We start from the raw sequence: 72089 nt of genomic DNA on the forward strand, positions 1-72089 counted from the left end.
GCTGGGCATCCATGCTTTCCCCCTCATCAGATTTAAAGCTGCTGGGCATCCATGCTTTCCTCCTCATCAGATTTAAAGCTGCTGGGCATCCATGCTTTCCTCCTCATCAGATTTAAAGCTTCTGGGCATCCATGCTTTCCCCCTCATCAGATTTAGAGCTGCTGGGCATCCATGCTTTCCTCCTCATCAGATTTAAAGCTGCTGGGCATCCATGCTTTCCCCCTCATCAGATTTAAAGCTGCTGGGCATCCATGCTTTCCCCCTCATCAGATTTAAAGCTGCTGGGCATCCATGCTTTCCTCCTCATCAGATTTAAAGCTGCTGGGCATCCATGCTTTCCTCCTCATCAGATTTAAAGCTGCTGGGCATCCATGCTTTCCCCCTCATCAGATTTAAAGCTGCTGGGCATCCATGCTTTCCCCCTCATCAGATTTAAAGCTGCTGGGCATCCATGCTTTCCTCCTCATCAGATTTAAAGCTGCTGGGCATCCATGCTTTCCTCCTCATCAGATTTAAAGCTGCTGGGCATCCATGCTTTCCCCCTCATCAGATTTAAAGCTGATAGGCATCCATGCTTTCCCCCTCATCAGATTCAAAGCTGCTGGGCATCCATGCTTTCCCCCTCATCAGATACAAAGCTGCTGGGCATCCATGCTTTCCTCCTCATCAGATTCAAAGCTGCTGGGCATCCATGCTTTTCCCCTAATCAGATTCAAAGCTGCTGGGCATCCATGCTTTCCCCCTCATCAGATACAAAGCTGCTGGGCATCCATGCTTTCCCCCTCATCAGATACAAAGCTGCTGGGCATCCATGCTTTCACCATCATCAGATTCAAAGCTGCTGGGCATCCATGCTTTCCCCCTCATCAGATACAAAGCTGCTGGGCATCCATGCTTTCCCCCTAATCAGATTCAAAGCTGCTGGGCATCCATGCTTTCCCCCCTCATCAGATACAAAGCTGCTGGGCCTCCATGCTTTCCTCCTCATCAGATACAAAGCTGCTGGGCATCCATGCTTTCCCCCTCATCGGATTCAAATTTGCTGGGCATCCATGCTTTCCCCCTCATCAGATTTAAAGCTGCTGGGCATCCATGCTTTCCTCCTCATCAGATTTAAAGCTGCTGGGCATCCATGCTTTCCTCCTCATCAGATTTAAAGCTGCTGGGCATCCATGCTTTCCTCCTCATCGGATTTAAAGCTGCTGGGCATCCATGCTTTCCCCCTCATCAGATTTAAAGCTGCTGGGCATCCATGCTTTCCTCCTCATCAGATTTAAAGCTGCTGGGCATCCATGCTTTCCTCCTCATCAGATTTAAAGCTTCTGGGCATCCATGCTTTCCCCCTCATCAGATTTAGAGCTGCTGGGCATCCATGCTTTCCTCCTCATCAGATTTAAAGCTGCTGGGCATCCATGCTTTCCCCCTCATCAGATTTAAAGCTGCTGGGCATCCATGCTTTCCCCCTCATCAGATTTAAAGCTGCTGGGCATCCATGCTTTCCTCCTCATCAGATTTAAAGCTGCTGGGCATCCATGCTTTCCTCCTCATCAGATTTAAAGCTGCTGGGCATCCATGCTTTCCCCCTCATCAGATTTAAAGCTGCTGGGCATCCATGCTTTCCCCCTCATCAGATTTAAAGCTGCTGGGCATCCATGCTTTCCTCCTCATCAGATTTAAAGCTGCTGGGCATCCATGCTTTCCTCCTCATCAGATTTAAAGCTGCTGGGCATCCATGCTTTCCCCCTCATCAGATTTAAAGCTGATAGGCATCCATGCTTTCCCCCTCATCAGATTCAAAGCTGCTGGGCATCCATGCTTTCCCCCTCATCAGATACAAAGCTGCTGGGCATCCATGCTTTCCTCCTCATCAGATTCAAAGCTGCTGGGCATCCATGCTTTTCCCCTAATCAGATTCAAAGCTGCTGGGCATCCATGCTTTCCCCCTCATCAGATACAAAGCTGCTGGGCATCCATGCTTTCCCCCTCATCAGATACAAAGCTGCTGGGCATCCATGCTTTCACCATCATCAGATTCAAAGCTGCTGGGCATCCATGCTTTCCCCCTCATCAGATACAAAGCTGCTGGGCATCCATGCTTTCCCCCTAATCAGATTCAAAGCTGCTGGGCATCCATGCTTTCCCCCCTCATCAGATACAAAGCTGCTGGGCATCCATGCTTTCCTCCTCATCAGATACAAAGCTGCTGGGCATCCATGCTTTCCCCCTCATCAGATACAAAGCTGCTGGGCATCCATGCTTTCCTCCTCATCAGATACAAAGCTGCTGGGCATCCATGCTTTCCCCCTCATCAGATACAAAGCTGCTGGGCCTCCATGCTTTCCCCCTCATCAGATACAAAGCTGCTGGGCATCCATGCTTTCACCATCATCAGATTCAAAGCTGCTGGGCATCCATGCTTTCCCCCTCATCAGATTCACTTAAACTTAACTAGCAGGGAAGCATGGATAGACCATCAAAATTCTATTAAAAAAAACCCTGTCACCCATAGTACAGTGCCCAATATGGTTCTGTTGGTCATAATGTGTGTGCATGAGGCCTAAAAATACAAAGTCAATACAGTATTTGGATATAATTGTAGAGTAGGCCCCCAGTTCTAAAATCCGGTAACTATGTAGATTCCTAAACTGTCCATGTAAAGAAGCCGTGGTAAAGTGCAGTGGTAAGTGACAGGATATTCAAACACGTGACAGTGCTGTTACAACTGCAAAATGTGTTTCCAAAAGAAACAAGTTAAGACTCAAAGCGACCTATATGTTCTTTTTGTGACAATATAAATAATGAATAAAAACTATATTTCTGTTGTTGCTGGTCTTCTACTATAAAAGTGTGAAAGGCTGTCAGTATTTAACAGTTCATTCATAAAACAGTCTATTCATGGATCCAGACATACAGATAGCATGTTTTCTCAAAATATACACAAAAATATGTATAAAAAACAGTGTCAATTGTGGACTGGCATCTTGATCATGGTGGTTAAAGCTGTGCTGAAGTCTTAAGGAATGGTTACAACTGCTTTACTCCCATGAGTAGAGTTACTTGGAAAGTTTGCTTATGACTCTGATTAAAGCTCCATTTTCATCCTTGAGACGCTGATTGTCAGATTTCAGGTCTGTAAGTACCTGTAAGAGAAGTGTAGAAAGTCACAAATTCAATGTTTGTGGTAACATCATTAAAGTAGGCAAAAATAAATAAAAAACACAGGGAAAAGACTGTAGTGTAAAATATATAAACTTGATTTCATATGAACAAATAAAACATATAATAAAATCACATAGGGTATAGAAAGAAAAGGTTGGATACTGAGAATGGGATACTCCAGGGAACACTGTGCATGCATATGGGCATAAAGATAAAGACCACACTAAAAATGACACAGTATAGTAACAGTAAATATGCAGGTATAGTATCTTAATACCAAGTAGCAGTATAATACAGATATGAGTACTGAGCATATACCCAAATATAAGTAACAAGTAAAGTGACCAGTGCATAGAGTATATATGATAAGCAATATAACAAAGGAACAAAATTATCCAGAATATGTGCAGATTATAAGTGAACTCTACACCAGAGCCTGTAGCCTCAGTTACCCACCACACCTCCAACAGGCTTTGTCCATGCACTGTAGCTTCAGAAAGGTGCACATTTAATCAACTGATTGTTATAGAATATTACTACTGTGTAGAGAAAGAAATTTGTTCAGGACAAAGCCTGTTGGCGAAACATGCCGGAGATGTGGTGGGTAACTGAGGTTACAGGCTCTGGTGTATGGCACTCATACCCTGCACATATTCTAGATGCTTTTGTTCTTTGGTTATATTGCTTGTCATATATACTCTTTGCTCTGGTCATTTTACTTATAGTTGGATTTATGCTCAGTACTTATATCTGTATTATACTGCTACTTGTTATTAAGATAATATACCGTATTTTTCGCAGTATAAGACGCACTTTTTCTTCCCCAAAACTGGGGGGGGGGGGGGAAAGTTGGTGCGTCTTATACGGTAAATACACATTAAAACCCTGTCATATCGCAGCAGTCCCTGTGGCCATCAATGGCCGGGACCCGCGGCTAATACACGACATCACCGATCGCGGTGATGCCCTGTATAAACCCTTCAGACGCGGCGATCAAAGCTGACCGCCGCGTCTTAAGCAAAAGTGAAACTAACCTGGCTGCTCAGTCGGGCTGATCGGGACCGCCGATGTGAAATCGCGGCATCCCAAACAGCTTACAGGACACCGGGAGGGACCTTATCTGCCTCCTCGGTGTCCGACCGGCGAATGACTGCGCCGTGCCGGCACCCCCTGCATGGCCGGGGTAGTCATCACGTCGTCCCGTCATCCAATACGAGCGGCGTGCATAGCAACGTGATGGCGGCGACGGAGAGCGAGGATCTCGAGCAGCAAAGACGTTCCGGAGGGACGGGGACATCCCGGGGACACGGCGACAGCGATGGAGGGCGACATCCAGGGCAGCGGTGACTGGTCAGGAGCGGCGGGGACACGTGAGTATTACCTCCTGTACCAGTGGTCTTCAACCTGCGGACCTCCAGATGTTGCAAAACTACAACTCATGGCATGCCCGGACAGCCAACGGCTGTACGGGCATGCTGGGAGTTGTAGTTTTGCAACATCTGGAAGTCCGCAGGTTGAAGATCACTGTCCTATACTTTACATTGTATTTGGTTCAGAATCTTTTTTTTCTAGATTTTCCTTTAAAATTGGGTGCGTCTTATATGCCGGAGCGTCTTATATGGCGAAAAATATGGTACCTGCATATTTACCCAACTATTACTATACTGTGTCATTTTTAGTGTGGCATTTGTGCATGCATATGGGCATACAGATAATATGCCCTGGAGTATTGCCTTCCTCATTATCCCACCTTTTCTTTCTATACCCTTTGTGGTTTTATTATGTTTTTACTTGTTCATATGACATAACGAATTTATCTATATATATTTTATACTATGATCTTTTTTCCGTATATAGTTTATATGTTTGCTGTCCCACTGGACCTTCATAAATAGTTTGTAGGCTTTCTCTTTCTTTCTTTCTTTCTTTGATGACTCAAGCTAACAGTAGAAAAAAAAATTTTTTCACACTTAAAGGGGTACCCCCACTGGAAAACATTTTAATAAATCAACTAATGCCAGAAAGATAAACAAATTTGTAAATTACTTTTATTTAAAAATCTTAACCCTTCCAGTACTTATCAGCTGCTGTATACTACAGAGAAAGTTCTCTTCTTTTTGAATTTCTTTTCTGTCTAACCACAGTGCTCTCTGCTGACACCTCTGTCCATGTCACGAACTGTCCAGAGCAAATCCCCATAGCAAACCTATATTGCTCTGGACAGTTCCTGACATGGACAGAGGTGTCAGCAGAGAGCACTGTGGTCAGACAGAAAGGAAATTCAAAAAGAAAAGAACTTCCTCTGTAGTATACAACAGCTGATAAGTACTGGAAGGATTAAGATTTTTAAATAAAAGTAATTTACAAATCTGTTTATCTTATGGCATCAGTGTAATAGACAGCGCTCCAGCCGGACATACCAGTCGTGAGCGCATCTCACCCCGGATGTCGGCTCCCGGCGGGGCTGGGATTCGCATCGCGAGACGCGCCCGCATACAAGTCCCAGCCCGTCACTCACCTCCGTCCCCGGCCTCTGTCTCTCAGCTCCGAGGCACGTGCCCCCGCCTCCTAGTGCGCGCACCGGAGCTTTGAGATTTAAAGGGCCAGTGCGCCCGTAATTAGTTTTACTCCTGAACCATTATTATAAGTTGTAGCACCTCCCTAGTACCCTTGCCGGATCTTTGTTTGCCTTGCACCTTAGAGAAAGCAGTCCTAGTCTTCCCTTGCAGTGTACCAGACCTTTGCATTCCATGACCCGAACGTGTTTCTAGCCGCCAGCCTATTGACCTTCTGCTATCCCACTGACTACGCTTCTGTGCTGCCTGCCCTGACCTCTAGCCAGCCTGACTACGTCCTGCCTATTCCTTCGGTGCCACGCATCACATCAGCCGCCTGTGTGGTCGAGTCGTGCCAGGGGTAGCGACCTGGGTGTCGCCTGCCGCAGCAAGTCCAACCCGCTTTGCGGCGGGCTCTGGTGAAAACCAGCGGCACCTTAGACTCCGCTCCCTGGCACGGTCCGCGTCATCTGCCACACAGGTCCAGCGGATCCACTAGATCACCTGCACCAGACTACCGTGGAACTACGGATCTACTACTCCTTGGGTACCTGCCGTCTGCGGTGAGTCTTACAATCAGTTGATTGTTGAAAAAAAATGCTTTCCTGCAGAGTACCCCTTTAATGACAATGACTATCCTGACGATATCAGTAATTAACCCCTTAAGTACCATGATCTATAGCTATTACAGCACGTAGGAGTGCCCCCTGCCTGATTGGCACCCCTACACCATATATGCAGGAGTCTGATCGGTTTGAATGCCTCCATGTGTGTCCTGGGTTCGATCTGCTACAATATAAAGTAGTAAGTGCACAGCCTGTATAACAGTGTTTAATGTCGCTTGGCCCTTAAGTTAACTCACCGCACAGCCATTAATGTCTAAACCTTGGCAACAAAAGTTGCCAAGTACACCCCTAAGTGAAAATGTCAAAATTGTGCCAAAATAAAAATTTTCCCTCTCGCTATCATGTGGATTGTTACGAGGTCTTAAGTGTGAAATGGGAGCAGGTGTCTTAAATACGGTGTTATTGCTCTCACACTCTTTACTACCGGTCACTTGAAGTTCAACATAACACCTCATGGCAAATTGTTGCACATCAAATGGCCTAGGCTATAGGAAGATTCCTAAGACCCTAAAACTGAGCTGCAGCACAGTAGGCAAGACCATACAGCTGTTTATACAGGTCAGGTTCCACTCAGAACAAGCCTTGCCATGGTCGACCAAAGAAGTTGAGCGCACATGCTCGGCATCACATCCAAAAGGTTGTCTTTGGGAAATAGACATATGAGGGCTGCCAAAAGTGCTGCAGAGATTAAAGGGGTGAGGGGTCAGCCTGTCAGTGCTCAAACCATACACCGCTCACTGCATAAAATTGGTCTGCATTGCTGTCATCCAATAAGGAAACCTCTTGTTAAGATGATGAACAATAAAGTCTGCAGTTTGCCAAAGATAAACAGACTAAAGACATGGATTACTGGAACCATGTCCTGCAGCCCAACGAGACCATGATAAACTCATTTTGTTCAGATGGTGACAAGCGTGTGTGGCAGCAACCAGGTGAGAAGTACAAAGACAAGTGTGTGCTATCTACAGTCAAGCATGGTGGTGGGAGTGTCATGGTCTGGGGCTGCATGAGTGCTGCTGGCACAGGGGTGATACAGTTAATTGAGGGAACCATGAACGCTAACATGTACTGTGACATACTGAAGCAGAGCAAAATCCCCTACCTTTGGATACTGGGCTGCAGGGCAGTATTCAAACATGATAAAGACTGCAAACACAACTCCAAGATGACCAGTGTCTTGCTGAGAGTAAAGGGACTGAGAGACTGGTGAAGCATGTCTCCAGACCTAAAGCCTACTGGGTATCTGTGGGGCATCCCCAAAAGGAAGGTGGGAGAGCGCAGGGTTTAACATCCACCATTTCTGTGATGTCATTGAAGCTATGGTGAACTTTAAGCCCAGGAGGCTTTAGGTAGTGCTGAAAAATAATGGTGGCCACACAAAACATTGACACTTTGGGCCCAATTTGGACATTTCCACTTAGGGGTGTACTCACTTTTGTTGTCAAGTTTTAGACATTAATGGCTGTGTGTTGAGTTATTTTGCGGAAACACAGCATTAAACACTGTAAGGGTACGTTCACACGTGCAGATTTTTTAGCAGGTTTTCCGCTGCGTATTTGAAAGTGGGCGAGCTCTTCTCGGCTGTCCGCAGCAGATTTTCTGCAGCGGAATGTACACGGCGGAAAATCTGCCGCAAGCCCCTTTGAAGTCAGTAGGGACTGTGGCGGATTTTCCACAGCGTAAATTCCACCGCGGAAAATCTGCTGCAGACAGCCGAGAAGAGCCCGCCCACTTTCAAATACGCAGCGAAAAACCCGCTAAAAAATCCGCGCGTGCCTTAGGGCACGTTCACACGTACAGGATCCTGCGCAGATTTGATAACTGCAGATTAGAAGCTGTGCTCTGCGTTCGTGTGAATGTACCCTTATACAGGATGTGCACTCACTATTGTACATTGTAGCAGTGTCATTTCTTCAGTGTTGTCACATGAAAATATATAACAAAATTTACAAAAATGTGAGGGGTGTACTCCCTTATGTGAGAAACTGTATAGATTTAGGATATCTTATCCTAAGAGTAAAAAAAATTAATAAATAAAGGAAATAACTAGGTGGACAAAGTAGATGGACCAGGTGGTCTTTTTTTTTTAAATCTTTTTCATCTTCTGTGTTTCTATGCTCATGTTGTGAAACATGTATTTATGTTAAAATGGAATCTACTACAAGGGCTGTACTGTCTTCAAGCTGTTGCGTCAAAATACACTTATAAACTCATGGCAGTCTATGGTGTCATACTACACCTCCTGATCTGGTATACAGACAGAGTTTTCTTTTTTTGTAGGCATGGCCCATCAAATGACACATTATGACATAGCTTTTTGGGAAGAAGCCACCATACAGTGGCACTTGGAGTGCCTACAGTTTCATAGTACAGTTCTGCACGGACTCCATGTCCATCCATACAGTTTCCAGGCTAGCGGCTAAGCTTTGTGCATCGCATCTCAGAACAATTATCTTTGGTTTAGAACAGTGCTGGAAGCATGTACAGTAAATAGTCAGGTATGATGTTCAGCTGTTTTGTTTTTCAATGTCTTAACTTGTATAGCATATTAACAAACTGAGAATGCCATATCTGAGATACAGTATATAGCATGTTGAATTGTACTTGCAACAATGATCTATAGAACTGTTTAACAATGCCCTTAACTATTAAATGCTGTATATATCTTAATACCTTTAGGTCATCTTCCATTTCCGACATCCTGCGCTCCAATACTCTTTTTTCCTGCAAAAACAAATGACTTTAGATGCTTATGTGGTTTATATTTACCCTATAAAATTGTATGTGCACTTACTCTTTTCTCAGCCTCCAATAGCCCGACCTGACTCGATGAATTATCATGTTTCTTGGAAAAAAAAAAACAATAATAAACAATATTTTCATCCATGCAAAACCTTCCTGAAAGTAGTGCCAGTGATCTGGCCTATTCCACTAACGCAAAGGCCCCCAACCACTTGTTCACACATTGCGGTTTTGTTGTGGTTCTGCTGTGGTACACATTTTTTGACACTATTTTGAAAAATCACTGCACAAACATAACCTTGTATCACCACAACTCAAGAGGACAAAAACTTGGAAAACACAGCCTTATTTTATGTGCATTGTCTATATAAGTGTGTGAGTGTTTTTTTATGGAGATAACTAAGATATAAACATTTTTCTCAAATGTGTTAAGTGTTTACCTTCACAACCCGTTCCAGCTTAGTTTTAATATCTGCAAGCTCCAACTGGGCCTCTCGCAGGTTGCTTTTAAGCTTCTCATTTTCATTAAAGGCACTTTCATACAGCTAGTGGGAAAGCAGATTGATGTACATTAATAATAATTTAATTAATTAATTTTAATAAATAAAGTAAATGTATGCAATTTAACAACAATTATATTATCCTATCTACTGTAATATACTGAACGATTGCATAAACTGCAGGGGGGTTTTTGCATTTCTTTTTTTAAACTTAAAAGCAATAAATTTTTTGTGTACAGGAGTACTGAAAAGCGCAGTCAATTAAGATTTCAATACATTTTGGTGTATGGGATCCTGACTCCCTTTTGGCATTTATTTGACCATGAAATTTCTATGGGCACATCAGTGTATAAGGTAGAAAAAGTTCCCATGGTGTAAACTGAGACTAAGTACTTGTGAATATGAGTATTCGGACATTCAAATTTTGAATAACCAGACCTTATTCTCCACTAATTTAGTTTTTCAATAGATTTTGCCCAGAGTAAATACAAATAAATTAATTGGCTATGACTAAAAGCCCATGCAGCAGAAATAGGAAAATCCAAGCAAGTAAAGCATGTCATAACCATTCCTGTTTGACCCAAACACATCTGTGGATCCTAGGCTCTTGGTGAGCTGGATGACTATAAATTTTATGTATTTGGATTACCTCATAGTCTTTGTGAGGCCTTAGTTGAAACTCGAAAATGAGGCCCTGCATCATTTTCTGCAGACTTCACATAGTGATACGATCACTTTACGACCAATTTTAAGTGGTAATGGGGCAGATATAAGAACAGGGGTGTAACTAGTGACCCCATGGAAAATTCAGTTCAGTACACAGAGACCCCGATCACCAATAATACCAGTATACATGGAGGAATATTATCACCAAATATATTACCATCATACTGTTACTGACCAAATCCTGTATACAGACCAATATCACCAATAATACCAGTACAAAAAAAGAAAATTACAAGACCTGTATACCATATAAGTAAATATATACAGGACCATATAGAGAAATATACAAGCTGTACCCAGGATCTGTATACCATATAAGTGATTACAGTACCTAATATATATAAAAAATAAACCTCTACTCCCCTCCAGCACTCCCACAGTGCGTCCAATCTCCTGCTCTGGTCCACGACTGCGATCCTTTTCCTAAGAGAAAGCATGACACCTGGGTCTGAAGTAACGTCGGGGCTCAGTGTGTCATGTTTCTGCTAGGTCAAGCATTGGCCAAGGTGGGACATAGTTACAGCCAGATATTGGCCTAGCAGAAGTATGACATGCTGGGTCCCGACATTACTCCAGGCCCAGGCGTCATGCTTTCTCTTAGGAAAAGGATTGCATCCGTGGCCCGGAGCAGGAGATCGGAGGAACCGCGAGAGGGCTGGAGGGGAGTACAGTTTTTTTGTTTTTATATAGTAGGTATGGGCATAGTTCTGAATTGAAAACCATCCTGCAGGATAACCCCTTTAACCATGTACTGTGACATTACTTTGCAATGACCGCCCTAGACATCTTATCCCCTATCCAAAGGATAAGAAATAAGATGTCTGATGGGACCCCCGTGATCTCTCCTGCAGCACCCCTGTCATCTAGTGCACAGAGTGAGCTTTGCTCCGTGCCTGATGACTAGCAGGGGGCGGAGGATCTTGACATCATGACCCCGCCCCCTTAATGTAAGTCTATGGGAGGGGACGTGGCGGCATATCACGCCCCCTCCCATAGACTTGCATTGAGGGGGCGTGGCATAACATCATGAGGAGGCAGGGCTGTGAGGTAATGATCCTCGGGCCCCTGCATCGCCAGTCATCAGGCACGGAGCTCGCTCGCTCCGTGCACTAGATGTCAGGGGTGCTGCAGGAGAGATCGCGGGGGTTCCCAGCAGCGGGACTCCCATGATCAGACATCTTATCCCTTATCCAAAGGATAGGGGATAAGATGTCTAGGGGCGGAGTACCCCTTTAAAGACCAAACCCATTTCGGCTTTAAGGACCAGGCCGATTTTATTTTTGTGTTTGTTGCTCCTCTCCTTCTAAATTTCATAACTCTTTTATAATTTTCATCCATAGACCCATATGAGGGCTTGTTTATTGCGCGACCAACTGTAATTTGTAATGACTCCTCTCATTTTACCATAAAATGTACGGCAAACCCCCAAAAATTATTATTTGTGTAAGGTAAAATTGACATTTTCTTTTTTTCATTCTGTCGGTCAATAAAATTAAAAGGAAACCCATCTTTACATAATTTTCTATTATTGTACTGTTTTCAAAAAATCTCAACAAAAACAGTAGTTTTAAAATTGCCCTTTTTCACCACCTATAACTCTCAAATTTTTCGGTATACGGGGATATATGAGGGCTCATTTTTGCGCCTGTAGTTTTTATTTAGTATCAATTTTGTGTATATGTGGCTAATCACTTTTTCATTGTTTTGTAAATGTAATGTCACCAAAAAGCAGCAATTTTCTACTTTTTTTTTTACGTTTACGCCGTTCCCCGTAGGGGATAATTTACATTATATTTTGATCAGACATTTACGCACGCAGCGATACGAAATATGTGTAATAATTATTTTTTATGCTTTTTTGAGTAAAATGGGGAAAAAAGAATTAATGAAATCTTTATTGGGGGAGGGGATTTTTCTAAATGATTTACTTTTTTTTTACTTTTAATTTTAAGGGGACTATCTATAACAATCACTCAGTATTATCGGTGATCCTCTGCTCTGGTCTGCTGGAAGGCAAATCAGAGCAGAAGACTAAAGGGAGAGCAGGAGAGGCAGGTGAGGAACCTCCGTCCTCCATCTTGGCTGATCTGATCCCTGCGGCCAGGCAGCCATTACAATCACCACACTGCCGCAGATGCTGTGATCTGTATTGATCACAGCATCTGAGAGGTTAATGGTGGACATCAGCAAGATCGCTGTCGTCCACCCTTACCAGCCGGACCTGCCGTGCATGACACTAGCACCGCTCCGGTGCTCGGGTCATGTACAGGACGTAAATGTACATCCTGGTGCGCAAAGTACCAGGGCATCAGGATGTACATTTACATCCATTGTCTTTAAGGTGTTAAATATCCAGCTGCAGCTGCACTTCAGAGCAATACAAAGAGTTGTATGCAGTTGTATGTATCTTGTGGACTGCAGCTGTCACTTGGCACAGACTACCTTATACAGTATGTACAGTACATGAATTGAGCTAAGAAGCTAAGCTTCATAAATGGTGGGTGCCATCTGCTATATGTATGTCATAGCGAGGAATACATTTGACATTTACATAATGCAATGCAATCTTCATGAAGAGAGCGCAGTAGCAGAGCTCACTTTAAAGAACGCAGGTGACGGCTGCTATCAGACAATGTCAAACATCAGCAGCATGATTGCGGGGTCGATGTTTAAATAAATAGTAAAAACTTTGACAAAAATACCAAATTGCTGAATTTTGGTCACATCATTTATCAGAGAAAATATGAATAAAAAGTGATTACAAAGTTCAAAAACATAAATGGCACTGATGGCTCAAAAAATAGTTATAGGGGTTATCCAGTTATTAAAAACATACCCCCTTTCTGGAGGACTGGGCCTGACTCTTCCTAGTGAATCCTCCGGCCCTCTCCTTCTGAGACATGCTCATCTCAGCAGAGAGAGGGCGCTCTGCCATCTCCAACTGAGGCAGGGCACCACTGTGGCTGATTGACTTAACAGGCCGTCACTGCTGAGACTACCACGAAGAGTTGGGCGCCGCTCTGGAGATAAAAAATATGTTTTTAATTGCTGGATAAGCATACTAATTTTCTTTAAAAAGGTAAAACTTTAAAATAAAATATAAACCTATGTATTGGGTATCGTTTATTGTAAATTGCACTGTGTAAAAACAAAGTACATCAAAAAGTTGCTAATCTGAGTTTTCTTTTCAATTTCACAAATAAGTTGTTTTCAGTTCTGTATTATTATATGTTTTTGGTAAAATGAAAGTTGTCATTACAAATTACAATTGGTCCTGCACAAAACAAGCCCTCATATGTATCTGTAGATGTAAAAATAAGAGAGTTGTGGCTCTTTAAAGGCAAGGTGACAAAAACAAAAACTCCAAAAAAAAAAATTGGCTTAAAGGAGTACTCTGGTGCAGACTACTCCTGCTCCGTCCTGCCCGGGCTGCAAAAAAATTGAAAATAAACCATCACTCACCTTCCTGGGTTCCAGCGGAGCGCCACTACAGCTGATCGGTCCTTCGGTCCATCTTCTTCATACTTCCGTGTGAACGAAGCGTCACATGGCACTCAGCCTATCGCCGGCCGTGGCAAGGTTCTGCCTCGGCTGAGCGCCATGCGTCACATGGCGCTCAGTCACATGGCGCTCAGCCGAGGCAGAACCTTGCAGAGAGACAGAAAGGAAATTCAAAAAGAAAAGAACTTCCTCTGGAACATACAGCAGCTGATAAGTACTGGATGGGTTAAGAGTTTGAAATAGAAGTAATTTACAAATCTGTTTAACTTTCTGGTGCCAGTTGATATAAAAAAACAGATAAGCAACCTTTTTGAAATCTTTTTGTGTTTCCTCTTCTGTCTTGTTTCCAACTGATGGTAAGCGATTGTCCCGCCGTGTATAGGCACTTGCCCGGGTAGATGCACGATCACTGTCTGTTGATGTAAGGCTGGAGCCCCCAGAATCTAATCTACAATAAAGCAATTGCATAAAAAATCAGTATCACAATGTAATAGCAAATATAATAACTAATTAAACTGCTTATACCACACCACAATATTGATGACTTATCCTTAGAATAGGCCAGCATCCCCTCCATTCAACTGACTAAAGGGACTGAGTTACCTACATTGTTTTCCAATAACAATAGTGTATGTTTTTAGTGGCTGCATTTGCTATTGCAGGTCACTGCAAGTCCCATTCAAGTATCAGCTACAGCTACTATGAATATCTAGTAAACAATGAGAGGATGTGGCATTTGATGGAGCGAAGTAGGTGCCGATCACAGAAAAACCCTTTAATGCAGTAACATATTGAGAGAAAAAGAGAAAATAAAATAGAGATTTGGCAGACATGTAGGTTTTGCAACAGGGCAAAATGTAATAAACAATGAAATTCAAAAAGTTTCCTAAGGATAGTTCAAAGGGGTTGTCTGGGAAGCAGAAAAGGTATTACCTCTTCTTCTCCCAGGCACTTCACTTCTGCCCTGCACTCATAGGTGTACTCAAGATGGTTACCAAGTATACCATCATAGTATGGGGCGAAGCCACGCCTGTATGCAATGTCCAATAGCAGTACGATGTTGTGTTATGGCAGGCTTGTGCCCACATAATGATCCCAATTTAGTACCCGTCCCCATTCCTCTTAGAAGATATTCTTCTGAGACAAGCACAGGGTGGAAGTAGGGTATCTGGGAGCCGCAGAGGTGATACCTTTCATCCATTAGTGTCATTCAGATTAACTTTTGACATGTCGCACAGACATGTCAAAAGTTTAGATTGTCTGTAAGAATCAGAAATGAATTGTAGGTACTTGGCTACAACTTCGGAGCTTTCTCCTGAGTCTCTCAACATCCAATAATGCCAGATACACACACAACATCTTCAATTTCACAATTTATTTACGGTTTGGTCTTATCATAGTCCAGCTGAAGCTTTTGCAAGCGGACTGATCCTAGTGGTGTTTTCACTCCAGGCTGGAGCTCCAAGCCATACCAGTGTTCATACAGGCGAATGTGGCATAAATGGATGCAACACTTTCACATTTCAAACATTGTATGCTACTAAGCTGCACCCCTCTGTGCTGTGCTCCCCCACATGAACACTGGTGATACATAGAGCTCTAGCATAGATTGAAGACTCCCCTGGGGTCAATCCACTTTCAAGAGCTCTGAATGGGTTAAGAGACTGTGGTGGCCTTGATTATGTTAGATCATTTTTAGTTATTTTTTTTATGCTTTGTATTTATAAGGAGTTATGCTGGACTTTGATAAGACCAAACAGTAAATTAATTGATGCAAAAGTAAAGAGATCGCTAGTTATAGCCAGGGGGCACACTTTACTCCCCGACTCCATAGACATATAATGGAGGCGGGCTAATCATAGACTATGGAGTTGAGGAGGGAAGCGTGCTGCCTGGCTATAACAACCAGTTGTGAATTCTGTAACATGATGGATAGCTTTTCATTAATAAATAACCCAGCACATGCTATGCCATTTCTTATCTCCTGTACACTTTAGTAAAAAGTTGTCTGAACCTGCTGACATTGGTCAACTGTCTAAAGTGTATGGTGACCTCCTGATTCTCCCCTGACAGATGATGCCTGAAGAGAGAATGGTTGGGCATGTTGGATTTGAACTACCTGGCCTTGTTGTTCTCACAAAGATATGCCACCTCCAGAGCTGTCTGGCTGCAGAACACATAAACATTTTGCTATGCCGAAACATTTGGCTGACAGCTATTGAAAGTGTATGGCCACCTTACAGGGGTACTCCACCCCTAGACATCCTATCCCCTATCCAAAGAATAGGGCATAAGATGTCTGATTGCAGGGAGGGGGGGGGATATCTGGCAGCTGGAACCCCCAGCAATCTCTGGGCCAGCACCGTGGCATTCTAAACACGGAAGCTTTGAGCAGTCACGCCTCCTCCCATAGGAGCGGAGTTCGCTCCGTGCACCGGATGACTGGGGTGCCATGCCGGAAATCGCGGTAGGTCCCGGCAGCCAGACTCCCGCGATCAGACATCTTATCCCTCATCCTTTGAATAGGGAATAAGATATTTAGGGGTGGAGTACCCCTTTAAGCATCAATATTTCTTGTTTATCTAGAGATCCTGTCACTGATATGGCAAGATCTTATTGATCTTTTCAAATCATTGTCATGATGACTCCAATGATGTTTGTCTACAAAGCTCCATTTCTGTAGAGGATTGCAGTGTTGCCTCCTAAGAAACTTTGCCAGAATCATCATTGAGGGTACCCTTTAAGATCCGGTTTTACATGAATGTTTTTCAAACCACCAACAAACAAATAATCAGTGATTTGAAAGGTGATCGCTCAAAAGAAGTGAACTGAGCCTTGTTACTTCCTGCCTTCAAGTCAACCAGAAAACTAATCAAAAAAATTGGTGGAAGTAGACTGCCATTATTTCAATTTTTCTAGATGTTTCTAGTGCTGTTTAACAGATTGAGCATTACTAAGTCTATAGCATCACCATTGTTTTACATAGTTCCAGACACAAACAAAAACATCTTACCTTGCTAATCTTTCATGCTGTAAAAAATAGATATAAAACAGATTTTTAGTTTTTGTATTTAAAAAAAAAAAAAAAAAAAAAAAACTGGTAAGATAATACACATAAAGCTATACCCATAAATTATTTACAACAAATTTACATCACATGTTTTAAATTAGGACTGCCAATAATGGATGTTTTTTTTTTTTTACAACAGTTGTATAAGTATGCTTTGGAAGACTAACATGAAATCTAAAGGATAAAGCAAGTGAAATAACAGATCCAACCAACTGTCTTATCAGAGACAACCACTTTCAAAATGTGGCATTCGGGGTGATAAGCTTTTTATTGTCCTGAAAATAGATGATTCTGCCAGGAGAAGCCATAGCACACCAGAAATGAGGTATATATTCACATCGCGACCATTCAGATGAATGGCAATACATGTAATACAAGGAAGGCTGAAGTTCAGCAGAACAGAAATCACTCATACCTAGTATGCTGTCCATATGATGACAAATGTTCATAAGACAACCCCTCTAAAGCAGTGTTTCAATCAATAATCTACTAAATAATCTTTCTAAACAATGTAATCTTTATGTATAAAAACTTAAGTCATTAAAGGGAATGTGTCACCTAGATTTTGAATAGAGACAGATACTAAACATGCTCCTTTTTCTAATTGTTTTTTTTTCCCGATTATATATAATGTTTTTGTGCATTATTATGGAGGCTGCCGTCTTGTCTTAGTTATTTTTAACAACATTGAGTGATATTCTTAATAGTAGGACCTACTAGGTGATAATAGACAGGAACTATCCCATTCACATGAATTGGAAATGTCACTGGGCATTCTCTGTGACCTTTTCAAAGCTCATTCTACAGGAAGGGGGATGCTATTTTCTGAGCAACAGCTATTATATCGACTGGTATCGCCTTTCATCACTCTACTCCTGTCTGTGCGGAGAAAAAAGGCATTAACAGGAAATTAACTGTAGAGAACAGGAAGTCTCAGGTAAGTTTAGGCCCAGTGGCCAGAATGAAAACTGCAAGATTTTAGGTTTATTATAAAACAAAAATAGTAAAATGGAAAATTAGAAAAAACATCACTAAAATTTCTTTAAAAATATGGTTGAACATAAAAACCTAATTTAAACAATAGGCCATTTTCTTGACATATTCTCTTAAAAATAAGGAAATTACTATCACTCTTAGGGGGGAATAAATACGGACTGTCTAAGACAAATACTGTCTGATTTGATCATAGAACCCAATCACAGCTCAGCTTTCAAATCCTAAACTCAGGTTAAATGAAATCTAAACTGGGTTTTTATATTTAAGACAGTTTTTATTTATCCCCCCCCCCTTAGTCTTTTAAAGAGGACATGTGTAGCTTGTGTGTGTGGGGGAGGGGGAGCTGATCAGATACTTATATACAGCATGATTATCAGTCCCTCCCATTGCTGAGTTATAGGGCTTTGTAGACCTCTCTGACTGACTGAGTGAATTTGTCAAGTGGGTTGGACTTTATTTTCATATAGGCTGTTCTGTGCAGTGACTGTATGGGGGCGTGCATATTTATTGTAGGGGCTGTGCTGCACTTTTTTGCCCTTTAACCAGAATGGGGGGAAATTATCATCCTTGTATACCTGGATTTGGGCATAGAAAAGTTTGCCAAGTTCTCATTTAGTGACTTTTTATGTTAGCAGAGCCAAGTGGGTATTACTTTTTGGAAAAGGACATGGCTTGGTAGAAAGGGGCGCGGCCTTCCTTGCCCCCTAAATTTGCAAAGACTTAGGCCTGCAAACAGGTGTTTTATCTAAAATCTACACCAGTTTCTAGATGGCACATGAGCATCCACTGATGTACTACATTTATTAAAAGACATGCACCTCTTAATATATGTTCCAAGTCTAAAGACAGCAGAATTATAAAAAATTATAAAAAAGGGATCAAAAAGTCCCATCAAAACGAAAATGGTACCAATAAAAACTAAAGATCACAGCGCAAAATGAGCTCTCATATAGCCCCGTATACAAAAAATAAAAAAATAAAGTTATAGGGGTCTGAAGAGGACATTTTTAAACATGTTAATTTTAGTACAAAAAGTTATAATTTTTTAAGAGGTAAAACAAAACAAAACCCTTATAATTTGAGTATCATTGTATTCGTATGGACCTACAGAATAAAAAATAATGTGTCACCGAATGTTTTCACCGAAAAGTGCACTGCGTAGAAGCGTTAGCCCCCAACATTTACAAAATGGAATTTTTTCTCTTCAATTTTGACCCACAAATAATTTTTATTTTATTTTGCCATAGATGTTGTGGTGAAAAGATTGATGTCATTACAAAGTAAAAATGGTGGCACACAAACCTAGCCTTCATATGTAGGTCAAAAATTGAAATAATTTTTAGAAGGTGAAGAGGAAAAAACGAAAGTGCAAAATGGCCTGGTCCTTAAGGGGTTAAGCACTGTTAAAAATGTTTACCTCAATGCAGGTTTTAAATCAAGCAGACACTAAAGCCCTCCCAGTATATATACAGTGTTAAAGGGGTTCATCTTTTTATATGAACAGTGATTTCAGAAAGTTTTCAGACTTTTAAGATTTTTTTTTTTACATTTTGTTTTATTGGATGGGGACCATCAATGGAAGTCCTTTTTGGGTTCAAGTTAGGACTCTGCCTGGACCAGTCAATGACATTCACAGAGTTGTCCCCTAGCCACTCCTGTGTTGTATTTGCTGTGGACTTAGAGTCATCGGCCCACATTTATCAATGTCTTTAGACATTTTTTGTGTCTAAAAAAAGGGTCAAAAAAGGCTGAAGCAGGGTTTTTTGCCCCTTTTTGTTTACACATTTCTGCTGATTTTGAGTTGCAATCCATTGATTTTGGCAATAGACATGATATGGAAGGGATTTATCATGGCGCCTTTTTGTAAAAAGGAGCAAAAAAAGGCGCAAAGCCACTGAAAAGTCTCTCAAACTACACCAGCCCAGACATGGTGTAGCTTTTTGGTGTATGTGTAGACAGAAATTTCAGAAAATGTGACCTGCACAAAATGTATCAAATGCTCTTTTACCTTTTAATAAATTTGGTTCTCCTACACATTATCAGCACACAAAAAAAAGGTGTAAAAAAATTCTTCACTTGCACTACAATGATAAATGTGGGCCATTGTCTTATTGAAAGGTGAATCTTTGGCTCAGTCTGAGGTCCAGTGCACTCTGGATCAGGTTTCACTAAAAATACACCTGTACTTTGCTGTACTCAACTTTCCTTAAACCCTAACCAGCTTCCCTGTACCAAAAGCTGAAAAACACCCCTATAGCATGATGCAGTCATCACCATGCTTCACTGTAGGGATGGTATTGGGAAAGTAATGAGCATTGACTTATTTCCTCAACAGACTAGAGAATTAGGTTTCTTACGGTCTGACAGTCCTTTAGGTTCTTTTTTGCAATCTTGAAGAAGGCTTGTCTTTTACTGAAAGTTTCTCTCATCAGCACACAAAATCTTTGGAGCTAACCCAGAGTGATCATTGAGTTCCTAGTCACCTCTATTACAAAGGCCCTTTTACCTTGATTACTTAGTTTGGTGGGGCGGCCAGCTCTAGGAAGAGTCCTGGTTGTTACAAACTTCTTTCATTCAAGAATTTTGGAGGCCATTGTGCTCTAGGGAACTTTCAATGAAGTAGGTATTGTTTTTACCCTTCTCCAGATCTGTGCCTCCACTTAAGCTTATCTCTGGGCTCTACAGTCAGTTCTTTGCTCCTCATGGCTGGCTTTTTGCTCTGATATGTATTGTCAGCTGTGAGACTCTAATCAAGGTGTAGAAACATCTCAGATATGATCAAGAGAACTGGGAGATCCACAGTGCTAAAATGTACATGTCATAACAAAGGGTCTGAATACTTATTCCCATGCAAAATTTTAGTTTTTAATTTTTGCTAAATTAGCAAAAACTTCTTGCGAGGTATTGAGTGCAGAATGATGGGGAAATATAGGCCACAACATAACAAAATGTAAAAAAAACGTGGAAGGGTCTGAAAATCTCCTAATGCATTTTAAGTCCACATCATTTTCTGGGGGCCATAATGCAGAAACTATTTATCATCAGCAAGAAAAGATCCGCTGATGATCTATGTCAGATTCATTAGAAGAACAGAAGCCCTAGTTTTTATGGAATAATACCGAGTGTAAAATCTGCACATTGAACAGCACCTGAAAGCATGCTGAACATATATTGATTCCTTTACAGCACTATAAACCTACTTAGAACTTAGAAGAGATAAAAAGGATTTATGGAAGTAGTTGCCATTCTGCTATGATTGAATCAGTAATTTTAGCAGGGGTAACTATCTTTAAAATATTTTATTGCACTACTTTCATGAAGATTATATTGGTTTTACCCTTTTCTGATGTTAAGTGGAAATGATTGCACAATGGATAAAAAGGTGGTGTGGTATGGTAAAAATGGTTACAAAACAAACTTACATTTTTACGCAACCACACACCAGCCTGAACCACACTTAGAAACTTGCCTACATCTAAGGCTGCATTCACACCACGTTTTGTACACACGGGTGCCGGATCCGGCGGGGGGGGGGGGCGGGGGGGGTTTGTGCAAGCCGGGCGCTCCTGTACCCCGGCCGGATCAGCCCGTAACTCCATTTCCTTAAATGACCTGACCGGAGTCAAACGGTGACTCCGGTCTGCTCATTTTTGACCCGTATGCGGTTTCCTGACCGGACCTAAAACCGTAGTTTACTACGGTTTTAGGTCCGGTCCAAAACCGCATACGGGTCAAAACTGAGCCGACCGGAGTCACCGGGAACGTTCACACTGCAGAATTCTGCGAGTAGAAATCCGCACAGTGAACAGTACCATCAGTGTGAATGGGTCTTCCACGAGACCCATTCGCAGTGCGGAATTTCAGCGGCGGACAATTCCGCCGCTGTTATTGTTTCGCGCAAAGAAAGAACATGTTCATTCTTTGCTCAGAATTCCATGAGTACTGCATAGCCGTCAATGGTGATGGCGCAGTGCCCCGCGGTCCTACTGCTGAAGTATTTTCAGCGGCGGCTGCTCCACGATCTCCGCTCGTGGAATTCTGCGAGTGGAGATTCCGCAGTGTGAACATACCCTTACTGAGAACTATGTTGATTCTTTAGTTACATTTTTAGCAAATTGTCTGTTGCATACTGTCAGCTTTAAAATGGAAGTCATCTTGATGCAACTCCAGACGTGCACCCACCTCACATATATGTGTGCTGGGCTGAGGGCATAAGAAACATTTCTAGCACTGCTCCATTTCTAGTTCTTGAGATATTAATCCTACCTCAAAGTAGTTATTAATGGTTATGAAGATCTTTTTTCTCCCTTTTGTCTTTAGCCCTCATCCATTAGGGGGCCACAGAACAGTAAGTTCTCAATTCAATCACACATTTCCAGGAGGAATAACAAAGGAATGGTACGACAATGTTCTGAGAGAAGCTCAAGAATGATTTAATGAGGAACATAATTATTTCCTGTAACCTGTCAGGATTGTGGACAGGTCCTCTTTAGATCAAACGATACTTACAATAGCTCTCGTCATCCTAACCTTGTTGTGCACCTAGGAGTAGTACTCCCCAAGCCCTACCTCCATGGCACATGGTTTCCATGGAGACTTATCAAAACCTGTGTAGAGGCTAGGGATCGACCGATTATCGGTATGGCCGATATTATCAGCCAATAATCCCGATAATTACTTTGCCGATAAGCCGATAATGCCCCGCCCCCACCGCACCGCCACCCCCCGACCCACCGCACCCCCCACTGTGATGCTGGGCGGTATACAGGTATGGATTTTTGCCCATACCGCTATACCGGTCGGGCCCCTCCCCCACCCTCAGAGTCAATAAAAAAATTAAACTTACACGTAATGGGGGTGGTCCGGGCCATCCATCCTTCCTTCCTGTAGTGTCCGGGGGCGTTCCGGGTGAAGAGTGAACCGGTCCGGGCTGTCCTTCTCCGGCAGTCATCTTCTCCACTCCGGGCAGGCTCCGGCCTAGTACACTGCATAGACGCCGCTACGCCGTGACATCAGGTGCGTCGCTGCGCACGGGCGTCACTGCGCAGCGGCGTCTATGCAGCGTACTAGGCCGGAGCCTGCCCGGAGTGGAGAAGATGACCGCCGGAGAAGGACAGCCCGGACCGGTTCACCCGGAACACCCCCGGACACTACAGGAAGGATGGATGGCCCGGACCACCCTGACAGGTAGGGGGAGAGAAGCGGGTGGCAGCGGCGGCCTATGGCACCGCAAAAGCCACTGCAGATCATTGATTTAAAGCGCCTGCTTTAAATCAATGATCTGCAGCGGTGTCGCAGGGGGTTAAATAGCCGATATTATACCGGAATATCGGTATAAGTTATCGGCTATCGGTCCTAACCTGCACCGATTATCGGTATCCGCCCTAAAAAAACGATATCGGTTGATCCCTAGTAGAGGCAGAGTGGTGCAATTGCCCATAGCAACCAGTCAGATCGCCTCTTTCATTTTTCACAAGCCTCTGAGAATGAAGAAAGTGATCTGATTGGTTGCTATGGGCAACTTTTCCTCTAGACCGGTTTTGATAAATGTCCCCCCATGACAGCTAATAAGCTTGACTTAGCTGTGTAGAAGTTGGTATCACATAGCTCTTCACTTAGTAGGTTGTATCTGTACTATACATTAGTGGTCCAGGACATCACTGATTAGCAAGTTGTATGTCTCTGCCCTTTATTCCAGAAGGTTTTTTTTTTCCTTGTGTGGACGTATGTGGCAAGTGAGCATGTAAATGTACTCAGTCATTGCTGTATTCCATATTGGCTGTCAACTGCAAGACTAGTAGCAGAAGCAAGCCCTTGGTTTTCTATTGCACATAGAAGATGATAGATATGATGCACAGGTTGAGTCAGGCTAAATAGTGTAAATGATGAACCACAGACATGAATTACATGTATACAGTAACCCCCCGACATGCGATGGCCCCCGACATATGATCAAATCGACATACGATTGCCTCTCAGAGGCCATCGCATGTTGATGTCAGCATTGACATACGATGCTTTTATATGTCGGGGCCATCGCATTAACTGCTATCCGACAGCGCAAAATGCTTAAGCTGCTGTCGGATAGCAGTTTAAGCATCCCGGACAGGTTCACTTACCTATCCCCTCTGCTCCGGGTCCACTTCGCGATCCTCCGGTGTCTTCTGCATCTTCTCCGGGGTCCGGGCCTTGCTTTCCGGCGTCGTTATTACGTCGCTGCACACGCCGTACCGGCGCCGCAACGTAATAACGTCACCAGAAAGCGAGGCCCAGACCACGGAGAAGATGCGGAAAAAGCCGTAGGATCCCGAAGAAGACGCCGGAGCAGCGGGACAGCATCGGTAGCCCCTGGGACAGCATTGGGAGCGGTGAGGACGCAGTCCGGAGCGGCGGGGACAGGTGAGTACAGCTTCCTATACTTTACATTGCACGAATCCCTCAACATATAATGGATTCGACAAACGATGGGTCGTTTGGAGCGAATTACCATCGTATGTTGAGGGACCACTGTATACAGCAGAAAGAAGCCTTTTCAATCCCTGTCAAGAAGACTTCTCTTCCTGCCACAGTTAACTAAAACAGCACTAAAGAAAGAAAGGGCGTTGTGAAATTGGTGTGAAGCAGACAGCGACATTTTTATTAGCAGCAGCTCAGTGCTTAAAGGGGTAGTCCTACATTTTACTTCTTATCCCCTTAACAAAAGGATCAGGGATAAGTGTATGATTGCAGGGGATAAGTCTCCGACCACGACCGAAACTGGTGGCCCTCCAGATGTTGCACAACTTCCACTCCCAGCATGCTCGGACAGCCGCTGGCTGCAGCTAACTGCTGTCTTGGTATGCTGGGAGTTAAACTTGTGCAACATCTGAAAGGCCACCAGTTTGAGAACCCTGCCCTACATGATCTCCTGCACTGCACGGAGCAGTGGCTGGGGTCAACTTGCCCCTTCATGCATACACAAGTACAGTGCTCTTGTGTCTTTGGCTGCCCCATAGAGATGCATGGAGGGGAGCCGGGGGGGGGGGGGGGGGGGTCTGTGCAGGAGACTGGAGCAGCTGGACCCTCACGATCAGACACATCCCTTCTCCTGTAGTCTGGAGCTGACTCATCGACATCTATGGTACAGTGTTTCAAGCATATTCTGTGTAAAGGTCAATGAGCAGAAAGGGGGAGAAGGGGAGCTGTGACCACTACCTATTGTGAATGGCACATTCTATGTTATCTATATACTGGTTTTGCCTTTCATTGTAATCCAGTAAAGATAATGACCCAAATTTATTAAACTGTGTGAGAGAAAAAGTGGAGTGATTTTTCTCACAACAACCAATCACAGCTCAGTTTTCACTTTACCAGAGATCATTAGCTGAGCTGTGATTGGCTGCTGTTGTAAAATCTCTCCACTTTTTCTCTCACACAGTTTGATAAATCTGGGCCATTAGTTGACTGCTGAGTAGTGATCTCTGCAGAACACAATGTTTTCATTCTGGTCACTAAGCCTGATCAGGATTTATTTTTTTGAACAGGTAATGACATGGACAACTAAAAAAAATTATTACTTATAATTGGTTACTTGCTGATGACCTATTCCATTTAAGGCCTCTTTCACATTATACTTTCATCTGTTTTTAAAGATCCGTTATATGTTCCGTTATGAAAACACAGAAAATCTGCCATTAAAAGCCGTTACAATCCTATTATAGTCTATGGGATTAGACGTTTTAACCCATCATAGCCCGTTATTAACAACGGACGTTATTTTGTGAGGGGAGAAAGAACAGAAGTAATAGTGCATTCACTATTTCTCCCGTTACTTTCTCCGGTCACAAAATAACATCAGTTATTAATAACGGGCTATGATGGGTTAAAACGGATAATGTAAAAATCCTATAGACTATAATAGGATTTTGTAACGTCCTTTAACGGCAGATTTTCAGGGTTTTCATAACAGGGCATATAACAGATCTATAAAAACGGATGAATGCATAGTGTGAAAGGGGCCTGAAGGGGAATTTTAGCGAGAAAAAAAAATTCCTGGGCTGCCTGTGTAAACAGAAAAAACTAATTTACCTCACTTAGCCCCCCTAGCCTCTGGTAACACTAGTGATTGGCTGAGCAGCAATGTGACCAAGAGACCATATTCCAGTCTCTGTCATGCTCCATTTCCTAGTGCTGGGGGTCAAGATGTCCATTGCCTCTTAATGATCGCAGGGGTGTCCCTTCTTAGTCAGTGATTGTCTGAATGGAAATGTTCTATTCTGACATCACTAGGAAATGGAGCAGAGCAGAGATCAGGCTATGGTCAATTAGTCACATTCCCACCAGATGCTACAGGGGAATAAAAGAAGGTAACTAAAATTATTTCTTTGTTTATGCCTGGGCATAAAATATATATATATATTTTCCACCAGAGTACTCCTTTAAATCCAGGAATCCCTGACTAAAGTAGCTGTAGTACTACCAAATCGAATTGGAGAAGTATCAGGACTTGTTCTCATCTCACTAGTTATCCCCTATCCCTTGCCAGGGTAGAGGAACACTAGGACAAGGAACGCTGTCACTACACAAACTAAGTATATGTGGATACCTGGATGAGGGCATCTACATCCCAGTTAATCGAGATGCAATATAGATGGCAGATTTAATACACTGAAGGACTGACACAACTACAGCATCCAGTAAGTGTGTGCAACTTACTATATAATACCTGCCCAGCGATCGCTCTTCACTGGTAACCTCTGCGTTATTATACAGTATAGTACATTGATGAGATGTCTCTTTGCTTCTGGTTAGGGGGTTTGCAGGATAACTACTATCTAGATGTGTCTATGTCACTGTGATGTTCAGGGTGTATATCAGTTTTTAGTGACATTATGTAGATAAACATCAGATTTGTATCCATGATCGCTTTGGTTTTAGAATAGAGATCAAAAAATACCTAGGACCTGTCTATGCTGGCGGCATCTGTGGATCCTAGCGGCTTATGTTAAAAGAACATTAAAGGGGTTATCAAGGCAAAAACTTTTTTATATATATATATATATATATATATATATATATATATATATATATATATATATATATATATATATATAAACTGGCTCCGGAAAGTTAAACAGATTTGTAAATTACTTCTATTAAAAAATCTTAATCCTTCCAATAGTTATTAGCTTCTGAAGATTTCTGTCTAACTGCTCAATGATGATGTCACGTCCCGGGAGCTGTGCATGATGGGAGAATATCCCCATAGGAGCTGCACAGCTCCCGGGACGTGAGTCATCAGAGAGTAGTTAGACAGAAAACAACTAATAATTATTGGAAGGATTAAGATTTTTTAATAGAAGTCATTTACAAATCAGTTTAACTTTCTGGAGCCAGTTGATATATAAAAAAAAAGTTTTGGCCTGGAATACCCCTTTAATAAGACAGATTGGATGTGCCCTGTAAACTCCAGCAGGGGGCATTTTACTATTGGTTTTATCCTGTTTTTTTGGTGGTAGTCAGAGATTTTTGTGCAATAGGAGAATTGCAGGAAAACTTTGTGACCTTTACATGTAGGTTCTTTTATTTTTTAATAAGTAGTGTGGTTTAGGTCAAAAGAGCCAACACATTTATCAAATCAACCTCTTTCCAGCCCAGACCACGCTGTGAAACTTACTGAGATCTAGATTTAGTGGAACACATTAAATTGAAATATGGCAAATATATTTTGCTCCCTGTTTATTGTATATGTCACCAACAGTGTCCATCTTACACCAACTGCTCCCTGCTCCTAGGCAATAGGGACTTTGGGGGAGGAAGGGGTTACTGCTGTCCCTGCTTGGCAAAGTGTAGGGGGAGTTATTGTGACTACTTTGAGTGTTTGTATAATGGGGGGCTGAAACCAGAAAATGCCCCCCCCCCCCCAACCATAGCTGAAGGGGCTGAATATTTGCACTCCTCCTGATGAAGGTAACTGCTATTATTCGAGCACCAATCTCACTGATGGCCACTCATTTACTGTCTCCGGTCAGGCCGTCTACATGGGCAACCAGCAAGAAAGTTACAGTGATGTAATGTGCCTATTCCACAGATTCAGAATGGTGGATGCAGTGTGCAGCTTCCTGAGCTATGGTTTCAGTGCTGTGTTGCTGGTTTAACCCTTTATAGTCTCTCTCCAGACAGTACAGTACTACTAGTAGATATTTAACTTGCATCTGTCCTGCAGTAACACATTCCTAAGGTACATGACAGTGCGACTATCTAACTTTGAGAAGATCTACTTTTCCTCAGACCCTGAACAGCTGTTTAATGTGAATGGGACAGCCGAGCCATAAGCAACAAAGCAGCTTCCAGAACACATTTTGCGCAAGAGTCTGCTTCTAATTCCATATTAGGACAAGACAAGGATGAGCAGTATGAGCAAGGGAATAAAAATAGGATGGAAGGCACAGCAAAGAGAAATACTTTTCCAAGACAGTTCAAAAGAAGTGTAAATTCAGCATTATTTTATTTTTTTTTACAATTTCTCAGTGATCGTACTAGCCATGTGCACTAGAGATCAAATAACTCAGTGATAATCTAAACCCTGTGCACTAGTGATCAAATAACTCAGTGATAATCTAAACCCTGTGCACTAGTGATCAAATAACTCAGTGATAATCTAATCCCTGTGCACTAGTGATCAAATAACTCAGTGGCAGTAAATGCCCTGTGTACTGGTGATGCAATAGTTCAGTGATCATAAAAGCCCTGTGAACTTGTGATACCCGAGGTCAGTAATAGTAAGGCTGGGTTCACACTGTGGAATTTCTGCTGGAGATTTAGCCGGCGGCACTAGGACCTTGCAGACTGCATTGACGTCCCCATAGATGTCAATGCATTTCTGAGCAGATCTCCCAAAAGATCTACCCAAAAATGCATTGCCGTCTATGGGGACGGCAATGCAGTCCATGCGTTCTTAGTGCTGCCGGCTAAATCTCCAGCAGAAATTCTGCCCAGAGAATCCGTAGTGTGAACCTAGCCTTAAGAGTCCAATGTATGATGCTATATCCAGTGATAGTAGTGCCATGGACACTAGGAATACAATAGCTAAGTGATAGTACTAGCCCTGTGCACTTATGATACAACAACAACCAGTGATGGTTATTGGCCTGCACGTTTGTGATACAATGGCTTAGCATTGGTAAACGCCGTATGTACCTGTAATACAATGGTTTAATGATAGAACTGAGTTAAGTGAAGCAGTGGTGGTGAAGCATGAGTACCTGTGATACAATGGGTTACTGAGGAAGGACCCGAAACAGCTGTAGGGGTAGCGGAGGCAAGCAGACAGTCCCACATGGGTAAGATATAGTTTGTAAATTGCAAGTTTGCAAAAATGTGATGTTTGTGCAGTGATGTTGCTGTTCCACTTGAGCCGCTATCCAGCGGGTGCACTTATTTAGGTCCCTGAGGATAAACTGTTAAAGAGTGGTAGAAGGGGAATTATAAATTGTCATTTTTCTCTTGCATAACAGACATACTGTATATTTATGATTTGTGTCTGTGGGCTCCGCAATTTTATGGGTTTTCCTGCCTAATATTTTAGAATTACTGTTGTCTATTTTTTATTGGAATAAAGTTGGAATCGTAAACTCGTGTTTTTTTTCATGGTATACAATGTGATGTATAGAGGATTCCTATAGGATGGCAGTATAGAGGGCAGAGAATAACAGATGTAGTATGAAATAATCTGTCCTAAGGGACCTTTGTGTCTAATTAGTCCTGAATATGTGTAATACAACAGCTCATTGTCAAACAAAGGACACAGGGTCAGTCAGGGGCCAAAAATCCAATAAACTCCGAACCCCAGAGCCAAGGTAAAAACCCTACTATGCAAACCCTTAAAAATTTACTTTTATTGGATATACGTAAAAAATATATATTCCCAAAGTGAAGGTTTAAAACCAATACCTGACAGGGTTATGTATAGACAGTGATATTGGAGCAATTCCTCTGCGACTGTATTTGGTATGGCGGCGCTGCACTCAACTCCTGTCTATGTAGTAATGAAAAACTAATAACATGCCCGCTTCTACAGCTACAGCTACAGTACTACAGCTCAATGACAGTCCAAGCCCTATCCACACTAGAGATGAGCGAATTTACAGTAAATTCGATTTGTCACAAACTTCTCGGCTCGGCAGTTGATGGCTTTTCCTGCATAAATTAGTTCAGCTTTCAGGTGCTCCGGTGGGCTGGAAAAGGTGGATACAGTCCTAGGAGACTCTTTCCTAGGAATGTATCCACCTTTTCCAGCCCACCGGAGCACCGGAAAGCTGAACTAATTTATGCAGGATAAGTCATCAACTGCCGAGCCGAGAAGTTCGTGACGAATCGGATTTACTGTAAATTCGCTCATCTCTAATCCACACGTAAGGCTGGTCTCATACTACCATACTTCCTCGTGTTGGGCTCAGTCATTGGAACAGAACAGAAAAGAGCCCGCTGGCATGTCAACTGCAAGCCGGGCACCAGTGGTGGGATGGACCCCACCAAAGGCCGATTATCAGGCATATAAGCATTTTGTGCAGCCAATAAAATGGTTATCGGCCACACATCTCCGTGTCTAAATGGGTGACATGTGGCCAATAACAATCAATTTACATGGGCCGCAGCATCGGCAGGTTTTTGGCCTGGTGTCTAGTATTTCGGACGAAACTAATGTAGCGCTCAACGGTAGTGCGAGTCCATTTTAATACAAAAAGGTCAGTGAGAAATCGCACCCTATGCACATGTGCTAGAACAGTTCAGGGATGGTGCTACCATGATATAGGACAGTGGTCTCCAACTTGCGGACCTCCAGATGTTTCAAAACTACAACTCCCAGCATGCACGGACAGCCGTTGGCTGTCCGTGCATGCTGGGAGTTGTAGTTTTGCAACATCTGGAGGTCCGCAAGTTGGAGACCACTGATATAGGGGCTCAATCCTAAAGCCCTGAGTACGTGTAGAACAATACAAGAGCTCAGTGACTGTGTAGAATACCGTATATACGACCAAAAACAGTGAGTCCTGTGCACGTGTGCTACAAGTCAGTGACTATTTCAGAAAAACATGGCTCAGTGAGGCTTGTGTACAAGCTGTATACATGCGTGCCAATAGCTTAGTGATGCTGCCAGTCCACAACCTGTGAGCCCACTGCTTGTCGGGTATAATAACTCAGTGATGGCGCCAACCTGATGCATGTGATGTAATAGTGAAGCGAAGCGGGCAGCCCTGTGCACACAACAGGTCACCGATGGCAAGTGCCCTGTACATGCCTGCTGCTGCACAGTGCTGCTTTGTATGACAGGCTGCTACTCACCTACTGTAGGCACAAGACTGGCACCATCACTTAGCTGCTTTATCCCACATGTGGGGTTGAATCCAAGCTACTATATGACATTGGCATTATCACTGACCTCCTGTATCACAGTCACACAGGCCTGGCATGGTCACAAGTCTCATGCTGGCAATGAGTTGGTATAGCACAGGTTAATCTTTTCTTGCATGAGTGATACACCAGATGAGTGGATATGCATGCCCCTATACAAGAGGTCAGTGACTACCTGTGCCCCAGCATAGTGATGGCCCCAGGCATGGGCACAGTGCCAGCCATGTGCACCACAGAGCTGCCATATCAGAAATGTCTCATTGGTGGAGGTCAGTGTCCCATAGTGCCCCCTACTATGAAGTGCAGGCACCTCCCCTCCTAACATGGGGGGCTCAGATCAGTGCACCCCACAATCAGACATTTCCTGCCTAGTCTCTGGGCACCATGCTCGGTATAGCCTGCAGCCAGACACACGGCACATGAAAGCCCACAGAACCGTACACGTAACGTCTTTGTCGTCGGTGAAGGGGAGGAAGGTGGAGAGTCCGACTGAGAGATCCTCGATCTGGTGTAATCCTTTGATCTGCTGTACATGGACGACATCGCGCTCCCGGGATCCTCACACGTGGGTGTCCCGGTCCGGTGACTGCAGTGATCAGCAGGTCCGCAGTGTCCAGTCCCGGCTGTGAGGACGAGTCCCGCAAAGACGGATCAGCAGCACGTCCGGTGCATCCCGGCAGCTCAGCATCTTACTGGAGACGCGGGAGAAGACGGGCGTGTGCGGCGGCGGCGCCTCTTATGGGCATGGGGAGGGGCGTCCTCTAATCCGGGGCGCCTGGACTGTACACGGGCTGTCCGGACTGACGGCATTTAATGCCTATCTATACTACAGGCTGTAATAGTAATACTTATCTATACATACAGGATGTTAGTAATAATACCTATCTATACTACATGTTGTTACAGTAATAATGCCTACCTATACTACAGGATGTAATAGTAATACTTATCTATACTACAGGATGTTAGTAATAATACCTATCTATACTACAGGATGTTAGTAATAATACCTATCTATACTACAGGCTGTAATAGTAATACTTATCTATACTACAGGATGTAATAGTAATACTTATCTATACATACAGGATGTTAGTAATAATACCTATCTATACTACAGGCTGTAATAGTAATACTTATCTATACTACAGGATGTTAGTAATAATACCTATCTATACTACAGGATGTAATAGTAATAATACCTATCTATACTACAGGCTGTAATAGTAATACTTATCTATACATACAGGATGTTAGTAATAATACCTATCTATACTACAGGCTGTAATAGTAATACTTATCTATACTACAGGATGTAATAGTAATAATACCTATCTATACTACATGTTGTTACAGTAATAATACCTATCTATACTACAGGATGTAATAGTAATACTTATCTATACATACAGGATGTTAGTAATAATACCTATCTATACTACAGGCTGTAATAGTAATACTTATCTATACTACAGGATGTAATAGTAATAATACCTATCTATACTACATGTTGTTACAGTAATAATACCTATCTATACTACAGGATGTAATAGTAATAATACCTATCTATACTACAGGCTGTAATAGTAATACTTATCTATACATACAGGATGTTAGTAATAATACCTATCTATACTACATGTTGTTACAGTAATAATACCTATCTATACTACAGGATGTAATAGTAATAATACCTATCTATACTACATGTTGTTGCAGTAATAATACCTATCTACACTACAGGCTGTAATAGTAATACTTATCTATACTACAGGATGTAATAGTAATAATACCTATCTATACTACATGTTGTTGCAGTAATAATACCTATCTATACTACAGGATGTTACAGTAATAATACCTATCTATACTACAGGATGTTACAGTAATAATACCTATTTATACTACAGGATGTTACAGTAATAATACCTATTTATACATACAGGCTATAATAGTGATAATACATATCTATACATACAGGCTATAATAATGATAATACATATCTATACATACAGGCTATAATAGTGATAATACATATCTATACATACAGGCTATAATAATGATAATACATATCTATACATACAGGCTATAATAGTGATAATACATATCTATACATACAGTATCTATACATAAAGGCTATAATAGTGATAATACATATCTATACATACAGGCTATAATAGTGATAATACATATCTATACATACAGCCTATAATAGTGATAATACATATCTATACATACAGGCTATAATAGTGATAATACATATCTATACATACAGGCTATAATAGTGATAATACATATCTATACATACAGTATCTATACATACAGGCTATAATAGTGATAATACATATATAAACATACAGGCTATAATAGTGATAATACATATATATATATATATATATATATATATATATATATACATACAGGCTATAATAGTGATAATACATATCTATACATACAGGCTATAATGGTGATAATACATATATATACATACAGGCTATAATGGTGATAATACATATCTATACATACAGGCTATAATAGTGATAATACATATCTATACATACAGGCTATAATAGTGATAATACATATCTATACATACAGGCTATAATAGTGATAATACATATATATATACATACAGGCTATAATAGTGATAATACATATCTATACATACAGGCTATAATAGTGATAATACATATATATACATACAGGCTATAATAGTGATAATACATATATATACATACAGGCTATAATAGTGATAATACATATCTATACATACAGGCTATAATAGTGATAATACATATCTATACATACAGCCTATAATAGTGAAAATACATATCTATACATACAGCCTATAATAGTGATAATACATATCTATACATACAGCCTATAATAGTGAAAATACATATCTATACATACAGGCTATAATAGTGATAATACATATCTATACATACAGCCTATAATGGTGATAATACATATATATACATACAGGCTATAATAGTGATAATACATATCTATACATACAGGCTATAATAGTGATAATACATATCTATACATACAGCCTATAATGGTGATAATACATATATATACATACAGGCTATAATAGTGATAATACATATCTATACATACAGGCTATAATAGTGATAATACATATCTATACATACAGGCTATAATAATGATAATACATATCTATACATACAGGCTATAATAGTGATAATACATATCTATACATACAGTATCTATACATAAAGGATATAATAGTGATAATACATATCTATACATACAGGCTATAATAGTGATAATACATATATATACATACAGGCTATAATAGTGATAATACATATCTATACATACAGGCTATAATAGTGATAATACATATCTATACATACAGGCTGTAATAGTGATAATACATATCTATACATACAGGCTATAATAGTGATAATACATATCTATACATACAGGCTATAATAATGATAATACATATCTATACATACAGGCTATAATAGTGATAATACATATCTATACATACAGGCTATAATAGTGATAATACATATCTATACATACAGGCTATAATAGTGATAATACATATCTATACATACAGTATCTATACATAAAGGCTATAATAGTGATAATACATATCTATACATACAGGCTATAATAGTGATAATACATATCTATACATACAGTATCTATACAAAAAGGCTATAATAGTGATAATACATATCTATACATACAGGCTATAATAGTGATAATACATATATATATATATATACATACAGGCTATAATAGTGATAATACATATATATATACATACAGGCTATAATAGTGATAATACATATCTATACATACAGGCTATAATAGTGATAATACATAACTATACATACAGGCTATAATGGTGATAATACATATCTATACATACAGGCTATAATAGTGATAATACATATCTATACATACAGGCTATAATAGTGATAATACATATCTATACATACAGTATCTATACATAAAGGCTATAATAGTGATAATACATATCTATACATACAGGCTATAATAGTGATAATACATATCTATACATACAGGCTATAATAATGATAATACATATCTATACATACAGGCTATAATAATGATAATACATATCTATACATACAGTATCTATACATAAAGGCTATAATAGTGATAATACATATCTATACATACAGGCTATAATAGTGATAATACATATCTATACATACAGGCTATAATAGTGATAATACATATCTATACATACAGTATCTATACATAAAGGCTATAATAGTGATAATACATATCTATACATACAGGCTATAATAGTGATAATACATATCTATACATACAGGCTATAATAATGATAATACATATCTATACATACAGGCTATAATAATGATAATACATATCTATACATACAGGCTATAATAGTGATAATACATATCTATACATACAGGCTATAATAGTGATAATACATATCTATACATACAGGCTATAATAGTGATAATACATATCTATACATACAGTATCTATACTATCTATACATACAGGCTATAATAGTGATAATACATATCTATACATACAGGCTATAATAGTGATAATACATATCTATACATACAGTATCTATACATAAAGGCTATAATAGTGATAATACATATCTATACATACAGGCTATAATAGTGATAATACATATCTATACATACAGTATCTATACAAAAAGGCTATAATAGTGATAATACATATCTATACATACAGGCTATAATAGTGATAATACATATATATATATATACATACAGGCTATAATAGTGATAATACATATATATATACATACAGGCTATAATAGTGATAATACATATCTATACATACAGGCTATAATAGTGATAATACATAACTATACATACAGGCTATAATGGTGATAATACATATCTATACATACAGGCTATAATAGTGATAATACATATCTATACATACAGGCTATAATAGTGATAATACATATCTATACATACAGGCTATAATAATGATAATACATATCTATACATACAGGCTATAATAATGATAATACATATCTATACATACAGTATCTATACATAAAGGCTATAATAGTGATAATACATATCTATACATACAGGCTATAATAGTGATAATACATATCTATACATACAGGCTATAATAGTGATAATACATATCTATACATACAGTATCTATACATAAAGGCTATAATAGTGATAATACATATCTATACATACAGGCTATAATAGTGATAATACATATCTATACATACAGGCTATAATAATGATAATACATATCTATACATACAGGCTATAATAATGATAATACATATCTATACATACAGGCTATAATAGTGATAATACATATCTATACATACAGGCTATAATAGTGATAATACATATCTATACATACAGGCTATAATAGTGATAATACATATCTATACATACAGTATCTATACTATCTATACATACAGGCTATAATAGTGATAATACATATCTATACATACAGGCTATAATAGTGATAATACATATCTATACATACAGTATCTATACATAAAGGCTATAATAGTGATAATACATATCTATACATACAGGCTATAATAGTGATAATACATATCTATACATACAGTATCTATACAAAAAGGCTATAATAGTGATAATACATATCTATACATACAGGCTATAATAGTGATAATACATATATATATATATACATACAGGCTATAATAGTGATAATACATATATATATACATACAGGCTATAATAGTGATAATACATATCTATACATACAGGCTATAATAGTGATAATACATAACTATACATACAGGCTATAATGGTGATAATACATATCTATACATACAGGCTATAATAGTGATAATACATATCTATACATACAGGCTATAATAGTGATAATACATATCTATACATACAGTATCTATACATAAAGGCTATAATAGTGATAATACATATCTATACATACAGGCTATAATAGTGATAATACATATATATACATACAGGCTATAATAGTGATAATACATATCTATACATACAGGCTATAATAGTGATAATACATATCTATACATACAGGCTATAATAATGATAATACATATCTATACATACAGGCTATAATAGTGATAATACATATCTATACATACAGTATCTATACATAAAGGCTATAATAGTGATAATACATATCTATACATACAGGCTATAATAGTGATAATACATATCTATACATACAGGCTATAATAGTGATAATACATATCTATACATACAGGCTATAATAGTGATAATACATATCTATACATACAGGCTATAATAGTGATAATACATATCTATACATACAGGCTATAATAGTGATAATACATATCTATACATACAGGCTATAATAGTGATAATACATATATATATACATACAGGCTATAATAGTGATAATACATATCTATACATACAGGCTATAATAGTGATAATACATATCTATACATACAGGCTATAATAGTGATAATACATATCTATACATACAGGCTATAATAGTGATAATACATATATATATATATACATACAGGCTATAATAGTGATAATACATATATATATACATACAGGCTATAATAGTGATAATACATATCTATACATACAGGCTATAATAGTGATAATACATATATATATACATACAGGCTATAATAGTGATAATACATATCTATTAGGGATGTCCCAATACCATTTTTTTTAAGACCGAGTACGAGTAACGATACTTTAATTCTAGTACTCGCCGATACCAAGTACGAGTACTTTTATTTGAAAGGGAATCTGACACCAGGGTGACCCGGTTTCTGGCTTCTTACCGTGCTGATATGTGGGTTCTTGTTGTGTACAATGAAGGCGGCTGCTGTAGTATGAGCCAAGATTTCTCTCTTCTCCATTGGACAGAACAGGGAATTTGCATTGGCGGCGAGACCGATGTCTCTGAAGCGATTGCGCTGACGATCACATGGTGAGCAGCGGTAAAAACCAGGTCACCTGCACTATCTACCTATAAATTCAAATTAGTGCAGGTGACTCTGCTGTAAGATTACTTTCAATAGTACCACATTAGGTGCAGTATAGCTCCCCCACATTAGGCGCAGTATAGCTCCCTCACATTAGGCGCAGTATAGTTCCCCACATTAGGTGCAGTATAGCTCCCTCACATTAGGCGCAGTATAGTTCCCCCACATTAGGTGCAGTATAGCTCCCCCACGTTAGGCGCAGTATAGTTCCCCCACGTTAGGCGCAGTATAGTTCCCCCACATTAGGTGCAGTATAGTTCCCCCACATTAGGCGCAGTATAGTTCCCCCCACATTAGGCACAGTATAGTTCCCCCACATTAGGTGCAGTATAGTTCCTCCACATTAGGTGCAGTATAGTTCCCCCACATTAGGTGCAGTATAGTTCCCCCACATTAGGTGCAGTATAGTTCCCCCTACATTAGGTGCAGTATAGTTCCCTACATTAGGCGCAGTACAGTTCCCTGCACAGACATACAGCCTTCAGTCATATACAGTGTATGGCTGGAGGCTGTATGTCTGTGTACTGCCCCACCTCAGTGCTCCAACCACCGATCCTTATGTCCGGGGTCACGATCTACTGCTATGGCCTATAGGGGAGACTTTGGAGGGGTCACCCACAAGTCATTTGTTCACTGAAACCTTCCCTGGTTACATGACATGGTAATAAGATTTAAAGTCACATAACATTATACAGACAAAGCAATAGATAACGGCATAATCAACCATTTATGATGCACAGATTAAGGGGGGACTCAGGGGACACTGAAATAGAATCCGCCAGACAGGGCAGCAAGGGTACAGGGGTACAACTCCTGTACTGGGCCACCACAAACTCCACCTCTTAAAAACAACCGTCCTCGGCGCCCAGTCCTAGAGGGCGGATAATATAAAGTGGCCACTGGAGGCCATGAAATGATAACAGACAGTTCCTGGGGCATTGGACCAATGTTCTTCTCAGGGCTAATGACCTGGGGAAGAGTCCATGTGATATTTTACACAATGTCCATAGATGCTCAGTCTTTTGAGGTATTTAACCAGGATAAATTGAACCAACTGATGGTGAGGTGTTTTGGTCTCATAACTGCTTGATGGTAAATATTTGATTTTGGATCGGGCTGCCTGAGGCTCTCTATCCTAATGCCTGTGCTAATGGGGCCCTTCGGCTTAAGCTACTTCTCCCCATAACATTGGACTAGCACTTTTTCTGACAACACATGAGTATATTACATATTTCCACAATAGCTCTGTCACTTTACGTGCTACTTAGACCTTTCAGGAGGACTCTCTGGCCACGAGAGAACCCTGTACACAGTGGACAGTGAGCAATAGACATTAGACATATGTTAACTGATGTGGTACTGAATATATGACTAGCTACAGTCCTGACTAAATATGTGACTATTTTAGATACACAAAATATACTATGTACATGACTAACTAGTTATACTGACTTTCTGTACAAAAAATAGATACTCTATTTTGACTAGACAATAGTATGCTATTGACGGATAACTTTTATATACATAGGTATTTTACTCTCTATACCTAGCATGCATGGCAATGAGGTGACTTGGTACGCTTCTTCTGACAGGGTCAGGACACCTCCTGTACAAATGCCATGGATAATAGAACATTAGACATTATGGACATTTTGTGTAAACATTCTAAGTACACTTTATGAAACGGCAGTGGAGCAGTGAAGCCGCTGAACCTGTTTGGATGATGGTGTGGGCCGTATCAGGGAGCAGAGTCTAAGGTGCTGCTGGTATTCACCAGAGCCCGCCGCAAAGCAGGATAGACTTGCTGCATCCAGATCGCTACCCCTGATAAGACTCGTCCACACAGGCTGCTGAGGTATTATGTGGTACAGGTAGGAGGCAAACTCGTATTCTGGACAGGCAAGAGGTCAGGGCAGGCGGCACAGGAGTGTGGTCAGGAACGAAGCTAGGAGGTCAGAGGGCAGGTGGCACAGGAGCAAAGTCAGGTCATAAAGCAAGAGGTCTGGAACCCTATAGAAAACACACAACTGAAAAGCTTTCTCCAGGGCTAGTGAGCACAAAGATCCGGCAAGGACAGGAAGGAAGTGTGGGGTTAAATAGATACAGGACCAGACAAGCACCAATCAATGGTGCCCTGGCACTTTAAATCTATGGAAACCAGTGCACGCGCCCTAGGAGGCGGGGGCGCACGCGCCAACAGCAGGGAACAGTGGAGGGGACAGAGGAGAGGAGAGTGAGAGCCTGATGTTCACATGCGATGCGAACGGCGGTAGAAGCAGCACAGGAGGACAGGGCCGGAGCACGCTTGCAGCCAGCACATCTGGCTGCTACGCTACTTGTGACAGTACCCTCCCCCTTAGGTCTCCCCCTCTTTTTGGGCCTTATAAAGTTTCGGACCAGGTTGTGGACCAAGATATTCTCCTCCGGCTCACAGGACCTTTCCTCCAGACCTAACCCCTTCCAGTCCACTAGAAAATAATGTCTCCCTCTTTCTGTCTTCATTGCCAGAATCTCCGTATATTCAAAGACATCAAAAGAACCAGACACAGGAATGAAAACAATATCTTTTTTCAAAAACCGATTGATAACAATTTGGAATATGTAGGGAGGAAGGCAGACGGGGCTAATAAGAAACCGGATTCATTTTTAGCAAAAATTCGTATGGTCCCAGGAATCGGCCCAATTTGTAGTTGGGAACTCTGAAACGGATGTATTTGGACGAAAGCCAGACCTTGTCGCCAGGAGAGAAAATCGGAGGAGGCCTTCTCTTCTTATCCGCATGAGATTTCATATAAAGGAGGCATGAAGCAAAATACGACGGGTCTCCTGCCAGATGGACATGAAATCTCAAACTTGTTCATCAACAGCTGGCACACCAGAGGAGGCCGGAAGAGGTAGAGGAGGATTAGGAAGATGACCGTAGATTACAAAGTACAAAGAATGGAGATATCTTCATGAACTCAGAGTCTTTGGGGTTGTAGGAGAACTCCACCCAGGGTAAGAGATCGAGCCAATCTTCCTGTCGAGCCGAAACAAAATAACGTAGATAATCTCCCAGGATTTGGTTGAGTTTTTCTACCTGGCCGATGGTCTGGGGATGATAAGCAGAAGAAAAGTCCGGCTTGATTTTAGACGTGAACAGAGGGCCCGCCAGAACTTGGAAACAAATTGCACACCACGATCTGAAAAAATGTAAGTAGGAAGGCCATGTAAGCGAAAGATGTGTTGAAGAAAGTGTTTTGCCAGCTGAGGAGCAGATGGAAGACCAGGTGAAGGAATGAACCGATCAACAACCACCCAGATGACCGTATTGTTACAGGAAGGTGGCAGATCATTGATAAAGTCCATAGCAATGTGAGACCAGGGAGTTCCCGGAATAGGCAAAGGCTGTAAGAGCATAGGCGTGCGCAGCCTATTGCATTAGGGTGTGCACCCTAAAGCACAAACTCCCGCTGCGCGTGTGTGTGTATATATATATATATATATATATATATATATATACACGCACACATACACACAGTATAGTTCCCCCACATTAGGTGCAGCATAGTTCCCCCACATTAGGTGCAGTATAAGTCCCGCCACATTAGGTGCAGTATAATTCCCGCCACATTAGGTGCAGTATAAGTCCCGCCACATTAGGTGCAGTATAGGTCCCCACATTAGGTGCAGTATAAGTCCCCGCACACTAGGTTGGCAGTACAGTTCCCCCACATTAGGTTGGCAGTATAAGTCCCCGCACACTAGGTTGGCAGTACAGTTCCCCCACATTAGGTTGGCAGTACAGTTCCCCCACATTAGGTTGGCAGTACAGTTCCCCCACATTAGGTTGGCAGTACAGTTCCCCCACATTAGGTTGGCAGTACAGTTCCCCCACATTAGGTTGGCAGTACAGTTCCCCCACATTAGGTTGGCAGTACAGTTCCCCCACATTAGGTTGGCAGTACAGTTCCCCCACATTAGGTTGGCAGTACAGTTCCCCCACATTAGGTGCCACCTAATGTAGGGGAACTGTACTGCACCTAATGTGGGGGAACTGTACTGCACCTAATGTGGGGGAACTGTACTGCACCTAATGTGGGGGAACTGTACTGCACCTAATGTGGGGGAACTGTACTGCACCAGTACAGTTCCCCCACATTAAGTGCAGTACAGTTCCCCCACATTAGGTGTAGTATAGTTCCCCACATTATGTGCAGTACAGTCCCCCCACATTAGGTGCAGTACAGTCCCCCCACATTAGGTGCAGTACAGTCCCCCCACAATAGGTGCAGTACAGTCCCCCCACATTAGGTGCAGTACAGTCCCCCCACATTAGGTGCAATATAGTTCCCCACATTAGGTGCAGTATAGTTTCCCCACATTAGGTGCAGTATAGTTCCCCCACATTAGGTGCAGTATAGTCCCCCACATTAGGTGCAGTATAGTTCCCCCACATTAGGTGCAGTATAGTTCCCCCACATTAGGTGCAGTATAGTTCCCCCACATTAGGTGCAGTACAGTTCCCCCACATTAGGTGCAGTACAGTTCCCCCACATTAGGTGCAGTACAGTTCCCCCACATTAGGTGCAGTACAGTTCCCCCACATTAGGTGCAGTACAGTTCCCCCACATTAGGTGCAGTACAGTTCCCCCACATTAGGTGCAGTACAGTTCCCCCACATTAGGTGCAGTACAGTTCCCCCACATTAGGTGCAGTACAGTTCCCCCACATTAGGTGCAGTACAGTTCCCCCACATTAGGTGCAGTACAGTTCCCCCACACTAGGTGCAGTACAGTTCCCCCACATTAGGTGCAGTACAGTTCCCCCACATTAGGTGCAGTACAGTTCCCCCACATTAGGTGCAGTACAGTTCCCCACATTAGGTGCAGTACAGTTCCCCCACATTAGGTGCAGTACAGTTCCCCCACATTAGGTGCAGTACAGTTCCCCCACATTAGGTGCAGTATAGTTCCCCCACATTAGGTGCAGTATAGCTCCCCATATTAGGTGCAGTATAGTTCCCCCACATTAGGTGCAGTATAGTTCCCCCACATTAGGTGCAGTATAGTTCCCCCACATTAGGTGCAGTATAGTTCCCCCACATTAGGTGTAGTATAGCTCCCCACATTAGGTGCAGTATAGCTCCCCACATTAGGTGCAGTATAGTCCCCCACATTAGGTGCAGTATAGCTCCCCCACATTAGGTGCAGTATAGCTCCCCCACATTAGGTGCAGTATATCTCCCCACATTAGGTGCAGTATAGTCCCCCACATTAGGTGCAGTATAGTCCCCCACATTAGGTGCAGTATAGTCCCCCACATTAGGTGCAGTATAGCGTGCAGTATAGTCCCCCACATTAGGTGCAGTATATTCCCCACAGACATAAAGCCTTCAGCCATATACAGTGTATGGCTGGAGGCTGTATGTCTGTGTACTGCCCCACTTCAGTCTTCCGACCACCGGTCCTCCGGTCCGGGGTCACGATCTACTGCTATGGCCTATAGTCCATAGCAGTAGGTCCCGGGACCGGAGGACCGGTAGTCGGAACACTGAAGAAGACATGCTGCCAGATCGTGTTGGTCACTTACCATTCCGGCCGGCGCGCGCATCCTCTTCCTTGAATCTCCGCTCCTCCGTTACTATGGGCGCACGCACGGGATGTCAATGACGTCCCTGCGTGCGCTACTTCCCGGCGGCCCCTGTGTTTTTAAAGTTAACGCGGGGGCCGCTGTAGAAAGGTAACCGGGACATCCTTGTGTCCCGAAAAGATCTTTCGGGACACAGGGATGTCCCGAATGTGAGGGCTGCGGGCTGCTCAGTGGTGGCCTCGGATGCCCCCCTGAGCTTGATTAGGGTGTGCCTGGGCACACCCGGCACACCCCGTGCGCACGCCTATGTGTAAGAGTCCTGCAGGTCTCTTCCATGGAGTCTTGTCGCGAGCACAGATGACACAGGAACAGACACAATCTGTGACATCGCGTTCTAGGTGTAGCCACCAATAATGCCAAGAGATTAACTGGAAGGACTTCTGTACTGCTGAATGTCCAGCCAGTAAAGAAGAATTTTTCCAGTTAAAAACTCTTATGTCTCAGTTGAGGTGGCACAAAGGATCTCCCAGTAGTGTTGCTCACGAATATTCGCAATTCGAATATTATTCGCGAATATCGCATATTCGCGAATTTGCGAATTTCGCGAATTCGCGAATATAGCGCTATATATTCGTAATTACGAATATTTTTTTTATTTTTTTCACAGTACACATCACAGTGATCACCCCTCTCTGCTTCCAGCTTGTGTGGTGTAAAGAAGGCTGTAATACTACTGTGTGAGACTGGCATGCAAAAATTCGCATATGTGAAAATTAGCATATGCTAATTTCCGCATAAGCGAATTTTCGCGTATGCTAATTTTGTATATGCTAATATTCACATGTTAATTTTCGCATACGCGAAGTTTCGCATATGCGAAAATAAAACGAGAATATAACGAATATGCAAATATTGGCGAATATATGACGAATATTCGTCCATATATTCGCGAATATTCGCGAATTCGAATATGGCCTATGCCGCTCAACACTATCTCCCAGGTGGAACCTGCTGGAGGTCAACTGGAGCAGCAGAAATCAAACGCTCAGGTGGTACAATATGCCGTGGAGTGGAATCCAGCCCAACCACATCAGAGGACCTAGAGAGGGCATCGGCTCTGACATTCTTATCCGCCGGACGGAAATTAATAAAGAAATTAAACCTGGAAAAGCAAAGAGACCATCTAGATATCACCACTCTTCTAAGGCAAGTTTAATAGGGAGGAGTTCCCGATCTCCAATAGTGTAGTTCCTTTCTGCAGGCGAAAAAGTCTTGGAGAAAAAAAAACACAGGTAACAGATTTGCCCTTGGAGGTTTTTTGAGTCAAGACGGATCAGATCAGGATCAGATCTTGAGAGGACAGGAGCCGAGGCAAATGCAGAGTTTAAACGAGAGAAGGCCTCTTTGGCTTCAGGAGACCAAGACTTGGGATTATTGTTCTTTTTCATGAGAGCCACAATCGGGGTGACCAAGGAAGAAAAATGTGGAATGAACTGACAATAATAATTGGCAAAGCACAAAAAGCGTATAGCTCGAAGGCCAGAAGGTCAAGGCCAGTCCAAAACTGCAGACAACTTTTCAGGGTCCATCTGCAAACCTTCGTTGGAGACAATGTAACCAAGAAATGGAAGACTTGATCTCTCGAATAGGCATTTCTCAAGCTTGGCATAGAGATGATTATCCCTGAGGCGCTGAAGAACCTGTCGGATATGAGAGCGATGCGTCTCCAAATTGAACGAGAAAATCTGAATATCATCAAGATACACCACAACACATGTATAAAGTAAATTGTGGAAGATGTCATTAACGAATTCCTGGAAGACCGGAGGAGCATTACAAAGGCCAAAAGGCATCACGAGATACTCAAAGTGTCCATCATGGGTATTAAAGGCTGTCTTCCATTCGTCTCCTTCACGTATTCGAATGAGATTGTATGCTCCCCACAAATCCAATTTGGAGAAAATCTTGGCTTCCTGTAGACTATCATAGGGTTCAAAGATAAAAGGTAGAGGATACTGATTCTTAATTGTGATTTTGTTTAATCCCCAGTAATCTATACAAGGATGGAGATAACCATCATTCTTCCCAACAAAGAAGAATTTAGCACTAGCAGGAGAGGAGGATTTTTGGATGAAACCCATTTAGACTTTCTCTTGGATATATTTAGCCATAGCTTTTGTCTCTGTGACTGACAAAGGATGAATTCTTCCCTGGGGAGGCGTAGTCCCAGGCTGTAGATCAATAGGACAGTCATAAGAACGATGTGGTGGAAGAGACTTGGCCTGCTTTTCATAGAACACATCTGAATAATCCTGATAAGGAAGAGGCAGGCTTGGCATCGAAGGAGGCGAAGAGGCCGTCTTAGGCTGGGTAGACCACTGGGTAGTGGTTTTGGCAAAAAGTTCCCCAACAAGTCACGTCATCAGATTTCCAGTTGAGCCGCGGAGTGTGACGTTGAAGCCAAGGAAGACCAAGAAGAAGCTCTTAAGTATACTGAGGGAGCACGTAGAACTCAATTCTCACCTTATGTAAGACGCCTACTTGCATGATGAGAGGTTCAGTGCGGAAAAGCACCGTATAATTAAGGTGTTCTCCATTGACAGAAGAGATATACAAAGGCTAAGCAAGCTGAGTCACTGGGAGACGATGTTTATGGATCAAGGAAGCAGCAATAAAATCTCCTGCGGAACCTGAGTCCAAAAAGGCTGAGGCAAAGAAAGATGTCTTAGAACAGGTATAGACTTGGACCAGCATGGTCAAACAAGGAGAGGTAGTATTTACATCCAGGGACGCCTCTCCTACATTCCCTAGGTGCAAGTGTTTCCCGGACACTGTGGACGTAAAGAACAGTGTTTGAGAAATTGCTCTGGACTGGCACAATAGAGGCATAAATTCTCATTGCGTCGACGGTGTCAGGCCCAAGGCCTGATTATTAAAATCCTATAAGTGTATTATAAATTATAACTGTGTGTGACGGATTATCCAAGACATGGGTGAGAGGTCATTCAGATGGTGAATCCTTTTGTGTATTGCATGTTATTGGGGGTCTGGCTGTTTGTTTGTATCTCCTTTGAAGTCAGAGGCCCTTTGAAGCAACAGAGATGCCCCCCTAGTGGGATCAGAGGGGAGGGGGGAATGTAGTCTCCCTCCAAAAAAGGCAGATATATAATATTTAACAATGCTAGACTCAGTGTGTTCAATGCTGTGCCACAAGCTGACAAGACCATCCTAAGAACAGCACTCTCACTGACAAGGACTGCTAAATCATCATGCTGTAAGAACTTCATCTTTTGTTTTCTGAACTTGCCCTGCTAAACTCTTTTATATATTGTTATACCTGTATGTCATTTGTTCCTGTATTTTTATATATATAGCACTGTGATACCTTTTATCAGATTAAATGTTTAATTAATCAGCTCTGGTCTTTCATCTCTAAATATATGAGCTCACCTTTCTGAAGGCAGCTCTGGTGGAAACACGTTTATCTAAGGGTTAATTTGGTGACTTGCTGGGACTAATAGTGTATACCCAGAGGTCTGGTGGCCTTAACCCTTGCACCATCACACTCTCTCTAATGTCTTGGCTGGACCAATAGGGTGTGATCGTGACAGACGGATTCTTTCCTTCTGTGTTAGCCGAGTTCGATCCACCTGCATTGCCTCTTCGGCAGAAGGCAATGGAGACGATAAAGGAGGACGTTGGAACACGGGTGTCAGATGGGGAAATCGCTGTGTACGGACACGTTCCCTCTCCAAACTAAGTTCGTCCTGCCTCTCGGCAAAACGCACATCAATCCAAGTGGCCAAAAGGATTAGTTCACTTAGGGTAGACAGATGATCTTGTGCAGCAAGAGCGTCCTTGATTCTAATAGAAAGTCCGTTTTTGAATGTAGCACACAAGGCCTTGTCATTCCAGGCAAATTTCGGAAGCTAAGGTGCGGAATTGGACCTAGTATTCGCCAACTGAAGAGTCCCCTTGGTGGAGGTTCAGTAAAGCAGTCTCGGCAGAGGAAACTCGTGCAGGTTCTTCAAAGACATTGCACAAATCAGAGAGAAAGGCCTGCAGGTTAGAAGGCACAGGATCATTACGATCCCAAAGAGGAGTAGCGCAGGCCAGGGCTTTTCCGGACAACAGACTGACCAGACAAACGCCACTTTAGCTCGCTCCATCTGGAACTGGTCCGCCTTGAGTTCCAAATGCATAGAGCACTGGGTCACAAAACCTTTACACAACTTGGGATCTCCTTCATACTTCGTAGGCAAGGATAAACGAAGATTAGATCCGGAAGAAACTGTAGGGAGTGAAGGAGCCTCTGGAACAGGTTTCGGCTGCTGCTGTTGTTGCTGATGAACGGAAAGAAGCTGTTGCATCATAGCAGACAACTGATTCAGCTGTTGTGCCTGATGAGCTAACTGTTGCAACTGTTGAGCAATGATGGTGGAAAGATCCGTAACATCAGGCAGAGGCACCCCAGTGGGATCCACGGCCGGATCTTACTGAAACGGCAGTGGAGCATTGAATCCGCTGAACCTGTGTGGATGATGGCATGGGCTGTACCAGGGAGCGGAGTCTAAGGTGCCGCTGGTTTTCACCAGAGCCCGCCACAAAGCGGGATGGACTTGCTGCGTCAGGCCGCACCCAGGTCGCTACCCCTGTACGACTCGGGTGCTGAGGTGTTACGTGGCACAGGTAGGATGAGGCAAACTCCTAATCTGGACAGGCAAGAGGTCAGGGCAGGTGGCACAGGAGCGTGGTCAGGAACGAAGCTAGGAGGTGAGAGGGCAGGTGGCACAGGAGCAAGGTCAGGTCACAAAGCAAGAGGTCTGAAACACTGTAGACAACACACAACTGAAACGCTTTCTCTAGGGCTAGTGAGCACAAAGATCCGGCAAGGACAGGAAGGAAGTGTGGGGTTAAATAGACACAGGACCAGACAAGCACCAATCAATGGTGTGCTAGCCCTTTGAATCTGAGGAAACCGGCGCACTCGCTCCCTAGGAGGCGGGGGTGCACTCGCTGACAGCAGGGAACAGTGGAGGCAGAAGCAGCACAGGAGGACAGGGCCAGAGCGCGCTTGCAGCAAGCACGTCTGGCTGCAGCGCTACTTGTGACACTGTATTACAAGGTGACCCACATAATAAATTCTTACAACAAGAATTATAATTGCATTTAGTAGTGCAAAACATTAAACAATATATTACTCTTTAAGTAGTTTGAGTACCGCTCCACAGTTCTGGCATAAAAGAGTCTGTCTTAAAGGATCACGACTGTAAGCTGGGCACATACACTTATGCATAATGGTTACTAAGAGTTCTTGGTTCGTCCACCAGGCACTTTTCTTGAAAGTTGCAATAACCTAGAAAACAACAGTGGTATCTTCACATAACAATGCCAGTCTCACGACTAAGTAGTAGAAAACAAAATTATCACACTTAGACCCTAGCCTGGAAATTTCCCACCCCAGCCTCGCCTGTTGGACTGCTTCCTAGGCTGGGACATGTAACGGGGACAACGGGACTGTGCCCCCTCTAAGGGACTGATATGAGTGTTCCAATTTACTCGAGACAACTTGGAATCTGTTATGGTAGGACTCACGGTAACTACCATTTGCACAGCAACAGCTTGCGCCACTGGGGGATAATGTGTTGGTGCCTGTCGGACTGGTCAAACCTCCTCCTCAGCAGGTGTAGGCCGAGGCACTTTGGTTGGTACCTGGTGAGTGGGCCAAACCTCTTCAGTGACAGGAGTAGGCCTGGGCACATCTATAGATGACTTGGACTGGTATCTCAGTGCCATGATAGGCACCTTGTTCAGGTATTCTTCCTCTTCTTGACAGGTGCCCCTGGCTTTAGGAGACAACAAGCCAAAGGGGTCCACATCCCAGTCATCCGATGGGAAGTAGGTAAAGCTGTGTGGGATTCTTCAGATGGGTCACCGCGACCGCCCACTCTCCTCTCTCACTGTTGACTGGAGTATATTCCACTATCTCCCTGCTCTTTAGAGAATTCAGATGTTGGGGGAGATAATCTCTTCTAGCTGCCCTTCAATTTACTAGAATGGTTCCACCGTGGTAGCAGTCCATGAGGGTGCCAAACCCCGGCACCTTATCAAATTTAATGACCGTGGCTCTGCGCCTCTCTAGGGGTGGCTCTCCCTCTCTGGGGTGTTCTAGCATCCTGATATGCAGGGCTTCAAGGTTTTTTGTGTCCTTTTGTTGCGCTTGGCACACTTCATATGGAAAAAACAGATCTTGCACTAATAATAAGGCAAGAAGGGGGAGAGACTAAAACTTAGCTTTTACTGATTATAGATAAAAAATCAAATAACAAAACCAAGTGTAACCAAGTGTGTAGACCAAAGTCTAAAATGGCCGAATATATTCAAAAGAAGGCTATAACAGTCCTTCCATGGATATAATTAGTGAACAATAGTTATCCGGGAGCTATAATTCCAGCCTCACCATTGATAACTCTAGAGAATAGTATCAAGAATTATACACCTCAACATAAGGATGCCCAACGCGTTTCTGTCACAATATAGTGACGTCATCAGGGGTAAAGCTTATGTAGTGGCCGAACTAGTGTGGTGCTATAATGCAAAAAGCCACACACTTATGTTCAGTCCAAGAACTCAGTGTTACATGTGAAAAATACTACTCGATCATAGTATATCCAAGGGGGGTGGCAGCCCATGATATCAGGCATGGCTTTTTAAATCTTAATAAAAAAAACCCAGCCAGATGGATATATGTTTCAGCCGCGAGACCACAGGAACCTATAGAGGAGAAAGAGAAAGATACACATATTGTATATGCACTTCATAGTACTCGTTCCTGCAAAAGAAAATCCTCCCCATATTTTATGCATTTACTCACAGCCTTCCATGGGCATGTCAGATTACCTAAAAGGAAAAAATGCAAAAAGATCCCATTCAGCCAATTGATCCTACTATAGGGGAGGCAAGGCTAGGGATAGGGGTGAAAACCGCTCAGCGGGGTACTCACGGTCTCTATCTTTCGGCACATATGCGGTGCAGCGCGTACCTGCATTAGCAGGGAGCCGGACTGTTCGGCTTCAGAGCGCTGTCAACTCGTGTCAGCGGCGTCTGACGTAATATCCACTTCCCTTGCTGTGCCGCGTCAGAGCGGTCACACCCCCGTCTGACGTCAGTAAGGAGGGGCGTGGCCCTGTGCTCCGAGCCGCACTCGGTCCAGCAAAAGAAGATGCAAAGTAAAACAGTGATTTCTGGCACTCAGTACATAGAGTCCCGTCACTAGAAACACCCATAGCATATCTAATTGTATCAAGGCACCGAACCCACAGTCACAAACATAATGGTAAGTGGATAGGGTGTTAGAAAAATTGTATATATGGCATTTGTTTAGGGCCATACTCTTTCCTCCTTTGTGCCCTCATCTCCTCTACTATGGCAGCCATCTGGGCTTCTTGCTTTGCTCTCTCTGACTTGGCTGTCAAAATTGGGGGTTGGGACTTCCCTGGCAGGGGCAGAAGGTACTGTGTCATGTACCGAATAACTTGCGGCTCATCGCCGAATATCCACCCCTAGAGAGGCACAGAGCCACAGTGGTGGTGAACTGGGCTAGGAGTAGATGGAGGGGTAGAGAAAGCGGCCTCAGCCAGGATACTCATATCTGACTCCTCAATGTGGATCTCCGCCCAGGATCCCCAGGTCCGGTAATATGGGGACAGCCTCACTGGCGACGCTCCACGGGATGATGCAGGCGTTCCGCCCACCGGAGTCGCTGTCCACTCTTTGTTGTCATCGGGGAGTGGGACTTTTAAATAGATGTCTTCGGCCCATATGGAGGTCTTCTGCAGCTGGCCCGGCACCATCTTAGGACTCTCAGATCACGTGCTTGCTTGCTTCTCCACCATGTTGCTCTCTTCACAGACTTCCGGAAAACTGAAGAGGTCCAGCAGCGCTGTTTTTTTTATAGTGGACTTCGAGAAAATGGCCGCTGTCTGGAAGTACGCCAGTAGTGCATCACTGACTTCCGCTCCCCCAGCAACAAGGGGCGGATCGTTAAGGTTCCACCTAGGACTCGGAATGGCAACATGACTTCCACGCCCAGGGGCGGGACGCTGACCAGTGACTTTTTTGAGCGCCTCTCCTGCACACCTTTAACCAGGTATAGCCAGCACTTTGTTACGCAGTATAACTTCTGCTCATACTTTACATATGGCGGGCACAACTTTTCTACTGTTCACAATGGCAGATAGCCGACTTTTCTTCACCTCCCCCTCTATTTCACAAGCACCACGCAATAAACAGATTTCACTGACAAAATCCCGTACACTTTCTGGCGCAATTTCTTTTCGCATCAGTGTGCAAATTTTCAGCAATACTGGACACAGTTCAGACTGGGGGGGTACTTTTCGCATAAGCCGCACACCCGTATCCTGTTTGTAGGACGTCAAAAGTTGTGGTGGGGGTGTGATGAGGGCAGATGTTATTACCCTAAGGGCAGATGGCATTAACCCCTTGTATTCGTGATGGCAGGGCGTGGTTAACCTCTGCACCACCCGAGGTATGGCCCCTGGATCCTGGGCTAGGCACGGTGCAAATAATAACTCCGACGACAATTTACGGAACAAGGGCAGCTTTACTGAGGCAGACAGATGGAATAGTCTGTACAGCTCAGTTAGGCCCAAGGAGGTGACCCATGACTTTAGAGACTTGCGGGCTCACTGGGACTTGTAGTGGACTTGGAAAGAATGCTGTAGACCCACGCTGAATTTAGACAGACATGACTGACTTGACAAGGACTGACTAGACTTCACCTCTTGTGTAGCTTAACAGGCTTTGACGTTCACCTGTGGGGCACTTGGAGTTGGAAGCGCGACTGCATGGTTAGGCCTTGGGTCTCCTTAGGACACCAGACACTCCCAGGTCTTGACTGTTCCTCAGCAAAGAGACTGAACTAGCTCCACCCTGGGTTTATATGGGGGAGACTTTGGAGGGGTCCTATAGGTCACCCACAAGTTATCTGGTCACTGACACCTTTCCTGGTTACATGGTAACAAGATTTAAAGGCACATGACATTATACAGACAATGCAATAGATAACATAGGGCATAAACAACCATTTATGATGCACAGATTAAGGGGGGACTCAGGGGACACTGAAATAGATTCCGCCAGACAGGACAGCAAGGGTACAGGGGTGCAACTCCTGTACTGGGCCACCAAAGAATATTAGGAGAAAAATTACTGCATGTGCTGTCTTTTTCTCCCGCTACTCCTGCTAAAAAACAACGGGGCCCGACGGACCATATTATAGTCAATTGGATCCATCGGGACACATTACTGCCCGTTGCGTCCCGTCCCGATAACAGCCGTTAAAGGCAAAAGGAAAAAGAGAGCCTAATGGCCGTTTTTGGCCGGAGCACAACTGCAGTGTGAAAGAAGCCAATGCAGACTTACTCTTAACCATTCTTAAAGTCCAATGATGAGCTGTTTCTGCTCTGGGCTCCTGTGAAGACCTATAGTGGGCCCAGGAAATAGGATGTAATAGCACTTTCTTTGATTCGGGATAACTCACCCAGCTTTTTCTGGGTGAGATATTGGCTTCCTGGAACCTGGTGTTCACATACCTCAGGTACCTTGGGGAAATATAGCTATCCCTGACCACCTCACCTGTCACTGTCTCAAAATATCTATTAATATATAGTAGTAATATATAGTATATATATATATATATATATATATATATATATATATATATATAGTCATGGACGTAAATGTTGTAACCCCTGAATTTTTTCTAGTATATGAAGTATTTCGCACAGAAAAGGATTGCAGTAACACATGTTTTGCTATACACATGTTTATTCCCTTTGTTTGGGTTGGAACTAAACCAAAAAAGGGAGGAAAAAAGCAAATTGGACATAATTTCACACCAAACTCCAAAAATGGTCTGGACAAAATTATTGGCTCCCTTAACTTAACATTTAAAAAATATTAAATAACTGAAATCAGTCGCTTCCTGTAACCATCAATAAGCTTCTTACACCTCTCTGCCGGAATGTTGGACCACTCTTCCTTTGCAAACTGCTCCAGGTCTCTCTTATTGGAAGGGCGCCTTTTCCCAAAAGCAATTTTAAGATCTCTCCACAAGTGTTCAATGGGATTTAGATCTGGACTCATTGCTGGCCACTTCAGAACTCTCCAGCGCTTTGTTGCCATCCATTTCTGGGTGCTTTTTGATGTATGTTTGAGGTCATTGTCCTGCTGGAAGACCCAATATCTCGGACGCAAACCTAGCTTTCTGACACTGGGCTGTATGGCGCGACCCAAAATCCATTGATAATTTCAGATTTCATGATGCCTTGCACACATTCAAGGCATCCAGTGCCAGAAGCAGCAAAACAACCCCAAAACATCTTTGAACCTACACCATATTTCACTGTAGGTACTGTGTTCTTTTCTTTGTAGGCCTCATTCCATTTTCGGTAAACAGTAGAATGATGTGCTTTACCAAAAAGCTCTATCTTGATCTCATCTGTCCACAAGATGTTTTCCCTGAAGGATTTTGGCTTACTTAAGTTCATTTTGGCAAAATGTAGTCTTGCTTTTTCAGCAGTGGGGTCCTCCTGGGTCTCCTGCCATAGCGTTTCATTTCATTCAAATGTTGACAGTTGATAGTTCGCGCTGACACTGATGCTCCCTGAGCCTGCAGGACAGCTTGAATATATTTGGAACTTGTTTGGGGCGGCATATCCACTATTCGGACTATCCTGCGTTGACACCTTTCATTAATTTTTCTCTTCTGTCCACGCCCAGGGAGATTAGCTACAGTGCCATGGGTTGTAAACTTCTTGATAATGTTGCGCAGTGTGGACAAAGGCAAATCTAGATCTCTGGAGATGGACTTGTAACCTTGAGATTGTTGATATTTATCCACAATTTTGGTTCTCAAGTCCTCAGACAGTTCTCTTCTCTTCTTTCTGTTGCCCATGCTTAGTGTGGTACACACAGACACACAATGCAAAGACTAAGTGAACTTCTCTCCTTTGTATCTGCTTTCAGGTGTGATTTTAATATTGCCCACACTTGTTACTTGCCCCAGATGAGTTTATAGGAGCATCATTTTGCTTGAAACAATCTTATTTTTCCATAATTTTTAAAGGGTGCCAATAATTTTGTCCAGTCCATTTTTGGAGTTTGGTGTGACATTATGTCCAATTTGCTTTTTTCCTCCCTTATTTGGTTTAGTTCCAATGCACACAAAGGGAATAAACATGTGTATAACAAAACATGTATTACTGCAATCCTTTTCTGAAAGAAATACTTCATTTTCTAGAAAAATTTCAGGGGTGCCAACATTTACGGCCATGACTATATATATATATATATATATATATATATATATATATATATGCTGAAATAATTATAATACATATCTGTAAATACAGGCTGTAATAGTAATAAGACATATCTATACATGCAGTCTGTAATACTAATACATACACTAACAGTGTCCTCACACACAATGATACCAGCCACAGCTGCCATTCAATAACTGCAGAGCTCCAAACCTGATCTGGCATTAAAAAAGTATTCTCATCTCCTACATCACAATTCATTTAGTTGATAATGCAAATGTAACCAATTTTTCAAAGACATGTTACTTTTTCCGTCATGCCCATTCTCTCTGCCCATTGTTTACTGCTCATTGCCCATGTTACGACCACTGCTCCGTTCTTAAAACGGTTGACTGGACTGCTGATGTCACTCCTTATCTGCATAGCAGCAGAGGGCCATGTGGCTGGGATTTCGGGAGTGCGCTTCCCTGCCCGGTCACCTTCTGTGTGTGAGAAACACCTCACTGCTGGCGAGAAGCTGATCGTAGTGTAATGTTCGGTGCACACTGAAGCAGGTAGACTGCACCCAGAAGACAGAAGAGCTATATTGACGCAACGGGGGAGCAACGGCACAATGGGATCATATAAAAGTGCTTGAGTACTCCTTTAAAATAAGCAAAAAACTGTGCTCTGCCAAGAGCTTTATGACATTTATGGCACTGGACTCTAGAGCAGTGGAAAGTGTCCTATGGAGTAACAAATTATACTTCCTTCTCTGGCATTCTGATGGCCCAGTCTGGATTTGGTGAATGCCAGGAGGCTGTTATCTGCCTGACTGCATTGTACTAGCTGTAAAGTTTAGTAGCAGAGGGATTACGGTATGGGCATGTTTTTCAGTGGTTGGCCAAGGTCTCTGAGTTTCAGTGTAGGAATATCTTAAAGGGCTATTCTGTCACATTTTATTGATGGTCTATCTTGAGTGTAGGATCAATGTTTGATTTTGGGGTGCTGATACCCAGCACTCCTACCGATCAGCTGTTTGACATAGCCACATATCTGGAATATACATAATGAACAGCACCGGAACAGGTGGCTGCAATGGGTTACTACCGCTCAGCTCCCATTGAAGTACATAGGAGCTGAGCAAGGGCATAGTAACCTATCAAGGCCACTACACAATAAACTTCTGGCCTTGTTCAGTGTAATAAAAAAAACACTGGAGCCACATCTGTGCTAAACAGCTGATTGGTGTGTGTGTGTGTGTGTGTGTGTGTGTGTGTGTGTGTGTGTGTGGGGGTTGGACCCAGGTGGCACCTTCACAGTGGTGGTTAATTGCCGTGCAGGGCCGGCTCTCCCTGGAAAAGCAAAATGAGTGATGATGCGTACAACGTACGCACCGCCACTCACAGTACTGTACAGGAGAAGGGGACAGCAGTAATCCCCGCTCCTGTACTTCACAGCGGAGCAGCGCAGCACTTACTCCGCAGGCCGCGGGCGATGAGATCTCATCGTGCGCTGCTTTCTGGAGAAGCAAGGAGCACAGGGAAGGTGAGTAAAATTTTTATTATCTTTTTCTTTATTTAGTGGGGACCTGTATAACTGCTGGGGGTTCTTTACCTACCTAATTTAAGGGGACTTCCCTAACTACTTAAGTACTGGGGGCTTCATTACCTGCCCAATTACATGGGGCTTCCTAAGGGGGCTTCCCTACCTTCCTAATTACAGGGGCTTCCCTAACTACCTAAGTACTGGGGGCTTCCTAAAGGGGCTTCCCCTACTTATTTAAATACTGGGTGTTTCCTTTTTACTACCTATCTAAATACTAGGGCATTACCTTTCCCTGCCTATCTAAATATTGAGGGTTTCCGTTTCCCTACCTATCTAAATACCGGGGCTTCTTTTTCCATACCTATCTAAGTACTGGGTGCTTCCCTTTCCCTATGTATCTAAGTACTGGGGCTTTGTTATGTACTAAAGGCTTCTCTACATATCTATCTACTGGGGGCATCCTTACCTATCTAACTACTGGGGGCTTTCCTGTCTATGTATCTGTCTATCAAAAATTCCCATAAAAACAGCACATCCAGAATTGTAGTCTTTCAGCAGAGGGTGCAGGCAGGTATAGGACTGCGGTTACCAGGTCAAAAGCAATAGCCAAAGGATAAGTGCAGCCACCAAATGTATCCAATAAAAAGTGGTAATTTATTCCACAGTGCACAAAGAGCAGACTGTCTGCTTTTTCTGCCCTATGGAATAAACTACCACTTTTGATTGGATACATTTGGTGGCTGGAGAATGTTCGGAGCCTCACGTTTTTCTGGCAGATTCTGTTAAGATAAGCCATGATTGGAAAAAGACTTCATGGCGGTCTGAGCAAGACAAAGAAAAAAAGGAAAGAGAACCACTACAAGAAGACGCCCCCTGTGAGTCTGTAGATGTAACTGCACTTCAATCACTTATATGGTCTGCATCGCCTGTGTATAGCTGTGGTCTCCCTACATCAGTGATGACAAACCTTTTTTAAGCCCAACGGACCTTGACATCTATTCTTGGATAACCCCTTTAAAATATCTGTTGCTAACATCTTGGTGCCAGATTCCACAGAACACCTTTAGAAATCTAGAGCTGTTTTTATCACCAATATTAGTACACGTGGAAAATGTGTTTATATTGCAGGAATTCTTCAAGAATGCAGTTGTTTTTTCAGAACAGAACAGAACATTGTCATGATTGTTGAAGACGTAGGGGTGGGCTTGTTGTCCAAACAGCATTTTTTTCTTTTAACATTTACATTTGCAACAGGTGTTTTTAGTGTCAGAAAACAGAGAGCGCCTCTCACTCAAAGAGAACAGTGCCAAACCCGAAAAACCTGCAATTGCTTATTATTGCATTCTACAACACTGTATCCAACATTGAAACATGCCCCTAAAAAGACATCGTTTTTTTTTTTTTAAATCCTTTCACTACCAGGGGCTTCACATTTTAAACTCATAAACATACATGTTTGTAGCTAAAAGTCTGACCTAAGCAGAGTCTAGATGCAGAACACCTCCTTAAAATACCGTATTTTTCACCGTATAAGATGCACTTTTTCTTCCCCAAAACTGGGGGGAAAAAGTCGGTGCGTCTTATACGGCGAATACACCCCTATCGCGGCGGTCCCTGCGGCCATCAACGGCCGGGACCCGCGGCTAATACAGGACATCACCGATCGCGGTGATGCCCTGTATTAACCCTTCAGACGCGGTGATCAAAGCTGACCGCCGCCTCTGAAGGGAAAGTGACACTAACCCGACTGAATAGCCGGGTTAGTGCTTACAGGACACCGGGAGGGACCTTACCTGCCTCCTCTGTGTCTTCTCCGTTCAGGGTTCCCATGTATGCCGGCGCTCTCCTTCCTCATCGTCGCGTACGTGCGTCGGCGTGTGTAATGACGTGATGGTGGCGACGGAGAGCGAGGATACCCGGCCGGCAGCAGAGACGTTCCGGAGTGACGGGGACACGGCGACAGCGATGGAGCGACATCCAGGGCAGCGGTGACGGGTCCGGAGCGGCGGGGACACGTGAGTATTACCTCCTCCTGCAGTGGTCTTCAATCTACGGACCTCCAGATGTTGCAAAACTATAACTCCCAGCATGTCCGGACAGCCAACGGCTGTCCGGGCATGCTGGGAGTTGTAGTTTTGCAACATCTGGAGGCCCACAGGTTGAAGACCACTATTGGGTTCAAAATCTTTATTTTTTTAGATTTTGCCCCTAAAAATTGGGTGCGTCTTATACGCCGGTAAGTAAAAGACGTTCAGAGTTCATACTTGACACATTTCTATATTACATTTCTCATATCATCACAAAACCAACAGACCTGAAAAGACCAAAACATGTTTGTGATCCACTTGCCAGTAAACATTTGAGTTACCAAATTAATAAATGGCCACATTAGGTGACACTCGTCAGATTCATTTCTTGTTTGATTTGGAGAATCTAATTGTCAAATGCATATCAGATTCAGATCCTAATTTGGAAGGGCCCCATTTGCCCAGCGACTGTAGTGAGTGGAAGCTGAGATGCATATAGCATCACTGCTTATCCTTAGGCTATTCAGTGTAGAGGAACAGGGACAAAATAATTTTGAAACAAATCACAGATGGAAATCACTAAACGTTTGGATTCTAACAGATAACATTTTTATTTTTATGTAAAACTCAGACCGAATTGTGTTGTTCATCTCTACTCATAGCCCTAGCTTACTTTTTTCTACTAAGGTGGTTAAAAGCCGAGGAGATCTGCTCATCTCTAACTGAGAAGCTTCATGGTGTAATACCATATATTTAAAAAAGTAGTCTAATGCAAAAAAAAAAAAAAAACGTATCGCCTATCTGCAGGATAGGGTATAAGTTTTAGATGGCGGGGGATCCGAGTGCTGGGGCCCCCAGCAATCTCATGTATGGGGCCCCGGCTATGCCCTGGAGCAGCGCGTCCTGACCCCCGCCCAAAGCAGGGCCATGTTTCCCCCTTCATATATCTCTATGGGAGAGCGGTTCGGCTATCGTCGGCTCTTCCATAGAGATAGGTGGAGGTGGCGTGGCGGGGGTTGTGACGTGCCATTCCAGAAAAGATGCTTGCCATGTGCTACCAAAAATTCAGCAGATTAGCATTTTGGGTGTGATAGCAGGACTAACCTGCACAAACATTACTTGCAATGTTGCTATACAATTTTGCAATGTTCATATTGTGCGATCGAAGTTGCTGTGTAACCCTAGTCTCTGACTGGCAAAGGGATGATACCATGTATCCCTGTGTCACCCTCCTTGGTTACCTGGGCTGTACAGATCTGCAGCAGAAAATCCTGTGCATCAAATCCTGCACATCAAATCTGCGTATGTGTGAACGTACCCTTAATCATTCTTTACAGACTAGGAAGTAAACTTTTCTTCCTGCTTCACAAGTTCAATTGAATAATGTACCTAGAGCTCTGATTCTGGTGGCACTTGAAAGCTTTATTAGGTTTTAACTGGCCATTGGTGTTTTAGCAAATGCTGCATAAGATAAGTTAAACACTGGGCTGAGCAAGCATTTCTTTTTTTATGAAAGGCCACAGGGTCCAGGAAGAAGATACAGGAAAGCAGTGGGGACTGGGTGCTGTCAGCATGGCAGTGGTAGGGATTGGGGCAGGTAAATTTGCCGTCTTTTTTTTTCTATTTTCACTGAATTTACAAAAAAAAAAAAGTCTCCCTGGACAATTTTTTTTTTAATTATGACATATTATGAATGTCCTTGGTTGTGGAAGGATTAAAGGGGTTCTAGGCAAATCTGTTGAACACATCTCATAGTTCGTGGTAGTTCAGGTCCTGACATCACATCTAATGAGACATCAAATGACTGTGGCAGCCAATCACAAAAAAGCCTTTGGATGACTGACTGCTAAGCTCGTGTAAAATGGCATCACAATCATAACAGCACAGTGGGCAAAGCCATCAGCAGGTGGAAACTGTTTTTTTTTTAAACATGGAAATAATGGTGTTTAACGAGAACCTGACAGGCTGTTCACCCGCACAAAACCCAATATACTGGCTTATCATGCAAATGAATAGCTTTAAAAAAGGGTTATGCCCGTTTATTCTTCAATACCTATTGCACAGCTCTGTGCAATGGAAGCAAGAGCTGAGCTCCCCTGCCTCCCCCATATTCCCCATCCATTCCGCCCCCCCCATATTAAATATGCAAATGTCTCCTGGGGGTGAGCGCTCTGCTCTCTGGTGCCCCTGCCTCGCTACACCTAGAAGGCAATGGTGCCTGTGCTCTGCTCAGAGAGCAGAGCGATCCAAAACTGGCAAACAAGGATGGACGCGAAATATGGAGGAGGCAGGGGAGCTCGGCTAGCCGGCTCCCTGTCTCCATTGCACAGAGCTGCACAATAGGAAAAGAAGAATAAACAGGCAAAACAAATACTCAACAGATTGATGTTAGTGACGACTTTTTTTAAAAGCTGTTCACTCGCACTATAACCCAGTATACCGGGTTTAGTGCGGTTGAACAGCCTATCAGTTTCTCTTTAAACCATGAATTTAAATTGTTCAAAACAATGCAATTCTTTATAGGAATCAGCCCAACACTATAATACATAAATGTACTGTACTTGAGTACCATCCTTCTGCTGTTGTAAAACATAGCACCAGGAATCCTGAGTAAACCATGTGTAAACATTGTGTAATAAATGGAGCAGAATGTGTAATTGAATGGATACAGTGAAGGTAGCTATACTGGTAGTCATGATCTGTCAACCCAAGCTACTATTCCTTCTCCACCCTGTAATTATATCATGAAAAACAGTATAATAAGCAGGTGTGTATATGACCAATTGACAGTAAGGCACTTTATACAGTAGATACAGATAGACATCACTAGGAGACTATTGTTACATGAACATTCATCGAGCTTTCAGTCTATTTTGCCCATCCATACCACTGTACATGGAGTTCATATCTCCTTCTCAACCTGTCTGTTATGGGCATCACACCTATTGTTGCATACCCAATCACACCAACATCACCACACACAGAACACTAAGGCCAGGTTTACACCGTCGAAAGATCTGCTAAGAAAAGCATTGCCCTCAATTGGAATGGCAATGCAGTCTGTGCAGTCCTAGCTCCGCCCGCGGGTTCTCCGGTGGAAATTCCATTCAGAGAATACACAGTGGGAACTTAGCCTAAATGTGCCTTCCACTTTCTGTTGGGTGCTGTGAATTTCTTTTAATCACATCTCCACAAGACGTGTGAAGGATAATCAGAACTCAATATTGTGTTTTTCTTGCTGTATTTTATTAGTAATTAGTCCATTCAATTGAAATGCATAATGTTTTGGTTGGTCACATTACTCTAGTCCCATCCACCGTCTACCTCATTCTGTCTCCACCACAATCCGAGTATGTGATGAAGGTCACTTTAGCTGAAATGTAATGCATTTGATTGAGATGGATTGCTAAAAAAATACCTCATATCAAAAGTATAATTGAGGGCCACTTTTCCTTTACGGTTATGGGCATCTACCATTTTCCCAGAAGTGCCGTGTTCCTGTCCTAGTTGTAATCTCCACAGTACCACCATATCAGAGCAGAAAAAAATCTCCCTATGACAGTGTCAACAAATGCTTTCTATAAAAGAGACCGCTACAGTGTTAGATAGTGTTACATATAGTTATGCAATTGATAAGGTTGAAACAAGGCAAAATGGCAGATGCTCATGAAAGTGCTGGCCACATCGCCCCTGGAACAGTGCTAATTACAGTGCCCCTTAACACAGCCAACAAAGAACGGGAGATTAGAGTTTGAAAAAGTGCTGCTGATGTCAGTTACTGAAGCAGTCAGGTAGTATTTTTTTATGTAGGTTTATTATGAACACACAACGCATTTCAGGGTCTTAATGACCCTTTCATCAGGCGTGATACTAACACAAAGACACCAGAAATTGATATACATAAATGAATTATGTCACCAGCGGGAAGGGACGTATCGGACAACAAAAGTCAAAGGACACAAAGACATATCGGATAAAGTGCAATCAAAAGCAGAAAATAATGTACCAATGGCTAAAGTGAAATGAATATTCAAAGGGCTATTCGCTAAAACAAATCTAAATATAAAAATATTAATCAAACTAATATAAATATCAATAAAAACCATTAGTTTGAATCTGCAATTTAGTAGTCAGTTTTTTCAATACATTCATTTAGTCCCTCTGGCCACATCGAGTTAAGCCGGAAAATGAAAAAAGGATTCTCTATTAATGAGTTGCTCATATCTGTTGGGAGCATTATCATTAATTGATTCAATGACACAAACCAAAAGACAGTCGGTTTCTCCAGGATGGGAAAGGGTAACGTGGCGAGAAATGCTTTGCTGCAGAAATTTATTCCCAATATTCGAATTATGTTTATTCATTCTTACACGCAAACTCTGCTCAGTGCGTCCAATATATGGTACCCTACATTTACAGGCTAAAATGTACATAACATAGGAAGAAGCGCAGTTAGTGATCTCCTTAAGCTTAAATATTTCACCAGTGGAGCGAGAATGGATACAATCAATGCATGTGATAGGAATCCACTTGCAACAGAGACACTTTGATATTCCGCATCTAGACGTGCCCGGTGTTTCATCCTTTTCATTGATTCTGGATTCCATCTTTTTTTTATCTATCATTTTTAGCCTGCTGGGTGCCAAGTGGTTACAGAGGGTTTTTGCTCTGCGGAATGTCAAGAGTGGTTTCTTAGGAAGGACTTCAGAATAGGATCTGCAAGGAGATTGGGCCAGTGTTTGGAAAGTATTCCACTTACTTGTTCAAGGGCATTATTGTAGGTGGTTATAAAATTAAACTTCCTTTTATTGTTAACAATCATTTGATTATTAGTAGTTTTATTGGTAATTTTCTCACAGTTTTTTTAGTTTTAAATTCAGATCCTTTTGTTTTAGAGTACTTACTTTCTTAAAAGCCGTAGTTAAAATATTTTTGGGGTACCCTTTTTCTAAAAACCTTTTTTGGAGGATCTTGGACTGTATACAATAGTAAGATTCATTGCTACAATTTTTTCCAATGCGCTGGTATTGTCCATATGGAACATTCATAATTCACTTGGGAAAATGGCAACTGTTAAAATTCAGGAAACTATTAACATCGACTTTCTTGAAGTGTGTACGTGTTTGCAAGTGCTCAGTCTCATTTTAAAAAATTTCTAAATCTAAAAAAACAGTCGAGATCGAGGAAATATTCAGTGCGAAAACGAATCCCCAATCATTGCACTTAATGTACTGGACAAAATCCAAGGCTTCACTTTCTGTTCTATTCCACAGGATAAATAAATCATCTATATAACGCTTATAAAAAGAAAATAATGCGAAGGGACTTGAAATGTACAAAGTTGCATAACTTGGGGCAAATCAAGTCCCCATTGCACAGCCACGTGTCTGTCTAAAAATGTGCCCATTAAAAGAAAAAAATATATCAATAGATTTTAATAAAAACTCCAAATGTATGGCACTAATGGCTTAATCACGTTCAAGGTAATGTTTAATTGCACATATCCCCTTATCTTTACGAATTTTCGAATATAGAGCACTTACATCCAATTAAAAACAAAAAGTTATCATGAAAAGTTCTTAAAAAATTGTAGGTCTTGTATGAGCTGGGTAGAGTCTCTTAAATAAGTAGGTATAAGACACACGTATTGTTGTGAAAAGAGATCTATAAAATGTGATAAATGACAGCTTAGCGGTCTCCCATGGGGGTTCTTTTCATCCTTACCTACCTTGGATAGGTAATAAAATGTGGGTAACTGGTCTTTTTTTTTTTTTTTTTTTTAAATCATATTGTTTTTAGTTGAAAATAAGGGCATCAGCTGCATTTTTTATTAAAAGCTGGTATTCATTAAAAACTCACTAGAGGAATCAGATGGTAATACTTAATAATAACTAATATCTGAAAGAATTCTTTGATATAGTCATCTCTGTTTAGGATTACAGTACCTCCGCCTTTGTTGGCTGGTCTCACTATAATAGTATCATTATTTTTGAGAGATTTCAATCCTCTTTCAGCAGATGACTGGTGTCATGTCACCAGACCTACTGCCCCAGAAAAGTGGAAGTATCTTTCCATTCCTTCAATGCAGCCCCCTGAATTAGACCACTAACATGAAGACTAGTACAGATTTCTGAGGCTCTGCTTGCCCCCACATCAGGTGTATTTTCAGATTCTGCATTGTATCCTGCACGGTATCCTCTACCTAGAAACTCCTACTGCCTGGACAGGAAACTGTATGAAGTTACAGCAAAGCTTGAAGCAAGCCCAACAAGGAAATAAACAGATACAAGTTCATAAAAGTACACTAAAATGTTTCTTCTAGTGTGTATTGTACTTGCCCAGCTGCTTCTCAGGCTTTCAGTGTAACGTAATGGCTTCTCTCTGACAGGTGAACCAAACCTTTCATAAGACTTCATCAACCACCGGTGTTCTGTCATAACTGAGTGTCTCCTTTCCCTTGGTATATCCAAGCTGTCAAATATAATGTACAGTGGAGTTATAATTTGTGAGTAAATGCTTCCTGTGGCAGGTGTGTCTGCCTGATCCACCTCCTCCACCCATAGGATACAACAGGTTAAGAAGCCTGTGACTGTGAATTCTATTTCTCATGCATACAGGGTACTGTAGGTTAAGGACGTCTATTATTTGACATGATTCAGAATGGAGCTCTTGAGTTGGAGCACTTGACAGGCCATTCTGCAGATTTCAGGTGTATAAAACTGCTGTTTTACCCCTGAAATCCTGCGACAGTCAGTTTAAGAAACCACCTTGATTTGCAGTAAAATCACTCATTGGCACCATTTTCGACCACATCACAACAGTGTTTCAGCCATAGTATAGTATAAAGGTTACTTTTCTGTTTTTTTTTTTTTTTTTTTAACGTTTCAACTACTTTGAGAATCAGCCATTTTCCAAGACTTCTCATTTAACCTGAATGTGAAACAATTATGTTGTGCAAAGAAAAAATTGCGCATTTTCTTTTCACTTTGCTGTAAAGTAAAGGTAAACTGAGACCCAGAAATGTGTAAAATTTAAAAACAAACTGAGTTTTTCAACATTCACCTGTAGATGCTCCAGAAAAGTATTGTGTAAACAAATTGAACAATACTACATTGTACACCCAAAAGGGGAGTACTTCTGGACTCACTCCCAGCAATCTTGCTCTGAACACGGATCTATTTGTAATTTCATTAAAAGGTTCCACAGGTTTCAGCATGTTTTCTGGGGAATCTCTCAGCAAACAGACGAAAACTAACATATTACAGAAGACTGTAGCCCATAGTAAGATATACAGCATATTTGCAACTATGTTGGACATAGGGTGTGAGGCTATACACTGACTGAACAAGGAGCTGTCTGCATGAAATTTGCTGTGAATGGCTTGTACCTGTCTGATGGCTGCCCTTCAACTGCCCATATACATTAGACATAAATATGTTGGATCTACCAATTTTGGTACAGTCAGACAATGTTCTAATATGTATTTGTGTGTGTGTGTGTGTGGGGGGGCACTACCGGATTCAAATTCCATCATTTGTTTCCACGGAAGTGTGGGAGAGCAAGTAATTCTGCATTTCCCACTAAAATAAGCACACAGGCTAAGGGTACGTTCACACGAGCAGATCCCCAGCACATGTTATGCTGTGGATCAGCCACTGAAGGACCGCTGTATGCTGCCTTTCCGGGCCCCCTCTCGGAGCGGCAATACGCCGCTACAAGCAGACACACTCAAGCGATTTGCGAGTCGCTGTGCATGCGCGATGTACTTGCTCACATCGCAACCGCTCCCCCTGCTCTATGAGCTAGGCCGAGAGCTGCTGCGATGTGTGAGTATACTGCGCATGCGTCTGCTCGTAGCGCTTGTAGCTGCGTATTGCCGCTCCAAGCAGGCACCTGTAAAGGCAGCATACAGCGGTCCTTCAGTGGCGGATCCGCAGCGTAATACGCGCTGGTGATCTGCTCTTGTGAACGTACCCTGACTGTGGGGAAGGAAAGAGAAGTAACTGCTGAACAAGCGTTCAGAATTATTTATTTAATATGTATGGGCCGTAATAAAAGGGGAACAAAAATATTTTTGTTACAGTTTGTGCTGTCAAGAATAATATTTTAAACAATATTCAACAAAATATTCAACAAAAAAGCTTTTTTTTAACATATCACTCAGTACCTAATCCTGACCATGTACATCTAATTTTTATGTCCACCTTTATTTTTTTTATTACACTTTTAATTTAGCTCACACTGAATTCCTCTCAAAGGGAGGGGCGTGGCCTCACTGTGTAGGTCTCCGCCCCCTCCCTCAGTATGCTGTCTCCTCACATCTCCCCTAGCATTAGCAAAACTACAACTCCCAGCTTGTCCTCACTGACAGTAGCAGGACACAAGCTGACAGTGGGAGGATTTTTCCTCCAGCAGTGAGCCCTGCACTCACAGCTGTCAATCAAAGAAGTGTGTCCATGACATAAGTGATGATGCAGGGACACAGCAGGACTAGTATGTGTCCAAGCAGGCAGGGGGGCAGTTGTTTGACTGGCTTTACAACATATCAAAAGTTTTTGTATCTGACAGTGCCCATTTAAAGTATGGTGGCTCACGGGTTAGTACTGTTACCTTGCAGAAATGGGTCCTGGGTTCAAATCCCACCAAGAGCAACAGCTACATGAAGTTCATATGTTCATCCTGTGTTTGCTTGGACTTCCTGGGTACTTCAGTTTCCTCCCACACTCCAAAACATATTCATTATTTACTAAGGAATTTAGATTGTGAGCCCTATATGTTTACATTTTCCTGTGATAAAAAAAATGTAAATGACTAATATAAAAAATATTAAAAAAAATTATAAAACAAAAACTTATCCCTATGTATTATAGATAAAAGACACTACAATTATTTAAAGTGTTACTATCATTTTATTAAACTTTTAACATGTTGCACAGACATGTCAAATGTTAAGAACGGTCAGAATCCCAGCTCAGAGCTCAATGCAGGAGCCTGTCTTCTGTAGTCTGGAACCTGTCTTCTGTAGTCTGTCGGACATCGGACAACACACTGGGCTGGGGAGCAAAGTATGCTAGCTTGTGCTTTACCTGACTATAACTGAGATTCTTAACCGAATGTATAGGAGTTATCTGGTGGAAGGGAAGAGGCACCATGGGAGCACTGGAGGAAAGTTAAGATTTTTCTTTATACTAAGGGCAAAGTTTTAATCCCCCCTTTGTCCCGCCGGATAACCCCTTTAGAGAAGCACTCCTGGTTTTGTTTTCACTAGCCATATAGCGCCATTTGTTTTGTTCCATCTATGTGTTTCATTACTCATGTGTTTCATTACTCTAACTTTGACATGTGATGACCAGTCTGACATCCTTTATGGTCACAGCAGGATCCCAGTACTAAGTCCGACTTAGGGTCCATTCACATCACGCTTTGGGAATATGGCAGGTGGATCCAGCAGGAGAATTTGAAAACTGGTCACTGCCATATTCCTGCTGGACCCATGCCGCACCCCATTTATTTTAAAGAGCCAGAAGGAGACAGCTAGTCACTCCAGTCGGCTAATTCTTGGACCGTATCCGGCAGACAGTTTTTTTCAGTCCGGCAATTAAACCGGATAGAGTCCAGCTCATTGAAATGAGTGGGGTGTGGCACAGGTCCGGCAGGAATACGGCAGCGGACGGTTTTCAAATCCTCTCACTGGATCCGGCTGCCATATGCCCAAAACGTGATGCGAATCAGTCCTGACTGTGAATTACAGGATGACAGCATTACCTTCCTACCGAAAAAGAGGTAAGTAAAAGGCATGTACATGAACCTCTACTTTATTTTCTAATAATAGCCTGGGCTGCACTATAGAAGCAAAAAAAAAAAAAAATGTTCAGGAATGTACTGAAGTGTTAAATGGGACTGCCCATATTTTAAAGTCAATGGCCGTGGTTTACTATTATGAACCAGACCTTTTTTTTGTCAGGGTGAGGCCACACAGGGTGGGGCCACAAATTCTGATTTGCCAGCATTTTTGGCGTTGTGTGCCAAAATAAGTCTACAAACCCATTCCAGATAAAGTCTGATGCTAGCAAGATAAGTTGGCCTTGTCTGTACCAAAGAACAAAGCCTGCTGCAAGCAAGATGGCTCAGGTTTGTCTGCACCTGAAGACCAAGTTGCTGAGGTCCAGTTCCAGTTGCTGCAATCTTCTACCACTGTTCCAGCAGGTTTTTTTCCAAGACTATCCAGTCCACAGTGAGAGGGCTTTCATCTTCAAGTATTCTATTTTCTGCTCCAAGAAGAAGAATGGACTATTCAGAAGTGGGGAACAGCTAAGCAAGGACCATTGTGCTTACATTAAAGGGGTACTCTGCTGCTCAGTGATTGGAACAAACTGTTCCAAACGCTGGAGCCGGCGCCGGGCGCTCATGACATCATACCCGGGTGGCCTCATGATGTAATGCCATGCCCCCTCAATGCAAGTCTATGGGAGGGGGCGTGACAGCTGTCATAGACTTGCATTGACGGGGTGGGGTGTGACATCATGAGGGGGCAGGGCTATGATGTCACGAGCTCCCGGCACTGGCTTCAGTGTTCGGAACAGTTTGTTCCAAACGCTGGGCAGCGGAGTACCCCTTTAATCTCTTTGTGGGCCTCTAGCTGGAATTAGTGCCACATGGCTGTCATAAGTTTCTTCAGCATAAGCCCTGCAATAGGGTGTCGTGCCGCAAACCATGAAAGTCAAAGCCTTTAAGTATTTGCACCACAGTGAACCAATCTGTATGCTCTCCACAGCAGAGTTTAATCCAATTGGACTGTTTCTTTACATCCTTACTAGAAAAATTACAAAAGTGTGAGTCAGTATAACTGCTTTCATAACTTCTTCTAAGGTTTTATGGCATTGCACATAAAAATAAACAAACACTAGTATAAATTATTAGATCTCTTCTGGAATTTAAACATTGAATTCCTTGCAATTTTGGAAAATCCCTGAGTCGAATCTGCTTGCAGCTGCTTTCCATTATTGTCAATGGCATTCTGCTGCGCAGTTCACACTATGGTAATTGGAATCTGCCAAAAGAATAAACATGTTTACGCTTTGGGAGTAATTCCACGTGGATTGCATTGTTGTCAATGTGGATGACATAGGTCTGCACGGTCATAGCACCAATTGATATCACCGCCGCCCGCTGCACTAAGAACAGAACAGGGTCTTAGGTGATATCCAAAATCGAAAACAATTCACACTAGACAGGTAAGTACGTTTTTAAAATGCTTTAGTAAATTCTTGATTTTTTCGTACAAAATCGGAGTAAACTCCACTTTTTCAAATGCATACGATACAGACAGTACTTCACCCCAAGTGCTCGCTAATGAACGTCCGACATCTCCTGATCCAGACGCCGATCAACTTTCACCCTTGCATGGGCATAGCAGAGCTGATCCTCCTTCCTCTCACGAAGGGGTCTGCCCCATTGTGAGAGGAAGGAAGATCAGCTCTGCTATGACACCAAAAAGAGAGCCATACCACAGAGTACACAGCAAAGTAATAGAGTATACAAAATCAACTTTATTAATACAATTTAATAATAAAATTTCAAATATTAAAATTGGAAAAGAGATCAGGATCAGGAGATGTCGGAGGTTCATTAGTGAGCACTTGGGGAGAAGTACTGTCTGTATCGTATGCATTTGAAAAAGTGGAGTTTACTCCGATTTTGTACGAAAAAATCAAGAATTTACTAAAGCATTTTAAAAACGTACTTACCTGTCTAGTGTGAATTTTTTCGATTTTGGATATCACTTGGAACGGGTTGAGCTCCCGTATATTCACACATATACCCCAGTGCACCTAAGGTTTACCAATTTATCACTACAGGGTCTTAGGTGCTCTTGTATCCAAACTACAAATCCCAAATCCTTCCTGAAACTGGTTTAAATCACTGCTTCTGAGTTTAATCCTTTTTACAGTATTCTCACTAGATGCTCCTGACATGAATTGTTTAGTTACAGTGTCAGTTGGCTGTGAACCAGTAATATTTTCTGATTCTAATATTTGTGGTATTGTCCTTATGACCATAAAAAGGACCGGTGGCCAGCCCCACAAAAATCAGATTGCATTATTATTAAATAAATTAATGATGGTACCTTTTAATAGTTTTTTTTTATTATGTCTTTCTGTTCCTAAGATATGTGGGTTTATAGTTTGTCTGACAATTCAGGGAATTAGATGAGCGGGAGCTTAAGGGAGTAGTCCAGTTTAAATGTATCCTCTATTCAATTGATAGGGGATAAGTGTCAGATTGCACATGGGGGGTCCAATCTCTGGGACCTCCTGCGATCTCCTGTACAGGGCTCCGCCTCTTCTCCTGCACAGAACTGTATCAACCACCGCACAACATTCCCTCTCCATGCATCTCTATGGGAAAATTAGAGATACCCGAGTACTTTGTCTCTCCCATAGAGATGAATGTAGGGCATGTGTTGACCACTGCTCTGTGAAGAAGGAATGTCAGGGCACCGGGCAGGAGATCGCGGGGGGGATCTTATCAATTGGACCCCCCTCTATCCTTTGTACAGGGGATACATTTTTCTAAGCTAGATAACCCCTTTAATTTTAAAAATGTAAGTGATGGATGGTATTATTCAGTCCGGGGTGTGTGTATTATACATCTCTTCCCCTCTTAATGTAAAACTTTCACATTCTCTGACAATAATCCCGCCGATGACATGATATTCACACCCATTGTTAAAATTTCGAAAAGTTCACACCCATCTGACTGATACACTGAATTGTCAGACAAAGTATAAACCCACATATGTTAGGAACGGGAGGGTGTATCAAGAAACTGTAAAAAGATGGGTAATCAGGGTACCCGTGTCGTGGTACTCTCCGTGTTCCCCATCAGACCCTTTCGTCAGTCTGTGAGCTTCACATACATACAAAGAAAAGACACAACACCCAGCTCATTCTACTCTATTGCAGCAACCCCAGCCCTCACTTGACTGTGCTTATGCCTTTGATTTATGTCCACAGTAGACTGTCAACCAATGGGATGAAGTGTTTCCATTTACAATACAGCAGAGAAAGCAGTTTAGACAAAACCATCTAAGGACAGACAATAATGTATAGAATCTCTTTTGGGAGGGGGAAACATACAGCTTATAGGGTAATGTCTCCAATACAACAGCTATGCAACAGACAACTCTGGAACTCAGAAAAGTGGACAAGACTATTCTTGGAGAACATCAGGTCTTTATCTCTTCTCTGGGGCAGGTGGTATTACGCAGAGACCATGGTGCATTTATAACACACTGTATAGGG

General features: G+C 42.2%; 1 protein-coding gene across 1 annotated transcript; it reads right to left on the reverse strand.

Moving 5' to 3' along the window:
- Window positions 1-2262: 2262 nt before the first annotated feature.
- On the reverse strand, window positions 2263-32106 carry LOC130356411 (protein phosphatase 1 regulatory subunit 12B-like). Its single transcript, XM_056557939.1, has 7 exons — window positions 31709-32106; window positions 16823-16839; window positions 14116-14257; window positions 9523-9627; window positions 9135-9185; window positions 9014-9064; window positions 2263-3140 (listed from the first exon to the last, which is right to left on the reverse strand). The coding sequence occupies exons 1-7, from the start codon at window positions 31808-31810 to the stop codon at window positions 3054-3056; spliced, it is 555 nt and encodes a 184-aa protein (XP_056413914.1). The 5' UTR covers window positions 31811-32106; the 3' UTR covers window positions 2263-3053.
- Window positions 32107-72089: the final 39983 nt, after the last annotated feature.

The sequence above is a fragment of the Hyla sarda genome, chromosome 2, assembly GCF_029499605.1.
Source record: "Hyla sarda isolate aHylSar1 chromosome 2, aHylSar1.hap1, whole genome shotgun sequence".
Classification (NCBI taxonomy): Eukaryota; Metazoa; Chordata; class Amphibia; order Anura; family Hylidae; genus Hyla; species Hyla sarda.

Bases quoted from the DNA above. Each gene is read 5' to 3' on its own strand.
- LOC130356411 (XM_056557939.1), bottom strand. From the start codon at position 31,810: ATGTCGTCCATGTACAGCAGATCAAAGGATTACACCAGATCGAGGATC. The intron at 9,628-14,115 runs GTTGCTTATCTG...CTTTCCCACTAG, and splicing joins CACAAAAAGATTTCAAAAAG to CTGTATGAAAGTGCCTTTAA. The intron at 3,141-9,013 runs GTATTAAGATAT...CTTCTCTTACAG, and splicing joins AAATGGAAGATGACCTAAAG to GTACTTACAGACCTGAAATC.